This window comes from Artibeus jamaicensis, unplaced genomic scaffold (genome assembly GCF_021234435.1).
Source record: "Artibeus jamaicensis isolate MK-2021 breed Jamaican fruit bat unplaced genomic scaffold, CSHL_Jam_final contig_374, whole genome shotgun sequence".
NCBI lineage: Eukaryota > Metazoa > Chordata > Mammalia > Chiroptera > Phyllostomidae > Artibeus > Artibeus jamaicensis.
In genome coordinates this window covers 933170-1003732 of record NW_026521808.1, presented here as the reverse complement: position 1 = coordinate 1003732, position 70563 = coordinate 933170, and the positions used below count along the sequence as shown (strand labels likewise).

At 44.1% G+C, this 70563-nt stretch overlaps 4 protein-coding genes, 3 non-coding genes and 1 pseudogene across 10 annotated transcripts in view; 6 read left to right on the top strand and 2 right to left on the bottom strand.

Moving 5' to 3' along the window:
• The window catches only part of GAB3 (GRB2 associated binding protein 3), a 96619-nt gene extending 89933 nt beyond the window's left edge, over window positions 1–6686 (bottom strand). For all 3 annotated transcript variants that reach the window (XM_037151576.2, XM_037151568.2, XM_053664502.1), the window contains exon 1: window positions 6374–6686. In XM_037151576.2, coding sequence (XP_037007471.2) covers window positions 6374–6445 — 72 coding nt within the window. In that variant the 5' untranslated portion in view covers window positions 6446–6686. The remainder of the gene's footprint in view (window positions 1–6373) is intronic.
• Window positions 6687–10853: 4167 nt separating this feature from the next.
• LOC128627304 (elongation factor 1-alpha 1-like) lies at window positions 10854–12186 on the top strand (annotated as a pseudogene).
• Window positions 12187–22202: 10016 nt separating this feature from the next.
• Window positions 22203–25745, top strand: LOC128627303 (uncharacterized). Its single transcript, XM_053664501.1, is given in 4 exon segments — window positions 22203–23291; window positions 23293–23751; window positions 23753–23773; window positions 23775–25745. Coding segments are annotated over 4 exon segments (3537 nt in total). The 3' UTR covers window positions 25743–25745.
• A 2651-nt stretch (window positions 25746–28396) lies between these two features.
• On the top strand, window positions 28397–39788 carry DKC1 (dyskerin pseudouridine synthase 1). 2 transcript variants are annotated; one of them, XM_037151605.2, is made up of 15 exons: window positions 28397–28505; window positions 29276–29343; window positions 29982–30068; window positions 31007–31098; window positions 31310–31494; window positions 32114–32178; window positions 32562–32688; window positions 32916–33046; window positions 33594–33737; window positions 35208–35328; window positions 35811–35929; window positions 36582–36685; window positions 37233–37284; window positions 38382–38519; window positions 38946–39788. In XM_037151605.2, exons 1-15 carry the CDS (start codon window positions 28490–28492, stop codon window positions 39009–39011), a joined length of 1515 nt encoding a protein of 504 aa, XP_037007500.1. In that variant the 5' UTR covers window positions 28397–28489; the 3' UTR covers window positions 39012–39788. The 2 variants fall into 2 exon arrangements, with proteins under 2 accessions (XP_037007500.1, XP_037007491.1); XM_037151596.2 differs by having other exon boundaries at window positions 38379–38519.
• On the top strand, window positions 33269–33402 carry LOC119053882 (small nucleolar RNA SNORA36 family). Its single transcript, XR_005083391.1, has one exon. It is a non-coding gene; the product is annotated as a small nucleolar RNA SNORA36 family (small nucleolar RNA).
• Window positions 37028–37155, top strand: LOC119053837 (small nucleolar RNA SNORA56). The gene has a single exon (XR_005083382.1). It is a non-coding gene; the product is annotated as a small nucleolar RNA SNORA56 (small nucleolar RNA).
• Window positions 39789–41017: 1229 nt separating the features above from the next.
• MPP1 (MAGUK p55 scaffold protein 1) lies at window positions 41018–70322 on the bottom strand. The gene is made up of 12 exons (XM_037151617.2): window positions 70060–70322; window positions 55661–55804; window positions 55035–55113; window positions 53936–54021; window positions 51198–51266; window positions 49423–49619; window positions 47766–47872; window positions 47114–47194; window positions 46111–46191; window positions 44168–44370; window positions 43840–43914; window positions 41018–41695 (listed from the first exon to the last, which is right to left on the bottom strand). The coding sequence occupies exons 1-12, from the start codon at window positions 70159–70161 to the stop codon at window positions 41519–41521; spliced, it is 1401 nt and encodes a 466-aa protein (XP_037007512.2). The 5' UTR covers window positions 70162–70322; the 3' UTR covers window positions 41018–41518.
• LOC119053867 (U6 spliceosomal RNA) lies at window positions 42792–42898 on the top strand. Its single transcript, XR_005083389.2, has one exon. It is a non-coding gene; the product is annotated as a U6 spliceosomal RNA (small nuclear RNA).
• Window positions 70323–70563: the final 241 nt, after the last annotated feature.

Sequence of the window (70563 nt, the reverse complement as noted above, 5' to 3'; positions counted from 1 at the left end):
AGATAAAGAAGAGATACAATTAATCCCAAAGCAATCAGAAGAAAGTAAATAGTAAAGATAAGAGGATAAATCAATAAAACTTAAAGCAAAAAAAATCAATAGAAAAGACCAATAAAACCCAAGCCTAGTTATTAGAAAATATCAGTAAAAATTGGTAAAAGCTTAACCAGATTGGTCAGAGGGGGGGAAATAGAGAAGAAATAAACTACAGTATCATAAATGAAGGATGAGGCATCACTATAGATCCTACAAACATTAAAAGGATAATAAGCAAATATAATAAACATCTTCATGCCAATAAATTCAAGACCTGAAACAGAGAAAATCCTTGAAAAACATAAACTACCAAAGCCCATTCAAGAAACTATGAAGAACCTGAATAGCCCTATACCTGGTTAAAGAAATACAAATAATAGTTAATAACCACCTCACAAAGAAAAGCCCAGGTCCAGATACTTTCAATGGGGAATTTTTAAAATATATATGTATATATTTTAAGTATTTTATTTATTTATCTTTAGAGGGGAAAGGAGGGAGAGAAATATCAATGTATGGTTGCCCCTTGTGCATCCCCTGCTGGGAACTGGCCTGCAACCCAGGCATGTGCCCTGACTGGGACTCAAACCATGGTTGTTTGGTTCGTAGGCCCTCAATGGGGAATTTTTTGAAATAATAATACCCCCATAAATTCAATTTTAAAAAGTAATATTGAGGAACTTTTAAAGTAAATTATGGCTTTGATGTAATAAACTGCTAACCCATCTAACTGGCCTAAAAAATAATGGTGCTTGTTACCAAACATTGAAGGAAGAAGGAATACCAATTCTGCACAATATCCTTCAGAAGACAGAAGAGGTGGGAACACTTCCCAACTCATTTTATCATGCCAACATGATGCTAATATCAAAACCAGACAAAGATAGCACAAAAGAGGAAAATTACAGATCAATATACCAAAGACAAAAATACTCTCAGCAAAATATTAACAAATTAAACACAGTAGTATATAGAAAGGATAATATATTATCGGGGTGGCCAAAAAGTCTGTTTAGGTTTTTCCATAAAATAAAACACACATTTTTCATTTTCACCAATAATTTCATTGATTTCAATATTTTGAGTATGCCGGCTGTCTCCCACTATTGGCATCTAGTGAGTCGAGGCGGGGAGTGCTGTTAAATATCTTTCTATGCATAAGACACCCCACAGCAAAGAAGTATTTGGCCAAAGTATCAACAGTACTGAGAAATTTCATAAGCCACTTTTGACATTTGATCAGTCACAGCACCTTCTCCATATACTGCACAAATCTTTTTCTTTTTTGCATTTCAGCTGCATTTTTACCTTTCTTGAAATAATGAAGCATAATATGACCAAAACATTGTGTATTTTCTCCCATTTTCAATATTAAAATGGTTGCAGCACATTTACCAATTTGATAACTTTTTTAAATGCACACTGATATGACAGCTGTCACAATACAATCTAACAAAATTGTCCCGAATGAAGCTAAAGACACCTAAGCACTACTGGAGCCATCGTATGGACAAATCTAAATGAACGTTGTGGCCAACCAAATACAATCCAGTGAAGCTTAACCCAGAATTTCAAGACTGGCTGAACATGCAAAAATCTATCAGAATAATTCACCATAGTCACAGATGAAGAATAAAAAGTATATTTTTAAAAATCCTCACCCGAGGATATGTTATTGATTTTAGGGAGAGAATAAGAGAAACACTAATATGACAGAAACATCCATGAGTTGCCTCCAATACATGCCCTGATGGGGGATCAAACCCAAAACCTAGATATGGTACCCAGAACATTTTGGTGTATGGGATGATGCTCCAACCAACTGAACCACCCAGCCAGGACAATATTATTTTTATAGATGCAGGAAAAGTATTTAACAAAATCCAATTCACAATAAAAGTCTCAGCAAACTAGCAATATAAGGGAACTTCCTCAACTTAAAAAAAGGTACCTACAGAAAACATATTTAAAAGGTAAAAAACATCCCAGTCAGGCCACATGCCTGGATTGCAGGCCAGGTCCCCAGTAGGGGACACATAAGAGGCAACCACACATTGATGTTTCCCACCCTTTCGCCTTCCCTTCCCCTCTATAAATGAATGAATGAATGAACAAATGAATAAATAAATGTGAAAAACAATGCGTTTCCCCCTAAGATCTGGATAAATTCAAGGATGACTGCTCTCATCATTTCTATACTGACAGTACTGCAGGTTCTAACTATAAGCAAGATTACTAGAATTAGTGAGTTTATCAAGGTTTCAGAATACAAAGATAATATTTAAAATCACCTGATAGCCCTGGCTAGTGTGGCTAAGTGGATTGACTGCCCGCCTGGTTTTCAGGCCAGGTCCCCAGCAGGGGGCGTACCAGAGGCAACCACACATTGATTTTTTGCTCCCTCTATCTCCCTCCCTTCCCTTCTCTCTAAATATAAATAAAATCACATGTGTGTGTGTGTGCGTATATATATATATACATATATATATATGTATATATATATGAACCACAGCATATACCTCATGCCTTATATATATATATATAAATTAACCACAGCATATACCTCATGCCTTTTACAAAATTTAACTCAAGTAGATCATTGATCTAAATCAGGGATGTCAAACTCATTTTCACCAGGGGCCACATCAGCCTCATGCTTGCCTTCAAAGGGCTGAAATAATTTCAGGACTGTATAAATGTAACTATTCCTTAACTGTTCAGGAGATGAAATTACATCCAGCCTTTTGAAGACAACCATGAGGTTGATTTGGTCCCCTGTGAAAATTTATCAATGAGTTTGACACCCCTGCTCTAAATATAACATAAAATTTTTAGGAAATAAAACCATAGGAGAAAATCTTTAGTGTCTAGGGCTAGGTGAAGCATCCTTAAATTTGACACTAGAAGTATAGTCCATAAAAAAATTGATAAATTGGACTTAATAAAAATTTGAAATCTTTGCTCTAGAAAAGATATTATAGCCCTGGCTGGTGTAGCTCAGTAGATTGAATGCGGGCCTGTGAACCAGAGGATTGTGGTTTGATTCCCAGTCAGGGCACATGCCTGGGTTGCAGGCCATTTCCCAGCAGGGGACGCATGAGAGGCAACCATACATTGATGTTTCTCTCCCTCTCTCCTTCCCTTCCCGTCTAAAGATAAATAAATAAAATCTTTATAAAAAAGATATTATAAATAGAATGAAAAAACCCTATACGCTGGTAGAAGATATTTGCAAATTATATCCCCAATAAAGAACTTGCATGCAGAGATAAAAAGATAACAGTACCTGGGCTCTTAATGTTGCTTTGAAGACTCAAACGATAACAGAAGCACAGGGTCTGGTACATACAACCATTCAACAAATTTGAGTTATTATCATTTTATTATCATTGCTGTTACAGCATTCTTTAACATTGAGAAAATAAAGCAAGGCAAAAGTTCATTAATAGGCCAACTGTTAAATTATGTTACATCTATTACAAGGAATATTAGGCAATGTTTTAGCAGAATGAAGTGGATCTATATGCACTAACCAGATGTCCAGGATTGTTGCGCAAAAAGAAAATTGTAGGACAATTTTATAGTATGATCTCATGTGTGCAGAAAGAAAATTATGTCTTTTGTAGAAATTTTTCTAGGATGATACTCACCAAACTGCTAACAGTTGTTATCCCTAGGGAGGGGAGGGGAGTAAGGAGGGGTGTATGGAAAAGGTAGGATGTGGAGGAAAATTAAAGAGGGTCTTTCACTTTTTACTCTATTTATTCCTTGACTGTTTGAATTTTTACAAGACTATGTCCCAATATCACTTGCAAAACAAAAAATACAAAAGAAAAGAATTAACTATCTTTTCAAAGAGCAGCGATAAAAATAACTTTCTGATTGCCTTGGCTCATGGAGTCAAGAGGATGAAGGACAAGCTTACCTTGGACTGAAAGACTTCACTGAAAACAAACTGAGGCTCCATTTGTAATTTAACAAACATTAAAGGAGTGCTGCTTGTTGACCTGGCAGCACAAAGAACTGAGTTACTGCCCTTTGTGTGACAAACTTACTTTGTTATGTTATTGTGGTACAAATGTTAAGACTGTGGAGTTATTGAAGTCAGGAATCAAGTCTTTTTTGCTCTGTATCTCTAGCTGGTGACACAGGGCCTGGTTCAGAGCTGGCACTCAATTAAAGGGAGGACAGGACAAGATCTTAATTAAAGCTGGCTGTGAATAATAGTGCTGTCCTTGCCCCGTTGAACTGACACACAATCGCCATCTAGTGGCAACAAGGGATTCCTGTAGAACCTAGAGATGAGAGGAAGGGGAGTCTGAGGTGTGTTCCAGACACCTTTCAACCAAACAGCATTGACTAAGCGTATGACCCTAATTAGGGAAAAAAGGCCCAATCATGAGCTAAAAGGTCAATGTTTATGTCTCGAAATGTTGATAAGATGACATCTAGATACTCATGTGTGAAGTCGCGTCTATCACCATCACAATGCCCCAAACACCTACCTACCTATAAGCTGTGAAAAGTCCACACTTGCCACACCTTCACTGCAACCAAAAAGAGTGAAACACGTTTGATAATAGGTACACACACTCATGCCTTCCCAATGTTGATGAAATACTGAAAAACTTTCCCATGCCAGTGCGGTCAGGACAAGACACAAAACGGGACTGGAAAAAAATCGACCGTAAAGTTTGCCCTCCAGGTTCACCATCTTTCTGCGTAATCTAAGAATAAGTGACACTCAGAAAATATCTAGTGAACCTTTAAAATGTCTCACATTCCAAAGGGCAACAAGGGATAGCACCTTGGGCTGGCCTCCTAAGCACCATGCTGTGACAAACCCTCACCTGCCCAGGAAGGTCCTGGGGAGCACACTTTTGTCTCTCACTTCATTTGAATATGAATGAGTCTTCAAAACAACTTCGGTGTTTTTTAGAGAAGCAGCTGGGTGATTCGGAGGCTGAGAAATACTGGACCTCGTGTTTACGGACTTGGGGACTCAAAACAAAAATGATGAAGGAACACATTGGTATTTGACCTGAGAAATCTTGGTATATATAGATCTGTAACACCTATATGATAAGTAGAACATTCCTGCAAAATGTTGCTCAGCAGAACAAACAAGAAAAAAAAACCTTCCCAAAGATTCCTAAGAGTGATACTGTCTAGCCTAGGATCAGTGGAAATGGGGGCCCCAGTCAGTTGTGTGCTCAGGAAAGGCTGGTGTCACACATTCTGGAAGGATACATACATGCTTAAAGTTTTCTTAGAATCCCACCCTCCTCCACTTCCACACAGTATGTGCCTCATAAATGTAGGAACCAAAACACTGCTGAAATTGGCTGAAACTCGGACACCAGTTTGGGAGTGTGCCATAAACAAGAGACTTGTGGGTGGGCTTTTGTGGAGCAGAGCAGACATGAGTGTGTTTGTTGCTAGCACCCTGCTCTGGAGTTGCAGAGAAATTGGGAATTATTAACAAGATGGATCCATCAAGCTACTCCCAGCCTAAAAACAGCAAGAAGCCCTAATATCTATTTATATGCAAATCCCTGAGGGCTGAAGTGGTTCTTCCTAATGGATGAAGAACACTCAGTAGCAATCAAGTCTTCAAGTGGAATGTTTTTTAGACCTTACTGAGGGTGCTGATGGAGATAATGAACGTTTGAGCTGTGGGCAGTGCATTTAAAATGGTAATGCAATATGTAGGAAGATGTGCTCTTCCCAGTGTCCCTTATTTCATACTAGCAAAAGTCCGTGGTTCCTGCTGGTACTAGAAAAAAAAGCAACGTGTCAGCATAAAGAAAAAGCTGAGAAGAGACAGCATGAGAAACGAGTTATACTCTGTGGAAGGTTCCAGATAGGAGTGTCCGATGACAGTTATACGAAAGAGTACTCCTTACGGTCCAAGAGGAATGCAGGCCCCGTTCCTCTGTGCTTCTTTCTAACCCCTGCCCTGTTCTACTCGCCGGGCAATGGAACTCAGGGGCACCCCTCTCCAGAGACAGGGCACTAGAGATGTCTCCTTGGCCGCTCCTGCACCGAGAATGGTGCCTGGTGCCTCAGCCCCAACCCGCCTTCCTCTTCTAGGGTGATAGGGTGAACGGCGGTCTGCAGCCGCCGGCCCCCGCAAGCCAAGAGTCACGGGGCCCCTGCCCGCCTGCTGGACATTGGCTCGACGTGCGATTTCGCTTTCGGTGGATCGGCCTTGCCTGCAGCCCCGAGCGTTGGGAGCAGCTGCTTTGGGGGCGCATAGAACCCTGGGGCTCCCCGGGGCTCCCCCGCGGGTAGGGACCCGAGAACGAGAGTGCGGGCGGGCAGCGCCCCTACTCACGTAGCGCTGCAGTTTCCTCTCGGGTGGAGACTTGACGAGCCAGCCGGTGCACACTGCGTCGCCCGAACTCATCGTGGCCGCCGCCGCCGCTGCTTCCTCCAGCTGGGTCGGCCGGCCGCGGCCGGAGGAAGTCGGGCCAGGGATGCCGACGGGGCGGGCCCAGCGCCCGCCCTCCCAGCGCCGCCCCGTGCGGCCGCCACGACCCCCGCCTCCGGCCGCCGCGCCCCCCTGGGAGGGGACGGGCGCCACCGCCCGCGGCGAGAGACAGTGGGGGAAGCAGGCAGCAAAAACCGGGAAGCCCCTTCGAACAAGAGCTCGGCCGAGTGGCCAGTAGACGCACCACGAGAGAGCGCGCGGAAGGAGCCCCGTGACCTATACAGAGTGCAGTGCAGTACGGAACTGTCCCCTGTTGCCTTCACCCCCACCCGTGACCAGTCGGGTCAAAAGGGCTGGTCCTGGGTACCGAAAGCCCAAACCTGTTATCCGCACCTGCCGTGTATGTAGTTAGGCAGTAAGGAAAGCATTGCCTCCTCTTTGACCTCCCTGTTCCACTTGATTGTTTGCAGACAAATGGTTCTTAGGGGAACTGAAGTTTTGCTACCCGCAAATAGGCTTTTTGGGATACTGATTTTAAGCTGATTGTTAAGCAACAAAAGACTCAGAAGGAATCCTTGACCCTCCCCCGCGTTCCTGCCCAAGCGATTCAGATGGAAAAATCTACTTTAAAAAAGCACTCCTTAAAACAGGAGACCACATGTTCCGTCAGTTATTGCACCCATCTCTAGGGGATACTCATTCCTCTTCTAGTTCAGACACCATCCACCTCAATATCCTATAACCTCTATCAACCTTTGTTTGACATGTATAAGATATAGAGAGAAGGAAGATCAGAAAAGTTTATATGTGCACACACACAAATGTACTATGCTCCTTATATCTACAACTGGTCTTGAGACTATAATTGGTCTTTATAACTTCCTTCTTCCACCACTCTCCCTGTCCTCCCTTTGCTCTCCAGCCAGGATCTCAGATGGTCACAATTTGCCTGGTGCGTGACCCAAACCTTTACTCCCATCAAGTCTGAATCCTCAGGGGTCCTGCCTGGCGGTACTTGTGGGAGGTGCCCCAGAGGATTTTTTGGATTCCATTCACAGTCCTAATCTTCTTGTTTATCAGCAATCCACTTTCCATATGATAATCCCCCATCCAAGCCAGCTCACTAGACTCGTGCTTTGCCTGTTGGTTGAACAAAGAACCCTAAATGGCCAGATGACAATCTCGATCTTCGATTTGATAGAATCAGTGTTGCAACCGTGGTAGAAACATTCCTACCTTGGGAACCAGGGGAGCTCAAAGTTGTGGGATGGGAAGAGACACCTTGAGGGTGGATTATTAGATGTGACAGTGAGAAGAGTCACGTCCACTTTCACCTCTTAATTCCTGGACCCATTGATTGTAGCTATAGAAAATCAGCTCCACATAGTGGTCATCAGTTCAAAGTGTGCACCTCATACTGTAAGACAGAAACTACCTTTCAGTGTATTTTTTACCTGACTAGTGCCATAACTGAGTCTTCGACAGACGGACCAGTCCACCATCCTATCAGGCCAGGTGCTTCAGGGCAGTGAGGTTCATGGTAAGGCTAGTGCAGTCCCTCAGCATGAGCACACTTGCTCATGTCTTTTGTTTTATAATGATTTCCTTAGTTGGAAGCACTATTATGTGAGATACTGTAGAAGTGAATAAGAGGCAGTAAGTCTATGGGTGGGGGTGCTGGCAGAAATGTGGATTACAATGAGTGCCTATTCAAGTGAGGAAAAGTTGCTGTCCCTTACAGACAAATGTGGTCTGATTTCATCAATCTGTCACCGGGTGGCTGCTGGACCAACAGGGAATGCTACCTTATAGGGGGCTCAGTGTTGATCTCTGCTGTGGGCAGGTCAAGTACCTGGCAATAACAGTAGCAGTGGCTGTGACCATATCAATTGCTGGCAGTCCCTGGGAGCCTCACCACTCATTACTAATTCCCTTAAGCTTGCTCACCTCTGAAAAAAAAAATCCACTCATCACACTCTCCTCAGTTCAACCCACTGAGTCTACCATTTGCTTCCTTCTGAGACCTTGATCAATATACCTACCTAGTCATGAAATCCTATGATGTTACAGGTGTGGGTCAAAGGAAAGGGTGTCATGCAGCAGTAGGGGACACAGAGATGTGAGCCACTTGCTTGAGCAACTTTGCTGTACCTTCCAGATCTGCTTGAGTCTGGTCTCAAATATTCTACTTGCAGAGAGTGATCAGTTAGCACCCAATTTATCAGGAGTAGCTGAAATTACACCATGCCTTGGTGCCCCATAGTCAGACTCAGACTTGACCATAGCCCAGGAGCCAACCAGAAGCTGCTAGTCTAAAACAAAATATCGATACTTCTTTTGCTTCAGAACTCTATGTGTCTGCTGTATGTTTCTCCTATTGAAACTTGCCAGAGATTCCATGTAGCCTCCCATGGTGTCAGAGGGCTCTGTGCATGTTGGATCTGCATGATCATAAAGGTCAAGTGCCTTGGGCCTGATGCAGACCCTTTCTTTACCCTGGGTCCCACTGTAAACATGCAACCTTACACATCACTTGCCGCATGCATTGGTGTGACATAACTAAGTGTATTATATGTTGCCTGCAGAATCTGAAGAGCCCCACCAAGTGCTGTACCTCTTTCTGAGGAGTAGGTGGTATGAGGTACAACAACTTATTGAATACCTGACATGGTCCAGACCATCTCAAAACATCATTGAGGGTCATACTCTTGAGTTTTTGTGGGTTTTATCTCCCATCCTCTGGCATATATGTGTCTTCATAAAGCATCTATGCTATCTGTTGCTCACCGGGTCCAGTAAGCAAAATGCCTTCGTTATAATAAACCAGTGATGTTCACCATGGTTATAGCAGCAATCAAATTCCACTCCCCCTGGATTATGACAATGACCTAGAAGATAGGCATAGCCCTTAGATAGGGCTCTAAAGTCAGACTTCTGTTCCTTCCGGATGAAAGCAAGCTGCTTCAGATATTATCTGCTGACTAAGAAAGAAAATAGCATTTCTCAGAAAAATAGCCACTTACCAGGTGCCAGGGTCTGTGCTGATTTGCCCTAGGGAAACAACATCATCCAGCATAGGCTCAAGTCAAGTCACGACCTGATTAATTTTGTGATTACCCATTATTCATTCCCAGGCTAACTGTGTAGGTTACATAAGCATGTGATTCCTGCATCTTTCAGAGTGTACTGCTCTCCCTTCCAGGGGAAACCAAGTTGCTTCTTTGTGGTCACTCCTCCTCAGTTCCTAGGGAGAGATGACCTCTACAATATCACAGTTTCATTTTCCTCTCATCAAGCCCCATCGCACTTTCTTTGCACTACAGCCTGGGGAGAGGAGGCTTTAAATAGAAAGTGGTTTTCAGTACCTGGGTTCTCTCTGTGGCTTCCCCATTTATTACTTATTTAAAATAGGTTTAGTTTGGCAGTTCATTAAGTACTATAAATCTTATAACTAGAAGGATTTATGAAAATAAACATCCACTATTATGGAAGAGTTTCTATTTCAATTATGTTTTGAGGGGCAAAATGGCCATGCATCTAAGTTATTCTCCATGAAAAGAGAGAAAATTAAAAAATAAAATGTCTCTTACCCTGGCTGGTGTGGCTCAGTGGATTGAGTGCTGGCTTGTGAACTGGGAGTCACCAGTTCTGTTCCCAATAAGGGCACGTGCCTGGGTTGCAGGCCAGGTCCCCGACTGGGGGTGTGAGGGAGGCAAACAGTGGATGTATCTCTTATGCATCGATGTTTCACTCACTCTGTTTCTTCCTCCATTCCCGTCTCTCTAAAAGAAAGTAAAATCTTTAAAATAAATAAATAAAAATCACATGTCTTTCCGATTTCTGGATCAGGGACAGACATGGGGTGATAGCTTACATGTGCATGAAAAGCCAATCATAAGGGAAGAAGGCTACGCCTTCCTATATTCCCCTGTTCCCATCCACCTCTTGTTCACATAATCTATGAAGTATGTGAATTAAAGGCTTAGACTGCCATGGTACAATTTCAGATAGGGAGACACTCTTTTTGCCTACAAGGACATCTATAAAGTGCTTCTCCGAGAGTGAAAGCAATCTAATTTCCATCTGAAATATGAAAATTTGACCTTATTATTATCAATGATAGTCTTTTTCATGTCTTATGAAAAATTCTGACTTCATATCCATTATTGTCGCATTTAAAATAGTGTGGCTTTTAGCCCTGGCTAGGTGGCCCGGTTGGTTGGAGCATCACCCCAAGAGTTGCAGATTTGATCCCTGGTCAGGGTGCATACAGGAGGCAACCAACAATGTTTTTTTCTCAGATCAATATTCCTCTCTCCCTCTCTCCACCCTCTTACCTCTCTATAATCAGTAAAAACATTTTTACAAATTATAAACAAATACAATTGGCTACAAACCTGACACAGTAGCATTTGTGCCAATTTTTGTTTGAAATGGTGACAATGCTAACATGCCTTGGTTCAAGGGATAGAAGGTCCCCTGTAAAGATGGCAATGTCAGTGGAACCACATTTTGTGAAGCTCTGGATCACATCCTGCCACGAAGTCACTCAAGTGACAGGGCCCTGTGTCTGCCCATTCAGGATGTCTACAAAATTGGTGGTACTGGTGCTGTCCCTGTGGGCCAAGTGGAGACTGATGTTCTCAAACCCTGCATGGTGGTCACCTTTGCTCCAGTCAATGCTACAACTAGAGTAAAAGCTGTTGAAATGCACCATGAAGCTCCGAGTGAAGCTCTTCCTGGGGGCAATGCGGGATACAACATCAAGAACCTGTCTATCGCCTTGGCTGGTGTGGCTCAGTAAACTTAGCACTGGCCTGTGAACCAAAGGGTCACAGGTTGGATTCCAAGTCAGGGCACATGTCTGGGTTGCAGGCCCGGTCCCCAGTGTGGGGCACATGAGAGGCAAGCACACATTGATGTTTCTCTCCCTCTCTTTCTCCCTCCCTTCCCCTCTGTCCAAAGATAAATTGTAAAAATAAATAAATAAGTAAAGAACCTGTCTGTCAAAGATGTTTGTCATAGCAATGTGGCTGGTGACAGTAAAAATGACCCACCAATGAAAGCAGCTAGCTTTCTGGCTCAGGTGATTATCCTGAACCATCCAGGCCAAGTCAGTGTTGGACATGCACCTGTGCTGGATCGTCACATACTTCACATTGCTTGCAAATTTGCTGAGCTGAAGGAGAAGATTGATTGCTGTTCTGATAAAAGAGTGGAAGATGGCCCGAATTTTTTGAAACCTGGTGATGCTGCCATTTTAATTTTTATTGATTATCGATTTATTTATTATTTATCTTAAAAAGAAGCCTGGAGAAGGGTAAGCTGGCTCTTTTTTTAAAAAGTTTTCATTTATTTATTTTTACAGAGAGGGGAAGGGAAGGAGAAAGAGAGGGAGAGAAACCTCAGTGTGTGGTTGCCTCTTGGCCCACAACCCAGGCATGTACCACGACTGGGAATCAAACCAGCGATGCTTTGGTTCACAGCCTGCGTTCAATCCACTGAGCTACACCAGCCAGGGCCGTGCCATTTTTTTATATGGTTCCAGGCAAGCCCATGTGTGTTGGGAGGTGCTCCGACTACTCTCCTCTGGGCTGTTTTCTGTTTGTGACATGAGACAGGCAGTTGCTGTGGGTGTCATCAAAGCAGTGGACAAGAAGGCGGCTAGAGCTGGCAAAGCCATCAAGTCTGCCCAGAAAGCGCAGAAGGCTAAGTGAATATTATCCCAAACACCTGCCACTCCTGACTTAATTAGTAGTGGAGGAGCAGTCTCAGTGCTGGTTGTCTCTTCATGCAACCATAAAAAGACACGCACAGATCCCATGTGTTATGGTTTACTAAAGAAATCCCAAATGTAATAATAAATTTTATCTGAAAAGTCAAAAGATAAAAAAAAACAGACACACACACAAGAACTGTTTGTATCAATTGACTACTTGAGCTTAATAGTAAAACACTGATTAATGATTACAATGCATCATAAAGTCTTCAGAAGGAAAGGAGAATGCTTTGTGGACCATTTGGTTGTCTCAGTGTGACAATTTTAAAGTTATTAGCTTTTAAATCAGTACTTTTTAATGGAAACAACTTGACCAAAAACATGTCACAGAATTTTGAGACCCATTAAAACAAAGTTTAATGAGAGAAAATGAAATTGTTGTCACAAGTCCAAATCAAACACTTCTCAACTCAGTGTGTAAGGACAGTATAACTCTGATGCCCAAATCAGAAAACTACAGTAAAAATAATTTTGAAAAAACTTCAGACCAATATGCCTAATGAATGTAAATTTGAAAATTCTTTCTTTTTAAATATTTTATTTATTTATCTTTAGAGGGGAAGAGAAGGAGAGACGGAGAGCAATATCAATGTATGGTTGCATCTCGTGCATCCCCTGCTGGGAACTGGCCTGCAACCCAGGCATGTGCCCTGACTGGGAATTAAATCACTATCCTTTGGTTTGCAGGCCCGAGCTCAATCCACTGAGCTACACCAGCCAGGGCTAAATTTGAAAATTCTTAACAAGATGGTAGCAAGTAGAATTTACAAGTATATAAGATTTTATACACCATAACCAGGTAAGGTTTATCCTAGAACTGCAACACTCATTTAATATACGAAAACCAAAAAACCAATCAATGCAATCCACCACATGAACAAGAAAAAGAAGGAAAGTCCCATAATTATGTCAATTGATGCAGGACGAGCATTTGACGAAACCTCACATAAATTCATGACAACTACTCTAATAAAACTAGGAAGAGAGAGAGAACATCCTCAAGCTGTTTTTTTATTTTTTTAATTTATTTATTTTTAGAGAGAGAGGGAGAAAAACATCAATTTGTGGTTACCTCTCAGATGACCCCGACTGGAGACCGGGCCCGCAACCCAGGCATGTGCCCTGACTGGGAATCGAACCATGATCCTTTGGTTCAGAGGCCCTAGCTCAATCCACTGAGCTATTCCAGCCAGGGCCTCAAGCTGTTAATGAACATCTACAGAAGACATATGCCTAACATCATACTTAATGGTGAAAAACTAGACATGTTTCTACTAAGATTAGGAACAGATAAGGATGTCCACTCTCACTACTCTTGTTCAACATGTGATTGGAAGTTCTCAGCAGTGCAATAAGTCAAAAAAAGAAGAAAACAAAAAAAGAAACAAAAGGCACACAGATTGGGGAGGAAGAAATAAAACTGTCTCAATTTACAGATGTAATTATCTTCATAGAAAATCCCAAGGAATCTGCAGAAAAACTCCCATAACTAATGAGGATGCAAGGTCAACACACAGAGCTCTTTACACGCCCCGGCTGGTGTAGCTCAGTGGATTGAGCACAGGCTTGTGAACCAAAGGGTCGCGGATCAATTCCCAGTTGGGGCACATGACTGGATTGCAGGCCAGATCCCAGTAGGGGATGCATGAGAGCCAACCATACATTGATATTTCTCTCCCTCTCTCTTTCCCTTCCCCTGTAAAGATGAATAAATAAAAAATCTTTAAAAAAAAGCTCTTTACACAAAGTTAAGGCTTATTATATAGCTACAGTCATCAAGACTTGTGATATTGTTAGAGGAATAGACACACAGATGACACAGATAATGGAATAAAATACAGAACCCAGAAATAAACTCAGATAAATTAGTTAAAACTGGTCTTGGAAAAAGGCACAAAAGCAATTTCATGGGTAAAAGACAGTCTTTTTAACAAATGGTGCTGGAGCAATTGGACATGCACAGACAAAACAAAACAAAGCAAACAAAAATAAAAAAAACAATTTTACCCTGGCTGGCGTGGTTCAGTGGATTGAGCACGGTCTGCGGGCCAAAGGGTCACAGGTTGGATTCCCACTCAGGGCACACGCCTGGGTTGTGGGGCCAGGTCCCCAGTAGGGGGCGCTCGGGAGGCAACCACACACTGATGTTTCTCTCCCTCTCTTTCTCCCTCCCTTCTCCTCTCTCTAAAAATAAATAAATAAAATCTTAAGAAAAGAAAAAAAGAAAGATTTTATATAAAAAAAGATTTTAACCCAAACCTCATACCTTATATAAAAATTAATGACAAATGGATCATATTCATATCTAATATGTAAAACTATAAAACTTTTAGCCCTGGCTAGTGTGGCTCAGTTGGTTGGGCATCATTCTGTGAAGGTAAAGGTTGGTGGTTGGATTCCTGGTTAGGGCACATGCCCGAGTTATAGGTTCTTTTCCCTGGTAGAGGTGTCTAAGAGAGAGGCAACCGATCAAAGCATCTCATTTGCATCCATGTTTATCTCCCTCTCTTTGTCCCTCTTTTCTACTCTCTCTAAAAATAAATAAATAAAATTTTTAAAAAACTTATAGAAGAGAGGATATTTGAAACCTAGGGCCTGGTGATGAGTTCTTAGACATGCCACCAAAAGCACAAGCCATAAAAGAAAAAATTGATAAGCTGTGCTTTATTAAAATTAAAACTTTTGCTCTACAAAATACCTTGTAAGAAGTATGGAAAGACTGGGAGAAAATGTTTGCAAACCACATATCTGCAAAAAGACTCATATCAAAAATATATGAAGAGCTCTTAAAATTCAACAATTAAATAACATGAATAATCTAATCAGAAAATAGGTAAAAGATATGAACAGACATTTCACTGAAGAGAATATAAAGATGGAAAATAAGAATACACAAAATTGTTCAATATTATTAGCAATTAAGACAATGCATATTAAAAGCATTGTAAGATGCCACTATATACAGAGCAGAACGGCTAAAATTTTAAAAATCAGCAGAATCCTCCCCCCCATTGATTTCCTAAACCATGGAATGAGGAAATCATGGCAGAAAAGTCCAAATGGAAACCCCTGGAGCTCCACCTTCCAGCCAAAGGGTAAGTCAAAAGAAACATTGCATACTTAGGGGACAATGTCAAAAATTAGTTCCATTATCAAAGACTTGAAAAATGCAGAGAAGGAAATTTCTATCACATCCCCATTTAAGTCACCAGTTTGGCCAGTGCACCAGTAACTTAGGTCTTGATAAATGTAGCGGTTTTAAACTAGGGTCCCAAAATTCTTTGACACTCCTCTCATTGAGAGGTGGGGTCGATACCACCTCCCTTTTAATGTGGGTAGGCTTGTGACAGCTTCAACCATACAATACAACAGAAATGATGCTTGGCCCTGGCTCAGTTGGTAAGGGCATCATCCTGCAAACCAAAAGGTTGTGGTTTTGATTCCTGATCAGTACATAATCAGGTTACCCTATGCTGAGAATTTCAGACAGGACGCAGTGAGAATGTTTTCTCTCTGCTCCATAATGTCTGGAGATTCAGCTGAAATGACTAGATGGTTGAGGGTGACTGGATGGCTGGAGGCTATAATATTCTGGAAGCTTCCTCACTCACATTCCTATTGCCTGTGCTAGGATGCCTATTCTGGCTATTTCAAATGCATGGAATCATACAATACAGGAGTGGGCAAAAGTAGGTTTACAGTGTTTGTAGGGGGAAAATATATAACACAAGCATAAATAATAATACAAAAATAAACTCTGTGTTTTGTATACTCACAACTGTAAATCTACCTTTGCCTACCCCAATATTTGTCCCTGTGTGTTTGACTTATTTGACTTAGCATGATGTTTTTGAGTTTCCTCCATGCTGGAGCATGTACCAGTACTTAATTCCTTTTTATGGCCTAAAAATATTTCACTGCATGGATAGGCCATCTTTAGTTTCTCCATTCAACTGTGTAGATGGACATTGGGTTGTTTCTACCTTTTGGCGAGTCCCTGCCCTGGCATCATGTTTGAGTCTTTGTTTCCAAATCTTTTGGGTATATACACCTAGGGGTGGAATTGCTGATCTTAAGGCAACTCTCCTTAATCTTCCGAGGAGCTGCCAGACTATTTTCCCCGGAAGCTGCACCACTGTACCTGACAGTGGAGTGCTGCTGCTCATTCTGGATTTTATGGCTTGGTTGGTCACACAAGGCCAGTTCACAACGTGTAGCTCAGGTCTTGAGACGACTTGTATCATACAGTCATTCCTTTCTAATTAAGGACTAAAGCAAGTCAGGAACTTTTCCTGCTGGCAAATTGGCGTGTGTGTATGTGTGTGTGTGTGGACGTGCCTGTGTCTTCATTTTACTTTTACCCCAAATTTCAGAGGCTTCAGCTGTGACTCTCTCATTAAGGTGTGGAAAAGGCTCTGTGTAGCATCCTACTGGGGTTTGCAACCTCCAGAAAGAGGCCCACCAGGCATTGTGCTTCTTTCTTAGTGGCAGTATGGTTGAGGTACAGCAAGTCATTTCTCTCTTTCGAGAAAGCATCTCAATAGGCCTCAGCCCCCTGATGCCCAGAAACTTCACAGAAGTGTTGGGCCCCTGAATTTTCCTGGGGCTTATCTCTCATCCTGTGGTGAAATATTTGCTACTTCCTATGCCTCAGCAGGATGTCATTAATGGGGTGGACCAGCATGAGGTCTTTGGAGACAATGAAGTGATCAAGCCAGTCCCTAGGGATTTAATTATGATAATGTACCAGAGGATTGAAGGGACAGTGCTGGGGAAGCTTCCTTTTGACCTTTCTGTTTATAATTGTCCTCAGTCCTTGAGTCAGGAAGCCCCTGTGGGAATGTTTCCATCTGCCAATTGTGTTTATTCCAATTAAGCAATCAGGGATTGGGGAAAGAACCACAGGGGGTTCTATAGTGAATGGGGCAAGGACTAAGACTCCATTTCTGATCAGAGAAACACAGTGGTATTCTATGTTCCCAGAGGAAAGTAGAAAAAAAGTTTGAAACACAGTATACACTGTAATGTTAAATGTACCTGGCCTCACCTTTACTTGAGGGTTTTGAGCCTGTGAACTGAATGGCAAGCTGCCATTCACCACACCTAGAGTTTTTGTTGTTGGTGGTTGGGGTGATACAGATCATGGTCTACGACAGGTGGCCTATTAACAGGACACTGTGATCAGTTTGCCACGATGAAAGATCCATGGGGAGAGACCATTCTGGTTTCAGCTAGCAGTCTGCTGCTTATCATAATGCCACTACTTGGCCTCTGCTGCTCCAGGACCCCTTAAAATTCCCACTGCGAGTGCAAATCTGTTTCCATGACAACATTTCCTGCCTCCTTTCCCAGACTAGTTTTTCAGAACTTTGACCAAAGTATGCCTAAGAGTTTTTGGTAAAAGGAATGTCCTTTGAGCCCTCTCTGGGTATGTAGTTAAGGAGTGTGCCAGGGGAATGCACATGACAACTCCATTCCAACATTCCCACCTCCCCAAGGGTTGGGATTGGAGATAATGAGGGATGGGTGGGGAGTAGGGCACAAGGACAAACGACATCTCTTTGCTCAGCAACTGACCAGAATTCACTACAAGATCTCCAAGAAAGGCAGAATCAGTTTCATCAGAAGGGGAGGAGGAGCTGCTTTGGCTGGTAAGGGAAGGTCCATGAAGTGTTGGGGTTCAAAAGACAGATGCATTCAATAAATATTTACTGAATATTTTCTAGGAGCAGGGCATATAGCAGTGAACAAAATAGACAAAAATTTCCTGGCTTCATAAGGCTAATACTAAGTAAACAAGGTACACTCAAGGAAGAGGGAAGAATGTGCCTGGAGTAGTCCTGAATAGCCAAGAGACAGTGTGGCTTTTACTCTTAGTGAGATGGTATATTAGATCCCTGGGGTTACCATAACAAGTAACCCCAAACTTGGTGGCTTTAAATAACAGAAATTTACTCTCTCACATTTATAGAAGCTGGAAGACTGAAATCACTCCAATCTCTGCCTCTATCTTCACATGGTCTTCTCTTCTGTCTGTGTTTCTTTTCCCTTCTCTTTTAGGATATTTGTTGTTGGATTTGGGGCCCACTTGGGCAATCCAGGATGATTTCATTTTGAGATAATTATATCTACAAAGACCCTTTCTCCAAATAAGGTCACAATCACAGGGTCCAGGAGTTAGCACATATCTTTCGGGGGGCCGCTCTTCACCCCTTTACAGAAGGGAAGCCATTAAAAAAGGGCTTTGAGCAGAGGAGGGACACGGCCTTACTTATAGTTGAATGGCTCTTTCCAGCTGCTGTGTTGAGAAGACACTATTTGGGAAAAGTAGGGAAGGCCACTTCCTTTCAGTGGCCTTCAGTGAAGGGAGGCCACTGAAAAAAACTAGGAGAGCCATAATGATGGCAATGACAGCAGTGAGGGTGGTAAAATAATATCAGGTTCTGCACCTCCTTTGAAAGCAAAGCTGCTAGGCTTTGCTAACAGATCAGATGAGTATTAGACAAAGATGAAGCCCATAGGAGAACCATAAACGAATATCTCAGACTTATTCAGCCAAACGTGTACTGATGAAATAATATAACATGAGGGGGGAAATAATGAACTACTCATGAATTGGTTGATACTGGGAGCTTTGGTTAGCTATAAAAAGTCAACTTAGGGGAGGGAGGGGGGAGACCAGGCGGGGGGGGGGGGGGGGAAGAGAAAAAAAATGTACTTGAAAAGTAACTAAATAAAATTAAAAAAAAAGTCAACTTAGGTCATTATTACCTTGGCATACACCAAAATAAGTTCTTGATAATTAAAAGTTATGTGAGGAAAAACCAATGTTTTTTTTAAGCCACAGTAAATATAAAACTGAACATTTTCTATTCTTTGGTTGGCAGAGGAGGTTGGAAAGAAAATCAGTAACTGCTCTCTTTTGTCAGCAGCAATTAGGAAAGATAATGGCAAAAGATTCCACATACAATTGCAATAAACCTGCGACTATTGCACTTGACATGGACCTGTCTGTGGAGTTCAAATAGGTGTTCTAAGTGTAAAACACATGCCTGAAAGACTTGATGCAAAAATTAATGTAAATTGTCCCATTTATAATATGGTGTATTGCTTACATATTGAGATATTCTGAATAGTTAGGTTAAGTACAATTAATTATTAAAAAATCATTTTATCTTTTTACATTTTTCCTCTATGTGGCTGCTAGAAAATTTCAAAGTCCACAAGTGGCTCCCACTCGGTCCAGCGACTCTAGATGGATAGGAACTGCAAGCTGCAAAGGGCTTTCAATCTCTCTGTGCCTTAACGTCTTCATTTTTCATTCGGGACTGATCCGATACCAACCTTAAACGATCGGCGAGAAGAAGCAATAAATTACAGTTGTAATGGCCATTAGTAGTGGAAACATAGGGATAGCCGTTAGGCATCTGCAGTTCCTGAGACTGGGTAATAAATAATCCTCCGGGAACAGTTGGGTTCAAAAAAAAAAAAAGAAAAATTCTAGCCAAATAAGGTAACTAACCAGGGCCCACCAGCAGCAATACCCACCAATTAGAGAGACCCTCGCCGTTTTCAATTTAGCAACCTAGCTAATAGCTAACCGCCACATCTGCTTCTGTAAGCCCGCATTCGCTTGCTCTGCCCTATAAAAACCCCATAGTTTGTAAGCCACGTGCGGCTTCCATGTTGTAGCCCTGAGAAGCTACCTGACTCCCGTCAGGGGGAAGGAAGCCGCCCTGCGCAGGTAAAAAGAAACTTTTGGCCAATAAATACCATCATAAGCTCTAAGTTTCTGGATGTCTGATTTCTCGCCCATCGAATGCAACATTTGGAGGCCCCAGCGAGATCCACTTCCCAGGAGGGAAGTTTCGTCCAGAAACTGAGAGAGCAGCCGGGCCCGGTAAGTTCTGGGAGGATCCTCATTCGGTTTCGGTGGTCTAGACCTTTTAGCCCCGAGGGGGTAGGTAGGACGCTACCGGCAGACCCCCGGGGGTTTCCCAAGGAGAGGACGCTCTCGGGAAACGGAGCTTGGCTCCCGCGACTTGGTCGCACCTGGTTTTCGCGCTGCGCTGCGCTGCGCTGCGAGATGTATGCTTGAGAGCCGCGGTTCGCCTGTGTGTGTGATAAGAGAGTGCTTGGGTTTTTGTTTTGTTTTTTTTTTTTTGTGTGTGTGTGTGTGTGTTTTCTGTTAGTCATAGTTGTCAGTGTTCTCGCCTCTGAGATCCCCGAGGTCGTCCAGCGCATCAGGATGGGCCAGAGTGGATCCGTACATGGGTCGCCCCTCGATTGTCTATTAAATAATTTTTCTGATTTTCAGAGGCGAGCGCAGGGTTACGGCGGACCAGCACCTGATCCTGAAATCCTCCGGACCCTCAGTGAACTGGAGTGGCCGGCTTTCGGTGTTGGGTGGCCCTCCGAAGGAACCTTTGATTTGCCCCTTCTGTTCGCTGTCAGAGGGGTAGTGTACCGGGTGCCCCACCCCGATCAAATAATATATATAAATGTCTGGGTGGACATTGCAGCGGACCGCCCGAGATATATACGGCGGTGCCAGAGTAAAGGGCGCAGGGAAAGGCAGGCAGTGTGTCTGGCGGCACCCCGAGGCGGAGGCAACAGGCCCAGAGGGGCCCCGGGACGCTCGCCGCAGCAGACGCCACCGGAAAAAGGGGGGCCAAGGCTTTACCCCGTCTTGCAAGGGGACTCTGAGGAGTTCTTAGATTCCCCTTCGGCACCCCCTCCCTACTTTCAGCCTCAGCCTGACACCACCAGGGGCGAGGGAGCGCAGCCTCAGCCTGACACCACCAGGGGCGAGGGAGGGCAGCCTCAACCCGACACCACCAGGGGGCGAGGGAGGGCAGCCTCCTGACACCACCAGGGGCGAGGGAGGGCAGCCTCAACCCGACACCACCCAGAGGGAAGGAGTGCAAAGTCCTCCACACACAAGGGGAGGAAGTCGGTACGGGGCGAGGGAGGCACCGCCCCAGAGCGGCGCCGCCCTCTTACCCCTTAGGGAAGTACCGCCAGCGCCAGATGCACCCCCGCGGGCACCACCCCGGCTAATTTATGTCCCCTTTTCAACCAGTGATTTATACAATTGGAAACATCAAAACCCTCCGTTTTCAGAAAAGCCGCAGGGGCTGATTTCCTTGCTAGAAACTATTTTCAGGACTCATCAGCCCACCTGGGATGATTGTCAGCAGATTTTGCAGACCCTCTTTACCTCGGAAGAACGGGATAGGATAATGAGGGAGGCTGCGAAGGCAGTGATGGGGGAGGAGGGAGAGACAGCATATGGGAGGCGGGAAGTGCAAGACATTTTACCCGGGGATCCCCCTGATTGGGACCCAAATTCGAGTGGGGGAAGGGAGGCGCTACTCCAGTACCGCCGGGCTCTGCTTAGAGGGCTAAAGGCAGCAGCTAAGAAACCAACAAATTTTAGCAAGATTAGTGAGATAATACAAGGAAGGGAAGAGTCTCCCGCGGCATTTTTGGAGAGACTTACAGAAGCCTACAGAGTCTATACCCCACTCGACCCAAGAGCTCCAGAGAATTGGAGGCTGCTAAATATTGCCTTCGTAACCCAGGCTGCCCCAGATATTAGAAAGAAGTTACAAAAAAATAGAAGGGTTTGAAGGAGAAAATATCAGTAGATTAGTAGAGATCGCCCAGAAAGTGTATGTGAACAGGGACGACCCAGAAATAGGGAGGGCAAAGGAGGTTGCAAAAATCCTGATTGCAGCCCAAAAACCCCCTCCCAAGAATCAGAAAAGGGAAAGGAGACACAGGAATCAGAGGCAGTCATTAGACAAAGACCAGTGTGCATTCTGCAAGGAGAAAGGCCATTGGAAACGAGAATGCCCCAAGAAGATGGAGCAGGGGGCGGGACCTGCTGTGCTGCTCCAAACCTTGGACTGACGGGGCCGGGGCTCCATCCCTGTAGGCTCCCAAGAGCCCATGGTCACTTTAGATGTTGAGGGGAAACCAATAAACTTCCTCGTCGACACGGGAGCCACCTTTTCTGTCCTAAAGCAGCCACAAGGAAAAGTGCAGAAAGCAAAAACTAAGGTAGTGGGGGCAACAGGAAAAGAGGAAACATATCCGTGGACCACGGCCCGGATAACGAATTTGGGTTCAGGCACTATTACTCACTCCTTCCTAATCATCCCAGATTGCCCTTACCCCTTACTTGGGAGAGATTTACTGCAAAAACTTCAGGCCACTATTACCTTCCGAGGGAGCGGCCAGCCGGGTGGAGAAGGCCCAGCGGAAGCTAAGCCTGGGGTCCAGCTAGAGGTAACCGTGCCAATCTCAGAGGAGTACTTGCTCGCAGCCCTCCTCGAAGGTAAGGAGGGGGATGATGTCCCGCAAGACCTGCTTTCTGAGATACCTGGGGTCTGGGCAGAGACCAACCCGCCAGGGCTGGCAGCGCACCAGCCCCCAGTAATCGTCCAGCTGAAGAGCACAGCCAGCCCGGTCAGAGTGCGACAGTATCCCGTCCCAGCTCGGGCTAGGCAGGGCATAGCCCGGCACCTCAAGCGCCTCCTGGAGGCAGGCATCTTGAGGGAATGCCAATCAGCCTGGAACACGCCCTTACTACCAGTCCAGAAACCTGGGACCCAAGATTATCGGCCCGTGCAGGACTTAAGGGAAGTGAATGCCCGAGTAGAAACTATTCACCCCACTGTGCCTAACCCGTACACCCTGTTGAGCTCACTGCCTCCGACCCATGTCTACTACTCAGTACTAGACTTAAAAGACGCTTTCTTTTGTATTCCACTGGCGCCAAAAAGCCAGGAGATTTTCGCATTTGAGTGGGATGATCCAGAAAATGGACTAATTGGGCAATACACCTGGACCCGCCTGCCGCAGGGTTATAAGAACTCTCCCACTATATTTAGTGAAGCATTGGGCAAGGACTTGCAACCCTTCCGCACCTCTCACCCCTCCGTAGTGCTCTTGCAGTATGTAGATGACCTGCTCATCGCGGCCACGAGTCCGAAGGAATGTGAAACTGCGACAAAAGACCTTCTGCGAGAGCTAGAGGAGAAGGGGGTACCGAGTGTCTGCTAAGAAGGCCCAGATTGCCAGACAGACCGTGAGTTATCTGGGCTATAATCTGCAGGGCGGACAAAGGATGCTATCCAGCCAACGGATTCAGGCCGTGATGCAGATTCCTGAGCCCACCAACAAGAGGCAAGTACGGGAATTTCTGGGGGCCGTGGGATATTGCAGGCTCTGGATACTGGGCTTTGCGGAGTTAGCCCGGCCTCTCCATGAGTTAACCAGAGGAAAGGAGGACTTTTTCACATGGACACAGAAAGAGAGGCAGGCCTTCCAAGCATTAAAGGAGGCCCTGACCACCGCCCCTGCACTGGCCCTGCCTGACCTGACTAAACCCTTTCAGCTCTTTGTAGCTGAGAAGGGGGGAGTAGCCCTCGGGGTACTAAGTCAAGAGTTAGGGCCGTGGAGGAGACCTGTGGCCTATCTATCCAAGAAATTAGACCCCCGTGGCCTCGGGTTGGCCGGGCCTGCCTACGGGCATTAGCCGCAACTTCCGTGCTGGTGAAAGAAGCCAGTAAACTGACTCTAGGTCAAGATATTCAGATAATTGGAGAACACTATTTAGAGCAGATATTGAGAGCCCCGCCTGACAGGTGGCTGTCAAATGCACGGCTTACCCAGTTTCAGGCTCAGCTGTTGAATCCTCCGGCCGTAACGTTTTTGAAAACAACGGCGTTGAACCCAGCCACCTTACTGCCAGCCCCAGATCCCACCATTATTCATGATTGCTCCCATGTGCTGGATGCAGTTCCTGGGTCTCGGCCAGACATGAGGGACCAGGCATATGAGAAGCCAGATCTCACCCTCTACACAGATGGGAGCAGCTATATTCAAGATGGACAACGCCTTGCTGGGGTGGCAGTGGCCACTGAGACTGAGGTATTGTGGAAGCAGGCATTGCCTGCTGGAACTTCGGCGCAGAAGGCTGAGTTAATCGGACTGACTCAGGCCCTGAGGATGGCTGAAGGTAAGGTTGTAAACATTTACACTGACAGCCGATATGCCTTTGCCACGGCCCACATACATGGTGCAATATATAAAGAAAGGGGCCTCCTGACTGCAGGAGGCAAGGACATTAAAAACAAAGAAGAAATTTTAGCCCTTCTCGATGCCATTTGGCTCCCTGCTAAGGTAGCCATAATCCACTGCAGAGGGCATCAGCGGGGCGAGACGCCAATCATTAGAGGAAATAACCTTGCAGACGCAGCTGCGAGAGAAGCAGCCGCGCAAAAAAGGACTGTGCTGCCACTGCTTCCTCTTCCAAACCTTCCACCGTCCCCTCACTACACTGCTGAGGAAGAACAACTCGGAGAAAAGTTAGGAGGAAACAAAAACCAAGCTGGGTGGATAGTTTTGCCAGATTCAAGGATATTTTTACCCCAGGGAGTACTAGGGAAGGTGATACAAGACATTCACACCAGTGCCCACTTAGGTCAAAACAAGCTAGACACGCTAGTTAGGAAATATTACCTAGGGCTAGGATTCAGGGATGCAGTTCGTTCAGTAACCGCTAGGTGTCAGGTTTGTGCTAAGGTTAACGCCCAAAATAAGAGATTGCCTCCATTTATTAGATATAGAGGAAAATTTCCTGGAGAACTATGGGAAATAGATTTCACTGAAATGGCAAAAGGCACGTCTAGATACAGATACCTTTTAGTACTAGTAGACACTTACTCTGGGTGGGTAGAAGCCTTTCCCACCAGAGGTGAGACTGCGTCCACAGTCTGCAAGTTATTAATAAGAGAAATTATCCCTAGGTATGGAATACCCCTAGCCATAGGATCAGACAATGGGCCCGCTTTTGTATCCAAGGTTTCACAAGAACTTGCCACAAGGCTAAGAATTAACTGGAAACTACATTGTATATACAGGCCCCAGAGTTCGGGTCAGGTAGAAAGAATGAACAGAACCTTAAAGGAAACTTTAATGAAATTAAGGGAAGAGACCGGCGGAAACTGGGTTGAGCTACTCCCTTTCGCCCTCTTCAGGGTAAGGTGTACACCTTATGTCAAGACTTGGGCACCATATGAAATTATGTTTGGACAGCCTATTCCTCTAGTTCCCAAACTCACTGCTGAGGAATTAGAACTAACTAACTCTAACTTCCTCAAGTCCTTGCAGGCTTTGCAGAACATCCGCCGTGAGGTGAGAGCTCTCCAGCAGGAGAGATATCCTAAAGAGCAAGGAGCAGAAGCTCCGGAGCCTGGACAGTGGGTGTGGATCCTAAATCATCGAAGGGGGAGTCTCGAGCCCCGCTGGATTGGGCCGTACCAGGTACTGTTGAGCACACCTTCAGCCGTGCGAGTGGCAGAAAAACCCTACTGGATACATCTTGCCCACATCAAGCCGGCCCCAACACCTGACGAGAGTGAAAAATGGAGTGTACAGCCAGTTTCAGGGGAACCCTTACGAGTAAAATTCTTCAAATCCTGACAATCCTAGTAGTCCTAGGCCCCCCTACTGGGAAGGGGGTTTAGGATCCAAGAATGGGTGCTGATCAGGACTGCTGATGGTACTGTGATTGCCACCAACTATACGTGGGGAGGTGCTCCGGTTTCCCTAAAGACTGATTTCTCTAAGTTTTTTGATGATCGGTTCTGTGACTCCCAGGCGGCCATACCTGTTATGAACACCCTCGTCCCCCGCCCAAGGCAAGTCCCATTCTCCCCTTGCGAAAACTCAGCCAAAAATTACGGCCTGTGGTTTATTAATTCATACGGGTGCCCCGAGACCACTAGAAAAACACAACTCAGGTGTGGAGGGTTTAGAGAATTCTATTGTAAAGCATGGGGTTGTGAAACCCTCGCAATGGGCTGGACGCCAGGGGGAGGGAACAGATAAGCACATAACCCTCCTCAGGGAAAGAAGGCCACCCAAACCTGAGGACTGCCGAAAGGACAACTGTAACCCTACCACCATAACTGTCCTAAACCCCGACGCCCCCCGACTGGACAAAAGGCCGTACCTGGGGAATAAGACTTTATATAGAAGGAGAAACTGACCCAGGAACCTTCATTACAATTAAAAGGCTACCTTTCGGGAACAGGCCACTACTGAGGGGTCTAGGTGAGGGGCTGCCACCCCGACCTCCTGGACCAGCCAAACCGCCCAGCAGGGTACTTCCCTCAGGGAATCCGTCCCTGACACCTACCCCAAAGGAAGGGGAGAGAACTAGCTCAGCCCCCTTACTGACAAGGGGGGCACCGTGGCCCCCAAAGGATGCGCATAGACCACAGGAAGGGACGTCTACCTATGAATTACTTGATAAAGTCTTCCCCTTCCTAAATGAGACCCAGCCAGAAATCACTGAATCTTGCTGGCTGTGCTTGAGCCCCAGGTCTCCCTTTTATGTAGGGATAGGGATAAACACCTCAGGGATAACATTAGGCACAGTCCCAATCTCAGCTATAGAGAGCTGTGAAGAAGATGGAACATTAACCTTAGATGAGTTCCATGGAAATGGGACCTGCTACATACTAGGAAACTATAATCTCACCTCTTCTAACTATAGCAGTTATTGTTTAAATCAAGTCCACATCACTATCAGCCGGAGTAGTGATCCCCAGTTTCCCAGGGCTCCTGAAGGGGTGTGGTTCATTTGTACCCAAGGAATATTCAAATGCCTGATTCCTACCGGTCCTACCCTGTGTGTTAGTGCATATATTATCCCGCAAGTGTACCTCTATAGAGGGGATCCCACCTTCTTGCTAGAACCACCAAGGCGAGTTAAGAGGAACCCGCTTCTGATCCCCATAATAGCTACCATAGGAATTATAGGCTCGACAGCAGTAGGAGCAGGAGCTTATGTGCATAATGACAATAGCTTGAAGGTGCTTTCCCAGACCTTCTCTAAAGACATTTCCCTGCTACAAGATCAGGTAGTCTACCTAGAAAGGCAAGTCGACTCCCTAGCAGAAGTAGCCCTACAAAATAGAAGAGGGTTAGACCTATTATTTTTCAAACAGGGAGGATTATGTGCAGCCTTAGGAGAAGAATGCTGTTTTTATGCTAATCATTCTGGAGTAATTAAAGAGAGTATTAAAACCCTAACTAAAAGACTTAGAGAAAGAGAAAGTGAACCTGATAGTCCTAACTGGTTTGCCTCTTTATTTAAGACCTCGCCCTGGCTGACCACCCTAATATCAGCGTTAGCAGGACCCTTGATTCTGCTGTTGTTAGCCCTAACTTTAGGGCCTATCATCCTCAAAAAGTTGCTTGCCTTTATAAAAGATAGGGTTAACACAATCAAATTAATGGTCCTGGCTCAACCCTATACTATCCTGCCCCAAGAAGAACAACAGTCAAGGGTTTGACTAGTAACTAGAAAAGGGGGGAATGTAATGGCCATTAGTAGTGGAAACATAGGGATAGCCGTTAGGCATCTGCAGTTCCTGAGACTGGGTAATAAATAATCCTCCGGGAACAGTTGGGTTCAAAAAAAAAAAAAAGAAAAATTCTAGCCAAATAAGGTAACTAACCAGGGCCCACCAGCAGCAATACCCACCAATTAGAGAGACCCTCGCCGTTTTCAATTTAGCAACCTAGCTAATAGCTAACCGCCACATCTGCTTCTGTAAGCCCGCATTCGCTTGCTCTGCCCTATAAAAACCCCATAGTTTGTAAGCCACGTGCGGCTTCCATGTTGTAGCCCTGAGAAGCTACCTGACTCCCCAGGGGGGGAAGGAAGCCGCCCCTGCGCAGGTAAAAAGAAACTTTTGGCCAATAAATACCATCATAAGCTCTAAGTTTCTGGATGTCTGATTTCTCGCCCATCGAATGCAACAACAGTCAACAGAGTACTCAGCCAGGTACTCAGGTGCTCAAACTCGGGTTAAACCCAGCGAAGGTAAATGAACAGCGGCCCAAGCCACGCCCACAAGCTACTGTACTCCCCGGCTGGCTGCACCGCTTTCACAGCCTGAGTTCCTGTGGGTGGGGCGAGATTAAAAACGCACGCGCAGGCGCAGGCGCAATACCACTGAAACCAGCCAATGAGATTGCTCAGTTGCCCCGCGCGCGCGTCTCAGGCTCAGCCCCTTCATACTGACTCCTCCCCGTGGCGCGACACGCTCGGGGACGCGCACAAGTGGGCGGGGTCTAGTGGCACGGCCTGAGAGCGGTGGAGTGTTAATCTCTCTTTTGGCTGTTGCCCACGAGGCTCGCACGCTCTGCGGGGAAATATGGCGGATGTCGAAGGTAAGGGTTGCTCTTTCACGATTTGTTTGGCCGAGTTTCCCCTACTGGGGTCAACTCCACTGCCTCGGAGATAAGGGATCAGGGGACAGCGTCGGAGCCAGAGCTCCCCGTTAGCTTAAGCCACCGGGCTGGGTCGCTGGCTGCCAGGCCTCCTGCCAACCTCACCTCTTGGCTTGGGCTCGATGAGTGAGGGCAAAATCGCGGGAGGCCCTCGAGATGAGGTGATGCCACAAAGGCCTGGGTCTACCACTGCCCGCACAGCCTTTTTAAGGACTTGAAAGGCGGCGGCCACGCCATTGATTCTGCGGTGCAGGAGACCTAGCGGCACCTGTGCTGCCTGCAACGTAGACGCCACAGTCAGCGCTAGGGAGTGAGGGGAGGAAAGAATGATTGGAGAAGAAAAGAGGGTTGAGGGGCTCGGGCTGGGGCCCGGACGTACCTTCGACATGCAAGGAAGTTCTAGAGGTCACAAACACGCGGGGACAGTCAGGTGGTCACTTAATGGAACTTTCCGGCGTGTGGGTTCAACGCTTAAGCAGCGTGTGAAGCCCCGCCACGTGGTGAACCTAAAGGAAGCCGACACGTGCGACTGTTTCTAGTTCTTTATGGGTTTATGCACCCCACATACATATTTGGCATCACACATCGTTTTCCTCAGTAATTGTAGACCCAACATCCATTTTCCACCTATCCTGGTTTCTTTCTCTATTTTAAACTTGGTTGCATTTATTTTCGGAAAGAACTCCCAAATCTTGTGTTTGTTTTTCTAGTATTTACTGTGCCAAAGAAGCATAAAAAGAAAAAAGAGCACAAGACATTACCAGAAGAAGATGTTGCAGTGAGTAGGAATATGTTTTCCTTTGTTTTGACTAAAAATAAAGATCACTTAGATAACGAGTTAGAGAAAACTACTTTTAAAGGCTTTGAAGTAATGGGCTAGAATTGGACAGTCATTGTACACAGCCCTGGCCAATCTAAATATCTTCTATCACATGTAGTTTCCTAAGTGGTGTTGGCCACACCAGCTGCTTTCCCTGAAATTTTCTTTTTTTTTTTTTAAAGATTTTTTATTTATCTTTGGAGGGCAAGGAGAGAAATACCAATGTATAGTTGCCTCTCCTGAGTCCCCTGCTGGGAACTGGCCTGCAACCCAGTGATGTGTCTTGACTGGGAATTGAACCACGATCCTTTGGTTCGCAGGCCCGCACTCAATCCACTGACCTACACCAGCCAGGGCTGAAATTTTCTTTTTTTATTCCACCTGCAGACCCACTGTCCTCTGTCTCTTTAAATAGCTGTACCCTTCTTGGGGGGCACTTCACTTACCCACCTGAGATTTTAGGTCATTTTTTGTTCTAGTGAAGAGGTATATACTAGGTTGTTTTCTATTGAAAGGGCATAAGGTTCTGAGTTAGTAATGGAATTGTTGGAAATCAGGTGGGAAGTCTAACGGGGTGTGTTTCTGTCCTGGGGAAGGAAATTCAACATGCTGGAGAATTTCTTATCAAACCTGAATCCAAAGTGGCTCAGTTGGACACATCTCAGTGGCCCCTGTTGCTAAAGGTATGTGGTTAAGATTGTGCATCAGGTCAGTGTCTGGTTTTTATTTTATTATTTAAAATTTTTTTTAAGATTTTATTTATTTAGCGAGAGGGGAAGGGAGGGAGAAAGAGAGGGAGAGAAACATCAATGTGTGGTTGCTTCTTGTGTGCCCCTCACTGGGGACCTGGCCTGCAACCCAGGCATGTGCTCTGACCGACCAGGAATTGAACTGGCAATCCTTTGGTTTGAAGCCTGCACTTGCAGCCTGCATTCAGTCCACTGACCTACACCAGCCAGGCCTGTGTCTGCCATTTAAATGGCATCTGCTTTTTTATTGTAGGCCCTGGGAATATAGTAGTGAACCTGGTGGGCAATGTCCCTACTCTCATGGTACTTAAAATCTAGAGAGTGGGACATAGGTAGTTAAAATAATTGGTATTTATGATAAATGCCATAATGAAATGAAACTGGGTGATGTGAAAGATGGGCTTTAATTGAGGGGAGCCCTTTCAGATCAGTGATTGAGCCTGAGAAAGGAGAGTAAAAAGGAGCAGACATCAGAGAGCAGACATGAGAAAGCTCTAGGAGTATCTACAGCAAGAACAAACTAGTCATGTTTGAGAAATATTGCTGCCAGTCCTCGATTTGGCTATCTCTTGTCCCTGACAAAAATCAAAGCTAGTCCATGCTTTGTTCTAAACCTGCATGATGAAGCCCAGTCTGTTCTGTAGTACCCCAAGGAGTCTTTCTATAGGAGTGACAAAATTGGTCTTATTACTCATGAGTAATTTTTCTAGTATGTAAGGAGGCTTAACAGTCTGTCATAGCAGATAATGAACATACAGGAGCAAGATCCAGGTCTGTGAATTTGAACATATCACAGTGGTGGTGCTGATTTCTTATTTTACATATATTAATGGCTTCTTAACTTTATTTTGTGTTGTATCATTGCTTTCTAGAATTTTGATAAGCTAAATATAAGGACAACACATTATACACCTCTTCCTTGTGGTTCAAATCCTCTGAAGAGAGAGATTGGGGATTATATCAGGTAAGTGTGTTCAGAACAAGCACTGTTCAAACTTCTTTAAAAATGACCCTTTTTTTTACATTAGTTACTCAGAGGTTTTGGCATCTGAGAGTGTCATTATCCTAAATATCATATAACTTGTACCCATGGCGAGCTCTTCTTTTTTACTCTTCAGATCTCATTTTTATTAGGGGACCAGAACTGATGCCCAGTAATTTCTTTTCCATTCTAGGACAGGTTTCATTAATCTTGACAAGCCCTCCAACCCCTCTTCCCATGAGGTGGTGGCCTGGATCCGACGAATACTGCGGGTGGAGAAGACAGGACACAGTGGTACCCTGGATCCCAAGGTGACTGGCTGTTTAATCGTCTGCATAGAACGAGCCACTCGCTTGGTAAAATCACAACAGAGTGCAGGTATGTGGAAAGAGGGAAGGAAGAGGTGGTTAATTTGAAATTGGATGGTTTTCTGTATTTCCTTTCCCTTCTACCTTTTAACTCTTGAAATTTTCTTCATCAGTAAAGAATTCTAAGCAGAGACAGTCTTACTTTCTACATGCCTTCTGTCCTCTGCATCTGCTTTTTCTTGGAGTGCTAGGTTACTAGGCTTGTGCATGTTGAGTCAGCTACATCTGTTCTTAGCCCCGAGGCAAACCTGTGGCGAAGTGCAGCTTTTCATCTTGTTGCTCCAGGGTCTTCTAACTTCATGCTGCTGCTTCTGGCTAAATTGCCCTTCTTGCATTTTCATATGGGAAGATTCTACTTGACTTTGAAAGACTTTTTTTCCAGGCAGGCTCTACACTGGGTACTCCAACTGCCCTTGTCAGCACATTGGAAGTCGAAGTCCCCATGAGAGAAAGTGTTGTCGTTCCTTTCCCACATCTGCACCATGAAATCTGTCTTGCTGCAAAATTTTACAGGAACAGAAGGTCAAATTGCCTGCATTTTCTGCCGCACAAAATGGAAGTGATAGGACTATATATAGAATAGAGAAAACTCAGTAGCCATCCCTGACTACTCTTTTGTCATTTTCCAGGCAAAGAGTATGTTGGAATTGTCCGGCTGCACAATGCTATTGAAGGGGGGACCCAACTTGCCAGGGTAAGTCTGTTATTACAGGGAGGGAATCTTTTGGTGACCTGGATCTCTGAGCCCCTAGGCAACTGCAAACAGGTCAGCTTTCCTGGCTGGACTCTCCTGTGCCCTTCTCAGTGGGCTGCCCTAGCCAGCCTGGACAGGTGACTACAGATGGCAAGGGCACTTCGGGTCATGTCCCTTGAGAGGAGAGTTCTGATCCAGCACTGTGCCATCCCTGTGTAGTTGGAGAAAGAAGCAAAAATTGAAAGGGCCTTTTAGATCTTAAATGATTGAAAGAAATCTTGTATGTTTTGATTGTGTCCCCAAACTCCTAAAATAATGCTCTTTGATCTTATTTGAGAGTCCATGCAATGAGAGTCTTTATTTTGCTTTGTGCTTGGTCTCAGGCCCTAGAAACTCTGACGGGTGCCTTATTCCAGCGACCCCCCCTTATTGCTGCAGTAAAGAGGCAACTCCGAGTGCGGACCATCTATGAGAGCAAAATGATTGAGTATGATCCTGAGAGAAGATTAGGTAAGTTGTTAGGCCTGTGAGGAACTGAATTGACAGGCCCTATGTGGGGAGGAACGGGTTCTTGAAAATTATACTCTGTTGTCAAAAGTAGATGCCCTTAGCATACGGTGCAGCCATAGCCTGCGTGTATTGTTTCTAGTCTTTCTGGCTCAGAGAGTAACTCAGGGTTTCTCAACTGGTGATATGTTTACTTTGGAGAATATGTGCTACTTTTATATGTATTGTAGGAATCTTTTGGGTGAGTTGTGAGGCCGGCACCTACATTCGGACGCTGTGTGTACACCTTGGTTTGTTATTGGGAGTTGGTGGTCAGATGCAGGAACTTCGGAGGGTTCGTTCTGGAGTCATGAGCGAAAAGGTACATCACTGTGGGGCTGGCAGTTATGGGGCTGGTACCTATACAGGCTGGCCCAGAAGTAGGTGTATAGGTGTGAGTACGAGGAGCAGAGTTTATTCTTGTATTTATTCTTGTGTTATTTTTCATACAAACACCTATCACCTATAAACCTACTTTTGTCCCGCCCTGTATATTCCAGCTCTTGGTGGGGCTCCACCTGCTTCATGTCCTGGAAAAAGCAATTTCCAAAGTGTTGAGTTCAGTTCAGGGCAGCTTCCCTGTTCTGTTAATTAAACTTTGGGACATTGAAATACAGGCTAGGGGAGACTGTTGGATAGAAAGCATTAATCTATTCACTTACCTCATAGCCTACAGAACTATTTGCTCAGATTTAAATATATCAGGTTAAAGATGTCCAAAAGAGAAGTGATTCTAAAGAAGCTGAAGACTAATGAGCTTGGATTAGCAGACAAGACTAAATTCATTTCCGTTTTTGGAAGTTTGGTGCCCATGTGGCTATTCGAGATACAATGGCAATGAGTAATTTTTCTACATGGCTGCTTCTCAGGACCACATGGTGACAATGCATGACGTGCTTGATGCCCAGTGGCTGTATGATAACCACAAGGATGAGAGTTACCTGCGGCGAGTTGTTTACCCTTTGGAAAAGCTGTTGACATCTCATAAGCGGCTGGTTATGAAAGACAGTGCAGTAAGTTCTGGGTGTCAAGTCCATTATTTGGACAAGATGTGTCTTCAGAGATGAGATATGGTCTTTATTTAAAGAGGGAAAACATGATGTTGTGAACTTAACTTTGGGCTTTCTGAGTTATTGTTTGTCTCTTATTTTGCCTTTTTTCCCCCTGGTTTTGTAGGTGGGATCCTGGGGTCTTTTTCCTTTTTTGTCAATGAAGCATTTTTGATTGATTAAATCAAAACCAAATATACTAATTTAGCCCCTGTGGTGTGGTGTGGTGTGGTGGGTTGGGCATTGCCCCGCAAACCGAAAGGTTGCCAGTTTGATTCTTGGTTAGGGCACATGCCTGGGTTTTGGGCCAGGTCCCCAGTTAGGGGTGTGCGAGAGGCAATCAATCCATGTTTCCCTCACACTTAGATCCTTTTCTTCCTCTCTTTCTCCCTCCCTTCCCTCTCTCTAAAAATAAATAAAATCTTTAAAGAAAACTATACCAAATTAAAGTAAAAGTTTAATGTTAGGCCCAATTCCTTTTTTTAAAAAAGATTTTATTTATCTTTAGAGGGGAAGGGAAGGAGAGAAGGAGAGAAACATCAATGTGTGGTTGCCTCTCCTGCATACCCTGCTGGGAACTGGCCTGCAACCCAGGCATGTGCCCTGACTGGGAATTGAACCCCGACCCTTTGGTTCACAGGCCTGTGCTCAATCCACTGAGCCACCCCAGCCAGGGTTATTTAATGTAGCTTTTATGTTATAATTCATAATAAAAATTAATGAGGTGTACTAAAACATGCCACTATAATGATTGACAGTACTTAACCACATAAAACAGAACAACATCAATGTGATATACCCTTTTGCTAGGGTCAAACTGGTAGCTTCTGGGAAAATTTAAGGGGTAGGTGGAATGTGGTCAACAAAAGAGATCTAGGGTGAGTAAAGACAAGATGGGACAAGGCAGATGGATGCATTGAATGCTATTGAACTTGGGGCAAGGTGGCCTTGTATTTGTTGGCCTATAAGTTATGCCAAAACCTGTGTACAGTTGGCCTTGGTAATCTTGCTTGTGAGTTATTTTAGGATCATGTTACTACCCGAATGTCCCAATAGATCTAATAGATCTAGTTCAGTCAGGTGTTTTTCCCCTTAATGATAAGTAATAGAGAAGAGCAATTAAAGGAGACTAAGGCTGGCTTTAGATTTGAAATGAAAACATCCTCAAATTCTATAGGCATGGAAGGCATCATTATTTAAAGTCCTACTTAACATTTCTGAGCCAGTGTGCATAAGGTGCTTGGAGTATGGTAAGTGGTTGCTGTCATTCGGAGTTCTTTCACATGCTGATTGCAACCAGTGGCTCTTAATGGTGTTAGCCTCGTGTCAAGGTGGGGAGATGCTCACAGCGCCCCCCGCTCTGTGTCTGAATTTGCTGTGGGGTGGGGTGGAAGGCAGTGGCTGGGGCTCTCACAGGTGGTGCTGTCCTTGTAGGTGAATGCAATCTGCTATGGGGCGAAGATCATGCTTCCGGGTCTTCTCCGATATGAGGATGGCATTGAAGTTAATCAGGAGATCGTGATCATCACCACCAAAGGGGAAGCAATCTGCATAGGTAAGAGGGGACGTTGTCCTCGCTTCTGCACCATCATGACCAGGTTCACAAAGGGCAGGCTCCCAAGTCCTGGGCTTGGTTTGATCTCACTGTATTGTCAGGGGTCTGTAGGGGTGGCCACAGCAAAGGGCTGTGTCAGACAGGCACATGCGAGGGAGGAGATGAGTGGGTTTTACCCCCTTCCCTGTGGGTAAAGGGAGGTTATCCCTGCTGCTGGAGGCCATGTTTCAGCAGCTGGTTCTCCAGTGAGGAGAGAGGAAATCATTAAGAATGGGAATAAATGTCCATGGTTGTCAGTGAAGAGCCTTTAGTCCACTTCTCATCTGCACATCCCTATGAACATCCTCAGTGAAGGATACTTCGATTAACGCAATAGAGCTTAGAGTTTGAAAAAAACTGTGTGAACTAGCGGCTTTTGGGCTTATCAGTTATCAAGGCTTTCCTCTTTGAGTGATTCTCTTATCTCTCTGCAATGCCTGAAGCTATCGCACTAATGACCACAGCGGTTATCTCTACCTGTGACCATGGGATAGTGGCCAAGATCAAGAGAGTGATTATGGAAAGAGACACTTACCCTCGGAAGTGGGGGTTAGGTCCAAAGGTAAGTGGGACGGGATGTGTCCCCTGCCAGGTTATTTTGTTTAGCGTTGCTGAATACTTGGGCAGCTCTTGGTGTAACTCCTGAGCCACAGGCTTTGCCTTATGCTGAGCCCTGGGGGAGTCGATGGTGAGTGGAAACTGGCCTGTCTCAGACCTTAAGAGATTTCCATCTAATAGGAGGAAGCAGATGGGCCATCACTCAAACTGCACAAAGGAATGGTGAATTTTAGCTCAGTTGAGGGCTTACCAAGGAGTGCCAAGGTGTGTGGCACCTGTACAGTCTATAGTGGAAGGGCGTGACCTGTTGAGGGGATCTGGGTAAGGGAGCTTCTCTTGATCCATGCGGGTGTGAAAGGTGTGGCATTGTATGTTAATGATGGGAAGAGGGGAGGGAGGTCCGGGGCAGGCCCACTAGTATATGTGAGGGCCCATTGCCACAGAAGGGCACTGCAGAGGCTCTCGCCAAGACAGTAAGCTTTAACAAGTCCCTTGTTTGCTCCCGTTGGAGAGTGAGGGTGAATTTGGAGTGCTCTGTAGAGGGCTGTAAGGAGTACACAAGGAAGAAACGGGACCTGAGCCATGTGCATGCAGTCCTAATACCTGTGCTGTGTGTGTTGGCACCGTTCTGATGTTGAAACCCTGACATCCACCAGGCAAGTCAGAAGAAGCTGATGATCAAGCAGGGCCTTCTGGACAAGCATGGCAAGCCCACAGACAGTACACCCATCACCTGGATTCAGGAGTATGTTGACTACAGGTGAGGGCAGGGCTTTTAGTTTATTAGACACCTGGGGCAGGCAGAGACGGCACACTTGTCTTGACATAGTAGTGCCTCAGCTACAGGTGAAGGTAGGAGGGTATTGAACTTGGAGTGGTACGTGCAGCATGCTGGCTACGTGGATGAGTACATCAACTACAGATGAAGATAGGAGGTCATGGGGCCCAGGTGAGGAGCAGGTTTGGTTGAGGAGTGGGGGTGGGGATTTGCTAGATGCGGGAGCAAAGGAACCCATGAGACCTTTCACAAAGCCTTGAGGGCTGTAGGGTGGTAAGCAGGTTGCTTCACCTCGACTGCCCAGGGCAATTGCTTGGTCCTCTGCAGCAGACAGTTATCCCTTTCTAGTCTGGCTTGTGGGACTCTAGAGGGAGTCAGTCTGCAACAGTAAGTGGTAAGTTCTTCTGTCCAGCGTCAGCATTTTGATGGTGGCTTAGACTTGCCAGATATCACTGATTGACTGCTGGTGAAGGCAGTCCCTGCATTGAAAGCCGTTAAGTGCGTCTAACACCGCTGCCTCTCCTTTCAGTGATGTCGTGAAGACTGAGGTGGGTGCTGAAACAGTACAGACCCCAAAGGTGGTAAGTGGCATCCTATGATGAGTTTAGAATGCACTTTGGGAGATGGTTGTGATTGGCTTGTTTTGGTGACTGCAGTCCAGCCATTTAACCTGGCTCAGAACAGCTGGGCCTGCCAACCCCCTGAGGGTGCATGATGCAGAGATGACGTGTTGTGCCTCAGGGCGTTTGGGTTCTGTAGGTGACAACTCACTTTCACATGTCTGCTGGGATAAATGTGGGCTCGGGAATTACACTGGCCTCATCTTCTATCTCAGCTTAGGCAGCACCACCGGAACAGTGTGGGGTTACGTTTTACTGTGGCCCCCACTGTGGGTCAGGTGGTGGCACAGGTGTGTCAAAATCAGAGGCTGTGGCACTTGGGTCTGAGCAGGAGCAGCAGTGCTACCTGAGGCTGACACGTTTGTAGATGTCACCAGTTCAGTGCTCCAAAAGTTGAAGGGAAGCATGTGGCAGCAGCTTGGTTTCCCAGGGTTGGGCACCACCAACAGCGTGGAATAACGTGTGGCACTGAGTGACCTGAAGTGAGTTCTCTGGAAGAGCTTTTCCTGCCTTGCCTGCTACCTTTGAGGACTGGTGGGAGCACCCTCAGGGGACATGTGGTTCAACTTTTTAAAATATATTTATTTTTAGAGAGAGGGGAAGGGAAGGAGAGAGAGAAACATCAATGTGTGGTTGCCTCTCATGTGGCCCCTGCTGGGACCTGGCCCACAGCCCAGGCATGTGCCCTGACTGGGATCAAACCAGTGACCTTCTGGTGTGCAGGTTGGCACTCTATCCACTGAGCCACACCAGTCAGGGCCTAGTTCAACTTTCTATACTAGTGAGGTTGGCCTCCAGAAAAAATAGCTTGCTCAGGGCCCTTCATTCTCTTACCTTGGTTTTGCTGCTCCTGCTGTGCCCATGGCTTCCTGCTCTTTGTGAATGAGACTGTCTTTGAATCCTTGGTAAATTTAAAGACCCATTGGTTTCATAATTAGAAAACTTCCTATTGTACCCAGTCAGGATCTTTTCTGGTAGCTCCATGCCTTTCGACTTAACCTTTCTATCCGTTTTTGCCTAAGATGTTAACCTTTGATGAAATGTCTCCATTGTAGCAGAAGAGGAAGCGAGAGAGTGAAAGTGATGAGACCTCACCAGCATCTCCACAAGTGATTAAGAAGGAAAAGGAAAAAAAGAAGAAGAAGGATAAGAAGGCCAAAGCTGCTCTGGAGAGTGCAGGAGAGCCAGGAGATGGGGTGTGTATATAAAGATGTTCAGGATACCTCAGCCCACTTAGTCCTTGTGGGTGCAGGGAGGAATTACCCAATGGTTGCCAGGTTGGTTACTCTGGAAGCTGCCCCATATTACTGGAGTGCCTTTGTCCCCTGCTACCGCAGCGGATGTACAGAGATAGGCCCTGGCATTTTGTAGTAACTGCTCATAGTTAGAATTTTGTTGATGGTAGATGGGGAGGCTGTAGCTTGGGAATCCACCCCTGTTTTTCAGTGGACCACTGGGGCACCACTGAAAAGCTTAGGACTCTGTGTTATGTGCAAAAGAATGTATTATCCCCGAATATCCTTAGAGATCCTAAAAGGCTTGACTGTGCAACTTCCCTGAATTCCTCTGGGGAGAGTGGGAATGGTTCTGTTAACAGATTCTGTGGCCTTTTTTCCCCCCAGGACAGTGATACCACCAAGAAGAAAAAGAAGAAGAAGAAAATAAAAGCAGAAGTAGTTTCTGATTAGTGGAGATAACTGTGCTTACCTGGGAGGAGAAATTAAAGCCTTATTAAGAAAACATAGTTCCTTTTGTTCTTGAGGGAATGGGACACAGGTCCCAGAAAGGGCAGAGAGCTGAGGCACATTTTAGCTGCTCTCTGAGACCTTGGTGACAATATCTGGTGTGGTCATCCCATCTTGTCCTGTTTTAAGGACGTGGGTGCAGGAGGCAGATTTGACGCCACCCTCTTCTCTGCTTGGGGAGCTGGGAAGCCTTGCCCTCAGACCCTGCACCGCCCAGTAACCATGTGTGGCTGTTTTCTAATGGCCGTTTTAACAGCGTTGTCATTCACTCATTTGCTTCTGCCACTCTCCAGCACCCCTCTGTTTAAAAAGTTTGTAAAAATTGCAGAGTGAAATGGTCCAGAAAAACTAAAAGAATGTAACACCCATGTTTACTGGGGGTGGTAAATCCCCAGTGCGCTGTAAGGACAGCAGTCTGTTTTAGTATCAGCCACCTTTCAAACTCCATGGATCTCTCAGATAAAAAGGCCTGGCAAGGATTCATGGTCTTTCATCTGAAAGGCTATTTCCAATCCTTCTGGCCTATTAACTTTGTGTACTTACTCAAGCTCGTGTGTACAGACAAGACTCATGTACCTAAATCCATCTGCCTACTTGTGTATGTGGCAGAATCCAAAATGTATTCTCGTTTTTACCTTCTTTCAAAGGATGCAATCATTTGTTGCTGGAAGAAGGTTGTAATTTTTACTTTAATTAAAGTTGACTTGTTACATTGTTCAAGTGTTCCTGTTGGGTTTTCTATTGGTCGGCGATCTCAAACTAGTAGAACAAAAATGATTTAAAAAAATGTAGACATTGCTGTATTTGAAATGTGATGCTTTCTCTTTGGTTAGTTTTTTTTTTTCTGGGTCTGTGTCTTACAACCTGCACCTTGGGGCTTATCATTGAGCATTGGATCAAATACTCTGGAATCTCTTGAAGATATTAACTAGGTAACAAGGGGAATCATCACAAATTCAGCAATCTCAAAGAACAGGAGAAAGGCATATGTAATGGGTCTGGCAGTTGTCGGGGTGAGTGTGCAGATGTGCCCTGAAAAAGCCTGAAGGAAGCGCTAAAGCTATCTGGGGCTCAAACTCAATGATGGGAGCCCACTGAAGCTATGTGCTGATGGCCTACTAAGTGGCAAAAATTGGGGGGGGGGCAGGTGGTGGATGGATGTTAAGGAATCTAAAGGCCTTGGTTAGGGCTAGGGTTGCTTCCTATCTGCTACCAAAACCTAAGAATATGTGAAGCGCAGTGGGGGAGTGGGTAATCTCCAGATATAGGGAGGAGAGGCCTTTGCTGGTACGTGCAGCCCAGTGCACAGGGTCCACCGCTAAGCTTTCCATGCCCACCCCTGGCACTCTGGTGACCACCATGTAAGCCTCCAAGTACTAGCAGGAAGCTACAATAAATGTCTGCTCTTTGCTGGGTTCCAGGATAATCCTAGGTGGACAATAGGCTTGGGACTGGGGGTTGAGGGTTTTGTTTTTTTTTTTCCGTAATTCTAGCAGTGGCTCATTTTCTTGATAGTTTAATCTCTGCAGCTAGTCATGAGGTCACTCTAAAAAGCATGTCTTGTTAATAAAGAGAACGCTACAATGACAGGGAAAATGGCAAGATTTGTTAGGCATGTAACCAAGGCCAGTGCAAGTGGAAGCAAAGATGTTGGCTTGTTTCCCCATGGAGCAAAAACTGGACAATCTTACACCTTTGCCCTCAAAGTATGTTTAATACATTGCACGTGTACATGCACACATGTCACAATGCACCTAATTGGGCCCTGCTCAGCATGTGGTCACTCAGACATGCACAAGACGTTGGGTTACTCTGACCACCAGGCCCTTAAGATAGTTAAAGGCTTCGAGGCATCTGGTGTCGGATGCCATCCTCCATGAACTTAAAGCTGATGACATTTCCCTTTCCAGAGGGTTGTGTGGGTGGAAACCCAAATACAAAGTCATTGGTGTTTTAGCACAGTAACATTTTTATTGCTTTTAAGGGTTTTCCTAGAGCAGACATCATTCTATTGCACAGCTGTTTGATTTTGGCATTTTAGAAAGTTGCAGTAAAAAAGTTTTCTTCAAAGTAAAGACAAATGTAGTGCCCAGTGTGATTCAAGGCGAAGGAGCGCAGGCTGTAGAGAGACAGGATCCATTGCTTTTCCTCCCTGTATATGCCATTCTTGATTAGCATTTGCATTTGGATAGTGCTTCTGGACTCTAATTTCCAGAGATCGTTTAGAAATTCTGATCAGTGGGGTCCTATGTATCAGGAAAACCAGAGCCCAGACCTTCGTTCAGCACCTTGAAAAAGACTGACACCCACTGGCTTAATTAGGATAGTTGCATAGAGCTAGAAGCTGACACAAATTAGCTGGAGGGCCCCTGTTTGTCTTAAAGCAAGGGGAATAGAGTTCCAAATACTGGAGAGGGCATACAGTAGTTCCCCCCTCGCATTCTGCAAGCTTAGTAAACCCAGGAGACGGGCACCCACTGTGGAGAACTGCACGCCTGGTCGAAGGCTTCTTGCAATTTCTTAAGGCTTTCATCAACACCATTATTGACCAGTGAGAAGTCAAAGTAGTGAGCGTACTGGCTGCGGATGGCCTCCGAGTCCTTTTGCAGCTGCTGCAGGGCTTCCGTCTGCAAAGAAGAGAGAGCCACTGATGAAAACGGGCTGCAGCATGCCCGGCCTGAGAGGCTAGGGGCAGCTTTTAAGTAGTTGTTGACTGTTAGGACCATTGCCTGGCTCCCAGTCACCTACTTAGAGACAAAGCCCGAAGACCCTGCTTTAGAATGTTAACAGAGAAGGGCACAGAGAAACAATCAATTAAGAACAATTCTCAGAGGATCTCAAAGTAACCCTCAAACTAATCAGAATGCTCTGGAAGACCAGCAGCCATCTCCCAGTGCTTGCCTTTGAGTATGGAGAGCCCTTTCAGCAGCCCCCAGAGCCGCAATCCCAGGACAAGGTTAAGTGTGACTGACAACCCCAGGTTTCTTTCTAGAACCCCCAAACAAGTGGCTGTGAAAAGACTGATAATTTCACTCCATAAAAGTAAAAGTGTTTCTGTAGCAATAAACAAAACACATGCCAAATCGTTAAAAAAAAATGTGACTGATATCACAGAGGGGTAATTAATACAGAGTTCCTAGAAATCAACAAAATGGCCAATGATCGGCAGACAAAAAGCTAAGAACATGACCAGGTATTAACAGAAGAGGTAATACCAATGGCCCTTAAGAGTCTGACAAAAGCCCTGGCTGGTATGGCTCACTGGGTTGAGTGCTGCCTTGTGAACTGAAGGGCCACTGGTTCAATTCCCAGTCAGGGCACATGCCTGGATTGCAGGCCAGGTCCCCAGTAGGGGACACATGAGAGGCAAACACACATTGATGTTTCTCTCCCTCTTTCTCCCTCCCTTCCCCTCTCTCTAAAACCAAATAAATAAAATCTTAAAAAAAAAGAGTCTGACAAAATACTCAATTGCCTATAGTACAAGATAAAAGTACAGCCCTGGCTGGTGTGGCTCCATGGGTTGAGCACCAGCCTGCAAACTGTAAGGTAACCAGTTTTGTTCCCGGTCAGGGCCCGGGTGGCCATCAGGTGCCTGGTCAGGGGTGCGTGAGAGGCAACCAATTGATGTTTCTCTCACACATCGATGTCTCTCTCCCTCTCTTTCTCTCCCCTTCCCCTATATCTAAAAATAAATAAAATATTTTTTAAGATAAAAGTACAGTGCTCGCTTCAGCAGCACATATACTAAAATTGGAACGATACAGAGAAGATTAGCATGGGCCCTGCACAAGGATGACACGCAAATCCGTAAAGCGTTCCATATTTTAAAAACGGATGAAAGTACAATGAGACTCATAATATTTCCCTCTATTAGGCTGGCCAAAAATGAAAGTTTGGAAAAATATGATCCTGGCACAGGGAAGCAAGCATTCTCTGAGGTAAATGATCTCTGTCTGAATTCCCAATTCCCAAAGCGTCCATGCTTGGATCCAGCAATCCTGCCTGGAATTTTTCCTACAGATAAATTTGCACACCTGTGAAATGCCATTTGTACAGGGCCATTGGTTGCCATGTTATTTATAAGAGTCCAAGTTCTAAAACAACCCAAATGGCTCTAAGGGAACAGTGGCACAAAACAATGCCGCATACACACAATAGGAGACCATGCAGGCACTGAGACTGAAGAAGCTCTCCATACACTGATTCAGGAAGATCATCGTGTTCAGTGAAAAAGCGGGGTGCAGCAGAGTGTGTGTGCGGTGAGTGTGCGGCAGGTAGGAACTGTGGAGCGGGGAGCAGGGGAGACATTTCACTATATTCCTGGCCTCCTTTCTCCTTTCCCATGCTCCCTACATCCACCCCACACCACAGGGTGGGTTCAGTCTCCTTCACAGTCCCCCCTGCTCACCCTACTTGAGCCCACATCATACCAAAGTGTGAAGATTTACCCAATTGTCCATCTCTGCCACTGGACCCTGGGCACTTCTGGAACATTGACTGTGTCCCCATTACCTAGCGTGGTCATTGTCCAGTTAGTTGTTTAATAAGTGTCTGCTGAGTGAATCAAATGTAAATAATATATATATGTCCTTTGGCTTCTTGGCCTTGCAGAAAGGATAGCGGTAATCAGCAAACTCATAGGGGATTTGGTTACAAGCTGAAGCTGAGCTACAGCTGGTGCTCTGGGTCATGATCTGGACTGATGTCACAGTTCGGACAGGACTAGCGAGTGAACCCCTACCCACCCTGCACAATCCCCCCTTCCTACCTGAGTGCCCTGGTCAGTAGGTGCGATAAAAACAATGAAGGGTGAAAGTTCTGCTGTCCGAACAATCTTTAGAGTCTAGAAAAGAGGAAGAGAAAGGAAGAAAATATTTTTTTAAAAAACTTTGTTGTCATGATGCATTCCTGCTAGTAAGCATCTCTGGGCTTCACTGCCCCCAGCACCATTTCCATCATTTCCAGTACTACTGTTCTTCTTCCATATGACCCCACTGAAAGTACATGAAGCAAATCTGAGCTCCCCAAAGATTCCCATGAGCTTTGCTCTCCAGCACCCCCTCCCCATCCACTCCTTCCTTTCCATGCCTACCCACCTGGGGCTCGATGTCCAGGATGGCAATCTTGTCCTGCTTATGAATCTGGTGCACGGTTTCAAATTTGGTGCCAAACATGTTGCCCTGGTAGCTGCCAAACTCCAAGAACTCATTGGCAGAGATGCTCCTTGTCATCTCTTCCGTGGAGATAAAGTGGTACTCCTTCCCATCTTCTTCATTCTTCTTGGGCAGCCGTGTTGTATCTGTGCATAAGAACCCAGACACCTGACAAACTCAGGGTCCTCACCATGGACCATGGTGTCTGCTGAAACCCTAGCTGCCTTTAGTGCAGAGAGAGAGTTTTCTCCCATGAAATCCTTAAGGGCTGACAATATCAGGAAATCCCCCATCTGCCCAGAACACATTTAAACTTCAAGAGGCAAAATCCAACATAAAACATTCCTATCATCATTTTCCCTAACATTAAGTCCCATGTCTCAAACCACCAACCCCAGAATACTGAAGTTTGAAAATAAAGAAATGACAGGTGGAGATATGACAGGCTATGAAAACAGATCTATAGGCGATGGTCAGGATTTCTCAGAAGTATATTTAAAGTTTTCATAACTTGGAAAGAAGAGTACTTCTGTTTTATTTAAGCTTATACTGTTAACTATTAGAATGTTCTTAAGTCACAACATCTTGTGTTGCTCATATAAAGTGTGCTCTAAGTCAATGTGCTCCAGATATTGCCGTTCAAAACACAATCCTCCCCAGCCCTCCCCAAGGGACCTCCTCCCCTGCTCTCCACCCTTATCATCATCCCCTTTCCAGCTTATAAAACAACACCTCTTCTTGGATCTGAAGTTATTTTGACCTACCACCCTTTCTCTAGCTTCCTTCTCATTCAAAGTTATTAAACCACGAGGCTATACTGGTTGTTTCTACTTCTCGACTTCCTCACTCACTTCTCAACCCAGTTCCATCTGCTTGCTGCCCTAGGATGTCACAATGTCTCTAAAGGCAAAATGGAGAAGCAAGGAATAAAAAAAAAATACTCATATCGGGTTCAGAATCCCGTTTTCTACTTTGAGAAGCAGAATCTCTTCCTGGGAATATACACAACCATGCTATGCAGATCCACTTCTGGGAATGAAAATGATCAACCCCTCCCACCTGACCACTGGCCGGATTGCCCCCCTACCTGGGGCTGCTGCAGAGATTGTGCCTCCCCTGAGCACTGCTTTGATTTAGGAGACATTTCATGAAAATTAGAGAGCCCAGCCATCAAATAAAAGTGGGGTAGCTAAGGAAATTACAGTACAGCCACTCAGTGGACTAGAAGAAAGTTCTCAAAGTGATTAAGGCACATGAGAAAATGTTTCTAATGTAAACTAAAGAGAAAAAGGTTTAAGTTTTGATAACATATTACTTAATTTTTTATTTTTTCAAAAAATTTTATTTTTTCTTAAAATTTCTTAATTTTAATAAATTAAAAACTATTTTATTTATTCATTTTTAGAGAGAAGGGAAGGGAGAGGAAAAGAGTGAGAGAGAGAGAGAGAGAGAGAGAGAGAGAGAGAGAGAGAGAGAGATCAATGTGTGGTTGCCTTTCATGCTCCCTCCACTGGGGACCTGGCCCACAACCCAGGCATGTGCCCTGACTGGGAATCAAACCAGCGACCCTTTGGTTCGCAGGCCCACACTCAATCCACTAAGCTACACCAGCCAGAGCACATATTACTTAATTTTTAAAAGCAGGATGAAATTATTTACTATTGCTTCTGTTATGTACATGAACAGCACAGAAGAGAATAAGAAAACACAGTTATGCTGTTAGTTGGAGTGATTATGGGTATGAATTTGTATCTTTCCTAATTTGTGTTTTGTTTCTATAATCAAATATTTAAAATAAAACCACCAAAGAAGGACTACTACAGTATTGCAGATGGAGAATGGTGCTCCCACTTGCCCTCTGAACCACCCCCCTCCAAGTTACTTACACGGGGCAGGGTACTCAAACTTCTCCGGGTACTGGCTGAGCAGGGCATTCTTAATGTGGCTACGACCCACCCCACTGGCTCCTTCAGAGGGAGAGAAGAAATAATCCAGCTTGTTATGATTTTAATGAAAGTTTCCATTTTTTTCCCCAAAGAAAAAGGAATAGGAATAGGAACGGAATATGGGTTTTCATCTCTCAAAGCCTGAAATCGCCAACAGGTGAAAATGAGTTGGCGCAGCATCTGGGCTGGGGTCAGGTGCAAGTGTGCCTTTAGGGGGATTAGGGGCTTCAGGCCCTTGTGTCCCAGCTGGAGAGGGAGACTCTTCTAAGGGCTAAAAGTCAAGACTCAGAACATAACTGTTATTTCCACAGAGGAACCAGCTAATGCATGAGGGTTTCCATTGTCCATCAATCTTTGCTTTACTGAGCTCTCCCAAATGAATGGTGCTGAATTTAAGCTACAATTTTTATTGGAAACTTCAGTAGAACCTTAATACAGATCTAAGCAACTAATACTTTAATTACAAAGACAGGGAGGTGAGCCAACACCCACATACCTGGGATTGGAGCAAGGACTCATTTCATTTAAAGGCTGAGGCTCATGTGGATGACCAAAGAGCCCCACATAGTTTCCAGAGACACTGATGTTGCTAACAAAGCACTCTGACATGTGTACTTTACAAAAAGCACAGGACTAGAACACCCCTACAGCCAGCCAGATAAACAAAGCCAAACCCAGTTTAGGACTGGCCAGCACCAAACCCAACCTAAACGAATTAGCTGCTGAAAAACCTGTTAGTTTCACTTGTAAGGCAAACCCAGATGAGGTTAGAACTCAGAAAATTATACCTGTTCTACACAGAGAACCCAAGAGACCTTACTTCTTTTTTTTCCTCACTGTCTTGTAATTTTTTTGGAAGAAGGGTTATATGCTACAGGCAGGAACAAAAGGACAAAAATGTACTCTAACTAGCAAAGCAACATGGAGGGTGACGAGGAGATACCGATCAGCACCAGGGTCTTCCTTTTGAATGCAGGGAGGCGAACGACTTCCTCATAGGAAACAACATCCAACTGGTCAAAAACTAGAGACAAAGAAAACCAAGCAATGTTCACTTCTGGAGCCGAGGAGAAATCACACCAGAGGATTTCAGTTTCTGTTATTCTTTGCTGTTCCCATCTGCACTTAGAGTGGGATGGGAGGCATTTAGTAAGTGGCGCATTATTATTGCTTTGTTGTCTACGATCTGCTTGAAAACCCATTTATAATTTTGCGATATTATATTTCCGGCCATGGTAGGTAAAAACCAAAGCTGGAATTAGTTCTCAGGAAAGCATGCTATTCTCTGAGGTTGTTCAGACCTTCTAGCTGGTCATGCTGATGGTAATGCCACACTGAGAAAGGGCTGGAAGGCTGTTTAGTTGGTTACCTGAGAGGTGAGGATGATGAGTAGGTGAGAACAGACCACTAACCTTCATTTACATGTACTGGCATTGTCTGACTGATTACAGTGAGCTTGAGAAGATGAATGTAATAAAAGAAAAGCAGAAGAAATGGCATGCTTTCGGCATAGCACATGTTCCACTAAGCACCACACCATCTCCACCTGCCAGGAGCCTGAAGAGAGGAGGCCCAGGAAGCTCAAGAAAGCTTACTTGAACTGTGTTTGGCCAGGTACTTGTCTTTGTACTTCTTCTTCTTCCCAAAGGGACTGCAGCTCGGGGCTTCACTTGGAGCAGACTGAGCCACACTTGCCACCCTCCTAGTAGGAAAAGAGGACCAGGGATGTCAGTGAATTAGCAGTGTGAGTCCCAGGATCATTTGCCTGTGTTGTGACAGAGCTCAGTGATTGCCTTTCCCTTCTATGAAAAACCTCCAGACTAGCCCTGGCTGGTGTGGCTCAGTGGATTGAGCTCGGCCCTGTGAACCAAAGGGTTACCAGTTTGATTCCCAGTCTAGGGCACACACCTGGGTTGCAGGCCAGGTCCCCAGTAGGGGGGTGTGAGAGGCAACTACACATTGATGTTTCTCTCCTTCTCTTTCTCCTTCCCTTTCCCTCTCTCTAAAAATAAAGAAATAAAATCTTAGGGAAAAATCCAGACTGGACTCATCTGCCTCCTTCCCTTTGCACTTGCCAATAAACTTCATGCGGTTCTTGACCCCTCTCCTTCTCTCTCATACCCTCTGCCAGCCACTCATTCTCTGTGTGTCTCTAACTCTTCCCCTTTCACTCTCATCCTCTACCTCTTAGCCCCTCACTTTCTCTGTGTGTCTCTCTCTGCGACCCACCCCCTTGGTTTCTCAGCCTGTTTCTCTGTCTCTGCCAGCACCCCCTCAACCTCTCTGTATCTTTCTCTCTCTCTCTCTCTCTCTCTCTCTATCCATTCACCCCCCTATTCTCCTCCTCTCAGCCTCTTTTGTGTGTAGAAGGCTCTGGGTTTGTGGTGAGCAGGGTTTAGAGCAGTATGGAAGTGAGGAAAGAATCAGCTGAACCAGTGTGTTCACTGTATTCTCAGTACCACACTTGGATTTGAGTTGCCTAGAGCTGAGGCCTCCACAGAGAGAGGTGCAAAGAGCCCCGCTGGAATGACCAGGATGTGTTAATGGGAGAACGTGGTGGGCATTAACTTCCTCCTGGACACATTTCCATTGCCAGGTATTTGGACACCCACATAAGAACTCTCCAAAGAGGCAAAGGAGGTGGGTGAGCCCTGGGAAGCCCTGGGCAGCCATCGCCACATTAGTCTGGATGGCAGCTGGCAGGGGCTTTAGGCCTGGCACCTGTCTCTCTGAGCTCGTTTGTGATAAAGGTGACACTGCGCAGTGGGGAAAGCATTGTCTCTGTGTAAGTAGTCCTGGTTTGACCAGATAAGTGTATGGGATAAATGTTGATTCTCACCTCATTTTCCACATACTGGGGATTTGCATAAAGAACACATATTTAAAATTTGACTGTTTTCTGCAGGACTCAGAAGATATCTTCTCAGAAAGGCACTAGCCTGGGAGGCCAGGGAGGGCTCCAGTCCCAGCACTGCCACTTCCTTTTTAACCGCAGAGAAAGCATTTGAGGAAACAGGCCCACAAACGAATGAAGAGCTATTCAGGCTCCTTTTCCTGTAAAGGCTTGCCAGCTAAGCTTATCAACTCATCGTTACCCGTGCCCTTACCCATTCATTATTCCAGGGAAGTGGGAAGGCTGGCTTGGTTGAGAAATGGAACCTACACATGCCATGACAGACTTTTGAAGCCATTATTTGTGGTAGGCCTGGGTCCATTTCATCTGCAATTTCCACCTGCATAAAAGCAGCTCACCATTCCTGCAGCTCAGGAGAAGGAATCAATCCTGCTGATTCCTTGGAGGAGCCTTCCACCCGCCCTTGCCACCAGTTACTGTCATCCTTGTTGATGATCTGGATAATGTCCCCAGTAACAAACTTCAGTCCCGCTTCCTTGCAAGGAATCAGATTGTCTTTTTTTGGATCATAGTCAAACTGTGCTCTCATGAACATCTGAAAAAGAAGGCAAGGGGAAGTGCAGTGGCAGCTTCAAGAGAAACACCAGCATCAGCACATATAATAAGTAGTGTCGGGACTGAATGAATAACACAGAGGCAAGAATGGAGGGGGAGCTGGTGTGGCTCAGTGGCTTGAGTACCAGCCTGGGAACCAAAGGGTCCCTGGTTTGATGACCAGTCAGGGCACATGCCTGGGTTGCATACCAGGTCCCTGGTGGGGGGTGCACAAAAGGCAACCACACATTGATGTTTCTCTCCCTCTCTTACCCTCTCTCTAAAATAAATAAATAAAATCCTAAAAAAATAAGTAAAAAAAGAAAAGAATGGAGGTGGAGCCGAAGTGACTGGAACTGGTTACTGTTGTGTTTGTGGAGCGGTCAGACCTGAGCCCTCCAACAAGAAGGTATAAAATGCCTTTGGGTTATTGGGTCTGAGTTGGTAACCCCTTGACCCCGCAATCCAGTTCTATTGAAAAGTTGTCAGTTACAATGTACGGGTAAGTATGTTCATCGCAGAATTATTTATAAGAATGAATTATTGCAAGCAGCTTAATTTTCCAAGAATGGGGAATTTAGTTAAGTTTTGGTCATCTATTGCATATGTAACCATGCATTTATAAAAATCAGTTTGTAGAAAAATGTAACGCTGTTGCAAAATGCCGCTGATATAACATTAAAAGAGAATATCATTCAACAAAAACAATGCCTAGTACAATTGACATTTTTAAAAAGTATTTATTTATACATAGAAAAAAAACACTGGAAGAAATTACTTCAGAATTTAATACTGGTTACCTCAGGTAGGAAGATTAGGGGTACAAATCCAACCCAAAGACAGAAGAAGACCAATAAAGAACAGATACGAATGAAACAGAAAATAGAGTTGAGAGGATTGACAAAGGCAAAATTGACTCTTTGAAGATTTACAAAATTAAGAACCCCCTAGCAAGGCCAATTAATAAAATAGAGAAGATATAATATCCCAGTAGAGATCAGTAGAGAACCCAGAAATGTTTAAAAGGTTGTAAGATTTTATGAATAATTTCACACCAATACATTTGACAAATCACTTGAAAAACATAATATACCAAAAGTGATATAACAAAAAGTTGAAAATATGAACATTAATATACCTATTTAAGACCATGAAACTGTTATTACAGTAATCTGCAATAGAAACTTCAGAGTTGTTTTTTTTAACTCCTTCCACATTCATCTGCCAAAGCCCCGTCCAAGCTATTTTTCTCTTTGAAGGTAAGATTGGATATTTTTTGTATGCTTAGTGTCACTGGTATTTTTCTTCCTATGAATGATCTCTTCATTCCCTTTGCCCATTTTCCTCTTGGAGTTGTAGAATAAGATCATCCCTTCCTTTCATATTAATTACAAATAGGCAACAAAGTACCAGTCCTGCTAGCAGCCAGAAAGAAGGCCTGCCTGTTTATAATGAAAGTTCAGAGAGCATCAGGCAGCTACATTTGTAAGTTAAAGTTACAACTGCATCACTTGAAACAAATCTCAACACTGGGCCTGAATTTTGCCGTTATCACAAGAGAGAAAATGGCGCCACCTACCTGTAGTGCGGGAAGACGGTTTTGTTGGTTGGGAATAACTTTTAAAGAGATCATTCCTTTGGTTTCTTTCTATTAAAAAAGAAAGGAGAAACAACATTTTAAGAAAGACTAACTTGGATGATTTGGTGTTTCATAAACTCCTTCCCCCCCTTTAAAAGTCCCATGCATTGTTTTTCCCAACAGCCATTTTAACTGTACACTGAAATTTTGTATCAGAGCAATTTCTCCTCTAATACAAGTGTCATGTGCTTATAAACCATCATAAAAACATGGAGATGTACAAAGAATAATGAGAAAAACCTCAGGATTTCCCCTCCCCACACTCCACCACAAAAGGTCCCCATAAGTACCTAAAATCAATCTTGGCACACGTATATTTACAACTTTCTCCATACCGATGAAAACATCTACAAATATTTATACATATATATTCATAGGTATGTATTTTTGTTGTTTTTTAAACCAAAGTGGAATTGCACTATGTACATTACTCTATAACTTGCTTTGACTTGGTAGATATGCTTCCAGGTCCATGCATGAAGACCTCATTCATTCTTTTTAATAGCTATGCAGCATTCCACACTATGGATGTATCATACTTCATTCGGCTATTCTCCCTATTATTGGGCATTGTGACTGGTGCCAGGTTTTTTTCACTACAATTTGCTGCAATAGAAATTCTTGAACATATGTCCTTATATTTGTATTTTCATTTCTATACAATAGAATCCCATCATGGAAATGCAGAATCAAAGGATGAGAACATTTTAATAGCTATTCTCAAATTACTTTCTGAAAAGAAAGCAATTTCACTTTCTTGTTCCTGATATCAGAGGAAAACGTTCTAGCTCTTTGGCATTGAATATATTAGCTGTGGGTTTGTCATATATGGCCTTTACTATGTTGAGATATGTTCCTTCCATACCTACTGTGTTGAGAGTTTTTATTATAAAAGGATGTTGAATTTTGTCAAATGCTTTTTCTATATCTATCGAGATGATCATATGGTTTTTATCCTTTTCAAAAATGATTTTACTTATTTATTTTTAGAGAGAGGGGAAAGGAAGGAAAAAAGAGGGAGAGAAATGTCAATGTGTGGTTGCCGCTCACACATCCTCTGTTGGGGACCCGGCCTGCAACCCGGGCATGTGCCCTGACTGGGAATCTAACCAGGAACCCTTTGCTTTGCAGGCTGGCACTCAATCCACTGAGCCGTGCCAGCCAAGGCTATCATTTATTTTGTTACTGTGTCCTTTTTTTCTAGTCTCTTCAGGCAGAAGTTGAGGCATTTTTGGTTGAGACCTGTCTTGTTTTCTAGTATAGGCATTTTGTGCTCTAACCTTCCACCTCAGCACTGCTTAGGTGGCATTCCACAACCTCTGGTATACTGTTTTTATTTTTATTAACTTCAAGGTATTTTCTTCTGTGGCCTGTGGGTTATTTTAGAAGTGTGTTATTTAATTTCCAATATTTAGGGATTTTTAGATATCTCCTGTTTTTGATTTCTAATTTCTTTATGGGTAGACAATACAGTTTCTATGATTTGAATGTTGAGGCTTGTTTTATGACCTATCCTGGAGAATGTTTCATGTGCATTTGAGAAGAATGTGTATTCTGTCATTGCTGGATTGACTGTTCTGTACCTATCTGTTAGGTCAAGTTGGTTTATAGTGGTGTTTGCCTCTTTTGTATCCTCACTAATTTTCTGGCTACTTGTTCTATTGATTATATTAAGAGAAAGATATTGAAATCTTAGATTACAATAATGGATTTGTAGTTTTCTTCTTTCAGTTCTACCAGTTTTGGCTTCAGGTATTTTGAAGCTCTGTCATTAGGGGCATCGGCCTTTAGGATTGGATAATTTCAAGAGGCAGGTAAATATGGCCCCTGTTCTTCATCTTGGTTACAAGCAGAAGTCTAAACAAAGAGTTTTGATTAAAGCAAATCCCAGGTCTATCCTTAAAAAGCCATGTGACTATGGGCAAGTTTCAAAACTCTGCAAGGTATAGTTTCCTCATCTCTGTCTCAAGTGAAAAACCACATTTTGGCTCAAATGACACTTTTTCCTGAGTTACTGTTCTCTGGTTCATTCGCTGGCTGGTACCCTAACAACTCATTCCTGAGTGCCTGAGGTGTGGGTCCTGCCAGCAGTGGCGAATTGCCCCATGGGTTTCTTAGTGCCTTGGTTATAGGAATGATCTATGGTATGTGCAGAGGTGGTAAATGGTGAAGAATCTGGAGGGGCAAACAGGATAGCCAGCACAAACACCAAGCACATGCCTGCCACATAGCAGTTGCTCAACAAATATCAACTGAATCTAAAGAGCACACAACTTTTCATTATAATATCCCATTTTCTCTTCATAACAAATCTGTGACATAAGAATAGGGATTACTATCTTCATTTTACAGATGATTTAGAGAAGTTAATTCACTTGCTCAAAATCATGGGGCTAGAATAAAGTAGAGCAAGGATTCAGAGCTGCTGTTAGAGACAAAGGCCTTCTGACACCCAGTCCAATGTTTCTTCTAAATATATGCTCTGGATTATTTGCCTTGTTTTAGAAGTTTAGTCAATAAAAGCAGAGAACTCTCATTTCTTATACAGAATAAAGATTAGCAATGGTAATAGTCTCCTCCAATGGTAATAGGTACAAATACTTTGACAGAAAAATGAGGTACATTGACACCAATGTGGATTCACACTTCACAAAGACAATGACATAGCAAATACCCACCATTGCTTTCTGCAGCTGATCTACTGAGTGATTAGTCACATTTGTGCCATTGATTTCTAGGATCTCATCCCCAACGTGAAGGAAGCCTACCACAAAATGAAAAATTAGTTCACAAAAGGATAAATGTTCAACTTCATAAAGTATATGATTGCCTAACCACTAAGCTGGACACCTGAAACTAACAGAAGATACTACTGAATGTAAATTGTAATTGAAAAAAAATTGTAAGGAATAATATTCAGATAAAAGCTGTCAATATAACTAAAGGTACCATAGAAAAGAAGCCATGATCTAGAGCTTATTATACAATAAAGTATATAAAATACTCAGAATTTTACACACTTCAACCATGAATGTTCTTGATTCCCTTGAGGGATGTATTGTGGCAAGTACTTCACAGTCCGACTATCTCATCCTTCCTGATGTCAGTACTCCAACAACAGAATAAAAGTACCTCATCTTCAAAGTTCCCTGCAACTAGAGTAGCTACAGATCCCAGGAGGCTATGATGCACTTATACATGCTAAAAAGAATGACAATGCAAGGCAGAGAGTGCAGTAACTCTTGTTCACTAGCAAGTTCGATATTTCTTTGTTGTTTAATTAAAAGCCCCAAATTCCACCTAATGGTAAACTTAATCAATGTTTAGATGCTATGTGAAAGAGTACTTACAAAAATTTGCACCACCCTAGATACAAAACTAAACATAAAGGGTAGGAGCTAACGGGGTAGCAGGTAATGTTTAATTTCTCAATGTAACTGCTAGCTCCAGGAGGTATAGATAGTCTGTTTTCTTCAGTACTGTGTTCTCAAATTCTAATGCAATGGGTTGTATACACTAATTGCTGAAATATTGACCAACTAGAAAAAATATTGGTATATATAAATAGGTGTATAAGAAATGCTCAGAGAGACAGATGGCGGCACTGGGCAATTCATATGAAGACCTCATCACACAATTATTCTAAAGAGCCAGTTATTAAGCCACAAACAAATCTCTTGGCACACATATAGAAATGTTTCCAGTTTTGAAGAATGGAAGCTTCATGTCCCTCACCACTGCAGTGAATGACCACAATCTAGGAACTGCATATAGTACCTTGTCTATGAATCATGCCACCATGAAGGATTCTTGCCACTGTACAGGACTGCTTTTCATTCAGCTTCAGAGTGATCCCCTGAAATAAACACAATGGTACAGTATTCTTGCTTTATTTATTTATTGATTATCATTTGAGGATATGCTTATTGATTTTATAGAGAGAGGGGAAGGGACGGAAAGAGAGAGGGAGAGAAACATCAATATCAACAACAAACATTGATCAGTTGCCTCTTGTACGCACCTTGACTGGGTATCGAACCTGCAACACATGCATCTGTCCTGACAGGGAACTGAGCCTGCAACTTTTCAGTTTATGGGACGATGCTCCAACGAATTGAGCCATGCAAGCCAAGGCCAGCTTGCTTTATTTTAAGCTCTTTCTGAGGTTATCTTGAAGAAAATCTAGGGCAATTTGTCCAAAGGAATATTTTCTATCTATACCTGGGGGAGTCCTCAACTAGAATGGGCATGAAGCCTGCTTTGAGGAGGAGCTTGAGAGGGAGGTAGAGAGACAATATGAAAGCTGGCTGATGCCCTAACTCAGCCTTCTGAGTTTCTTTCAGTGGCCCAGTGACTTACGTGGTTGACAGTAAGCAGTGGGTGAATATATGACAAGGGATTACCATAGGCTCCTCTGTGACCTTCTCAAACTGTATGAGTCGCACCTTCCGCACCTCCTGCCCCTTATCCTGGGCAGGGCTACCTGGGGCAGCAGACCCATTGGTATACATGTCCTCAGTCACGGCATTCAACTGGTGTGACACGGCCTGTCAGGTCAAAACAACAGAACAATGTATGAAATAAATGGCAAAGGTCTACTGTCATTCTGTAACTGCAATTCTAAAACCCAATGGCTCTGAAAACCAACAGTTATAAGATTGGCATCCAATTTCATTTGAATTTATGTGAAGCTGTTTGTAAGCTTTATTTATCCAATTTTATAGACATGTTTATATAGTTTGCTGCAGAAATAGTAATGTGTTTGACTTATAGGGTGCTTCCCTGGACCCTTCTGGGAGAATTACCTAAAATATAATATAATTACAAAGAACTTGATTTCTAATGCTACATTGGGCCCCAAGAACTTCTGATGAGAACTATCTACATGTATGAGGCATACACACATATGCATGTACTCTATAGCAAAGATCCAGGGTGGATTCAATTCATAATGAGGCGAGGCAGAGGGGACAAGTGCAGTAGGAATGCATCAGTAAAGGGAAAAAGTGAGCACTGATGACAATGGCCTTTCCCATTCCAACAATGGGTGCCTCTCCAGTGATAGGAGCTCTGGTGAGCATCAGACCGAGTTGCTCCACTCCTTCTTTACTCCCTGATGCTCTAGGTCACACAGCAGTAAATTTGGTTCAGTTAGCATCAGTCTCTCACAGTTCGCCTTAAGGGTTATAAAGAAGTCCGATCTGGACTGGGAAATTAAGCACTTGGTACCAGCCCCTGGCCCATGATAACAATAATGGTCACTAAAACCAAGGGGCTACCTCTAGGTGAGATCACCACTACCCTTCCCACCATCTCAAGATGACATTTCCACTGTGACCTCTTCCCCCCCAAACTTGACAACAGTAATGCTGGACAACTTACATGACTAGCTAGCAAGACCTCTTTATTAGAAATTTGAAGTAATCAAAGGCACTGTGGCATTGGCTGGAGAATAAATAAAAGACCAGTGTAACAGACTGAAAACTTCAGAAATAGACCTACATATACACTGTCAGCTGGTTTATGAAAAAGGTGATGCTGCAGTATAGTGAAGAAAGCATTGTCTTTGTAATAAATGGTGCTGGGTCAATCAGAAAGGCACATAGGAAAAATAAATGCTGATTCCCTCCTCATTTTATTTTATTTTTACAAAGATTTTGTTTATTTTTAGAGGAAGGAGGAGGGAGAAAAAGAGGGAGAGAAACATCATTGTGAGGGAGAAACTTTGATTGGTTGCCTCCCATATGCATCTTAACTTGGGACTGAACATGCAACCCAGGCCTGTGCTCTGACCAGGAATTAAACCAAAAGCCCTTTACTTTGTTGGATGATGGCAAACTGAGTGAGCCACAGTGGTCAGGGCAATTCCCACTTCATTTTATACACAAAACTCAATTCTAGATGGACCACAGCTCCAAATGTGAAAGGTAAAACAATCAAGCTTTGAGAAGAAAACAGCATGTTTTCATAACCTTGGAGTAGGCAAAAATATCTTACAAACAACATAAAAGATCCTAACTGTAAAATGAAAAGTAAAAAGATAAATACTTTAAAATTAGGAACATCTGTTCATTGGAAAACTTCCCTGACATAGGCAAAGGTTTAGTAGACACAGAGAGCAATAATCATAAAAGTGAACAATTGACTTCAGCAAAATTAAAAACTTTTCAGCAAAAGACACTTAAAGAAACTAAAAAGGCATGGCACAGCCTGAGAGTGCAATTTGCAATATTTCCAACAGACAAAAGACTTGTGTCCAGAACATAAAAAGAACTCTTACAAACTCAATAACAAAATGACAAATGATGAATGATGAAAAGATAGACAAAAAAATTTGAACAGACTCTTCCCCAAAGGTTACATGTGAATAGCCAATGAGCACAGGAAAACGTGCTCAACATCACTGTTAATCAGGGAAATACAGGATGCCACTACATACCCACCAGGAAGGCTAAAATGAGAAAGACACATGATGCCAAGTATTGGAACTGTCATATACCACAGGTGGGAAATGCTAAATTGTGCAGCCACTGTGGAAAAGTTTGGAAATTTCCTATATAAAGTTAAACAAACATTTACCTTATGTCCCAGCTATCCTGCTCCTAGGTATTCACCCAACAGAAAAGAAAACAGATGTCCACAAAAAGGCTTGTACATAAATGTTCATACCAGCGTTATTCACAATAGCTGAAAAGTAGAAACAACCCGGGTGTTCATCTGCAGGAGAATGCATAAATCATTTGTAGTACACCCATATGACGCAATACTTCTCAGCAATACAAGGATCAAACCGCTGATTCATGCAGTAACATGGATGAATCTCAAAAGCATTATGTTGCATGAAAGAAGCTTTATGCAGAAGAATACATACTATATAATACAATTTATGAGGTTTTAGAACAAGCAAAACTACAGTACAAAAATAAAGCAGTAGTTGCCTCTGATGGGATGGGAAGAGGCATGAGAGAACTTCATTGGGTGCTGGTAAAATATGTCATGACAGGGGTTTGGGTTACATGGGTGTATGTATCTGTTAAAACTCATCCAGTGCATTTAGTATATGTAAATTCTATCTAAAAAAGAAGAAGCATAAAGAAATACTGAATTCTAGCCAATGATGTGCACGCTGTAGCTTTCAGAGATGAGGTGCTCTGATGACTGCAACTTTGAAATGCACACAAAAAAGGTGGCTAGATGGATTTTCTTTTTTTGGATAGATATGTGATAAAGCAAACATAGCAAAATGTTAACCATAGAATTTAGGAGATGTGCCTAATAGGTGTTACTGTAAAATTCTTTCATCTTTTTAGTAAATTTGAAAATTCCAAACAAAATATTGATAGGAAATGCATGAAGAGAGTGAACAGGCAAGCTATGGAGCAGAAAACTGGAGTCCTCATACCCAGTAGGTGGGAATGTGAACCCTGGTAGTCTCTACCACAGGGCCCAGCCATTCCACTGCCACTCAACAGAAACACAGAGCCTTCCATGTGCACCAAAAGGCATGGACAGCAATGTGAGCATAGCACTTTTTAAAACATTGCAAAATCTGTCCTGGATGGTGTGGCTCAGTGGATTGAGCACTGGTCTGGAGACCGAAGGGTCGCTGGTTCAATTCCTAGTCAGGGCACATGCCTGGGTTGTGGGCAGATCCCCAGTGGGGGCCAAATGAGAGGCAACCACACATTGAAGTTTCTCTCTCTTGCTTCCTCCCACCCTTCCCCTCTGTCTAAAAATAAATTAATTAAATTAAAAAAAATAAACAAAATTCCCTTCCCTCTCCCCTCTGGTCACTGTCCCCTTGTTCTCTATTTCAGTGTCTTTGTTTTTATTCTGCTTGCCTGTTCGAATTTAAGGGAGAAGGGGGGAGGGATTTGGAGGAACAAATATGAAGGACGCAGGGACGAGAGCTGGGGGGGTGGAGATGAGAGGGAGGTGGGGAGCACGGGATGGGGGGGCTGGGATGGGAAAAATAGACAAAAAATTGTACTTGAAAAATAACTAAATAAAAAAATAAATAAAAAATAAACTAAAAATTGTAAAATCTAAATTTTGAATCATTTGGGCATAATCTAAAGACATTATAATCCTTAACTCATAAATGCTTCTGTGTGTTTTCTAAGAACAAAAACATACTCAAAAGAGAAAACTCAGCACTGATACAATACTATCATGTGGTCCTCAGTTCATATTTAAATTTCATCAACTGTCCAAAAATGTCTTTTATAGGGTATGCATCTTCTTTTCCTAGACTAGGAGCCAATCCAGGATCATGCACTGTGTTGAGTCTGCACATCTTTTTAGTCACCCTTAATTTGGAAGAGTTCCTCAGCCTTTCATGATCTTGACATTTTTGAAGAGGACAGGGCTACTGTTTTATAGACTGTCTGTCAGTTTGGGTTTGTCCAATGTTTTCTCATGATTAGATTGAGATTACACACCTCACAGATGATTACTCTTTTCTCCTTCAAATGCTCCTTCTCAGTCTTCTTTGCTGGCTCTTCCTTATTTTTCTAATCTATTAATTTGAAGTAGCCCCGGTCTCAGGGTAAGCACTATGACAGTAGGGAATGCTAAGTGGAAACCTCTAAAAGTACACCCCTCACCCCAGGTAAAATATTAATTCAAAACCAATATGGAGAAGGAGGAACAGGCTGAGCTTGGTCAATGGAAGAGTCAGTTCAGTATTTGAGTACAAGCTGAGAATGGATGGCAGCTGCATTCCAGCCATACCCAAGGGTGTCCCTCAAAGATAGTGGGGTTGTGAGTGGTACACCTTGTTATCCATTTTCTGGGGAAGGAAAAGTGGGAATCAATTGATCCCTCTTCATTCATTCATTCCTGGGAAGTGCTCAATGGCCTACCCAAGGGCCTAGAGGGAAACGAATTGGAAGATCAGAGACAAAGAGGTTAGAGGCTTTGTGGATGGACATATGTATGGACATAGTATGTTCCTTAAAAAATAAAGAATATTTTAATTTTAATCTACTTCATCCTTTCTAAGAGTTTCAACTCTGATAAGATGGTGACATTTGAGATAGTGTTAGTTACAGGGTGGCCTCAAATGAGGGAAGTACTAAGAAAGAGAAACTGCTTTGTGTAGCAACTAGACTCACATGACACTGAATCATACGACATTGCCATTAGAACAGAATTGTCTAACACAGGGTTGTATTTATAAATGTAACTTATGATACCTGGAAGCACAGAACCCCATATAAGTTCAAGGTTGTCTACAGTAGATGACTCAGTGGTGTAGTTAACACTGCATCTTATGGGGGCATTCTGGCACACAAACACTATGTAGCAATGAAAAGGACATTCTGAGGTTAACCTTGAAGATACATTGTTAAGAGGAAAAAACCCACAGTGAGGAAATATGCTATCATCAGCATAAACAGTGAAACAAATGAATACATTCATATTTGCTTATAAATGCATAAGCTATCTTTGGAAGGAGACACAAACGACAGTAGTTGCTTCTGGGAAGGAGAATTGGGTGACCACAGGATGGGGTGAGACGGAAATTGTATTCACTGTAAACCTTTCAAATTACTTACTATGTGCATGTGTCCCTGCAATAAAAGAAGTCGGTAAAAGAAAAAAGCACAGGTTACAAATCGTAGGTGTGCGTTTTAGCAGAAATATACACAATCTGTCTGGGTTTGAGTCCTGACTCTTTCAACTAATGGCTTGCCAACTTTGGGCAAGTTTCTTGACCTCTCAGTGTTTCACTTACAAATATGAGCTGTTGTCAAGATGCTGTGCCAGTCTATCTGCAGGGGAGTGCCAAGATACATTTAGAATGCTGAAACACACTGCTAAAGAAAATGTTCGGCATTAAAAATTTCATGCATCCCTTTGGTTTCAATTAACTTCTATTCAGGCAAATGAAAATCTACTATCCTAAAAGCTCCAAAAAATACAATGCTTTCTATTCTGCTGAGACAGAATTTTTATAAGTAACTGTGATTTGGGTTCAAGTTGGTAGCCTAAGTACCAGTGCACACCCCAGACTCTGTTTAAATGAGAGCAAAGGGGGCAAGGAACAGAAACACATAAAGAAATGAGGAAGTTACCATGGATTAGAGATTTCAATAACTGTCTAGAAGATGGGAAGCAGATGGGGGAATGACCACTGACTAAGCAGAGTTGAGACAGCAAGGCCTGAAATGTGTACAGAAGAGGAACTGGCTGAGAACTGTGTCACTCTGCAGAGCACAACAGTCAGGGGGCTCTGAAGTCCCTGTATAGAGAAAGCAAAAACATGAGCTCGGGCTAAAAACATCTCCCCAAAAGCTGCCAATTCAGCCTTCAGCTCCACTCTCAAAGCAGAAAGAAGGAACCCTGGCTGGTGTAGCTCAGTGGATTGATTGCTGTTCTGCGAACCAAAGGGTCACTGGTTTGATTCCCAGTCAGGGCACATGCCTGGGTTGCAGGCCAAGTCCCCAGTAAGGGCCATGTAAGAGGCAATCACACATCAATGTTTCTCTCCCTTTTTTTCCCCTCCCTTCCCTTCTCTCTAAAAGTAAACAAATAAAATATTTAGGAAAAAAAAAGAACTGAATTGGGCATCTTGCCATCTCAAACAAGATCAGGGAGATGCAGTATAATAAAGAAGCAGGACTAAGCTGTTGGGTCAGGCTGTGGCTGCCACCTGAAGATAGGCATATGTTCTCTAGGTCATTCCCTACTGCTCCCTGGTACAGAAGCCAAGTGTTGGCTGCTGATTTCCGTGCATCTGGGATGTTAGTTTTCTTTCTTTTTTTTTAATGTTTAGTCCTCACATGAGGATATGTTCATTGATTTTAGAGAGAGACAAAAGAGAGAGAGAGAGAGAGAGAGAGAGAGAGAGAGAGAGAGAGAGAGAGAAACATCGAATAGTTCTCTCCCATACACACCTTGACCTGGGACCAAACCCAGAATCTAGGTATGTGCCCTGACCAGGAATCAAACCCACAAACTTTTGGTGTATGAGATGATGCTCCACTCTACTGAGAAACCTGGTCAAGGCAGTGTTACTTTTCTTATACACAAGCAGCTTCACTCACCTGACCCAAATCGGTTACACTAAAAGCACCTCTGAATAACTTCTAAAAATCATGTACATGATATAAAAGCATAGGCCCTTGAACAGCTAAAATAATTTTGAAAAGGAAGACACTAGAAGGAATCAGTGTACACAGTTTCAAAACTTATATAAGTAATCAAGAATGTGTGGTACATTCCTGGCTGGTGTGGCTCAGTGGATTGAGCGGTGGCCTGTGAACCAAAGGGTCACTGGTTCCATTCCCACTCAGGGCACATCCCTGGGTTGCGGGCCAGGGCCCCAGTAGGGGACACATGAGAGGCAACCACACATGGATGTTTCTCTCCCTCTCTTTCTCACACCCCTCCCCTCTGTCTAAAAATAAATAAATAAATAAATAAAATCTTTAAAAAATTATGTGTGGTACAGACACATAGATGAATAGAACAGAATAGAGAGCTCAGAAACAGACCCACACAGATATGCTTAGTTGATTTTTTAAAAATATTTTTTTTTTATTTATTTTCCGAGAGAAGGGAAGGGAAGGAGAAAGAGCAGGAGAGAAACATCAATGTATGGTTGCCTCTTATGCGTCCCTTGCTGGGAACTGGCCTGCAACCCAGGCATGTGCCCTGACTGGGAATCGAACCGCGATACTCTGGTTCACAGGCCCGCACTCAATCCACTGAGCTACTCCAGCCAGGGCTGCTCAGTTGATTTTGATGAAGGTGCAAATGTAATTCAGTGGAGGAAGGGCAGGCTTTATAACAAATGGTGCTGGAGCAATGGTGGGGCGAGGGAGAAAGAAACAGTAATCTAAACCACACAACTTATAAAATGGATCATGGATTTAAATGTAAAGTGTACAGCTATAAACTTTTTTAGAAAAAAACATACAAAGGCAATGGTCAGGGTTTAGGCCTAGACAAAGAATTCTCATGCTACTGCCACAGATCCATTTAAAGGGCACAAGATCAAATATCTCTCTAAGTAGAATCAAGAAAACCAGAGAAGAAACAGCATAAAGTTGGAAGGAAGAATTTCCTTTTTCAAATGAATCCTCTGTATTAGTTTTATGTTTTTACCATGTGTGTGTATTACAGATTGAGTCTATAGAATGAGGAATTCAAGGACCACCAATTGAGTGATTGCTGCCTAAAATTATGAGCTCAAACCTCACATTCCTAGTGCAAACCATGAAATAAGTGTAAGGACTTTCCTCGACCCTGACTTATGAATCTTTTATTACTAGTAATTGTGGGGCTAAGAAAGCTGAAAAACCAAACTCAGAAATTAATTTTATGGGTTTATCACCAACTAACACTTGTGTTGGTAATAGTAGTAGTATAGAGGTGGCCATAAAGTTTGGGAAGATAGATCACATGACTTTATCATGTGTTGTAATGTACCATCAGTAAACCACTTACAGTGATTCACTGTTTTCAGACTTGGTGAATCCCTGTATAATGTTCTAAGCAATGACAGATTAGAAAGTCTTAGTCCACAGAATACAAAATGACCTTTGAAAGAGGGAGAAGGCTACATGATAGTGTACCTAGACAAGGCAGATAAAATTCTTACTCAGCTTTATTATAAAGATTAATTTGACCATGAGAGCCTTTAAATGAAGGACTCAGGCAAGCTTACCAGAAGCAAAGCACATTCTAGTCAGAAAAGTTCAAGAGTTTCTATCCCAAAGATTGGTCTTTCAAATGTGCTTATCCATCCACTCATTCTCCTTCGTGATGACTAAGAATCACTATCATACTCACCCAGAAGTTACAAACCATGACTAAGGTAAATGGAAACCTCCAACGTGGTAAGTAGAGAACCAGCACGGAACAGTAAGGCTTCCAAAAGCAAAGCACAATCTTCTCTAGCATGAACTTGTCTCTCAACCACCCTGTCTTCCTAAGACACACTCTACCCAGCCTACTAACCCCTTCCTGGGGCCTGTTTTCAGTGAAACTTCTCTCAGAAAAGAAGGGCTAACTTCTTCTTGACCATACCTTATAGAAAACCCCTTCAACTAACCCCTTGTATCTCCTCACTACAGAAAATTGTACCAGCAAGAATATGCAGACATACAGACTTGATGTCTGTGTGGATGTATACACATGCAAAGTAAAGCTGATTGATTACTTAATTCGATTCGTTGGTCTGAGACCCCATTAAGTGCAAGGGAGCTTGACATAGTTAAGCATGGTCTCTGAGCTTCAGCAGCTCACTATAGTGAGAAGAAATTATCACTCATTCATTAATCTACCATAAATGATACATGGGAAAGATATTGTCCATGGAGTTTAAGACTTTCTTAGACTGTGAGTGCTCAAAGGCCACAGACCAAGGTTGTCAGTTTTCTTCAAAACGTGCAAATGGAGCTTCACAGAGGCTTTCTAAATAATAAGGATGGCACCTGCAGGGGAGAGAGAGGAAGAAGGCAGGAAGTCTTGGAGATGGACAAAGGGAAGTCTGCTCTTCAATGGGAGGCGAAGACAGAAGAACTGGGATACATACACAAGTTCTGCCTGATGAAGCTGTATCCCAGTGTGCCTGCTGCACAACTGACAGAGGCTGGGCTTAGGACAAAGGGGAAGGTATTTCCCTTGGACTCAGGATAACTTGTCCAGGTGGACAACTTCAACTGCAGTCTGTCCCACCTGTTCATCTAGTCCCAGTGACACATACCAGTCACCTGTCCTGGCTCCTTTATCTCTTTTAACTTGTACTCTTTGCATAGCTGGTAATACATTCCAATGTGCTACGTATGTTTTACTTGTTTATTTTCTCTCCCCAAGCTGGAATTTAAGTCTCACACAGGCAGAGCTCTTTGTCTGTTGTCTTCACTCATGAACCCAGGCACCCAGAACAGTGCCCAGCTCTAACAGGAGCTTGTTCAACATTCACTTATGACATGAATGGCTACCAAGGCATGCGTGTTCTGCTGTTTTTTCAGTTTTGCTACCACCATCACCACCATATCACCATGTGAGTGGTAAGCAACATGAGCAATGCTGACGAACGGTAAAAGTCTAATGTACTAGACTCCATGTTGCAGAGTCCCCTTCACAACTTTGAAAATGCCCCCCTCATCTCCAGCGGACATGGGAAGCCCCAGGGCTATGATGGGCCTGCCCCACACCAATGATAGGCAAGGTGGGAGTGACTCTGCTTAATGATGACTGCTCAGATTCAGGAGAAACTGGGGTGTAAACACAACTGCATGTTTGGCCTTTGCTCTGCAGCCTCCTGGCCTTTAATCTTACAAACTGCTGGAGTGGCAAGCCTGCTGCTCTGCAACTCCCTCCGGAGGAAACATCTGCAACAGGGTTCAAAGGGCAGATGTAGTTGCTCAAAGGAAGTTGGGATTAAAAAAAAAGAAATGAAAAACAAACTTGGGGGCCAGAGAGAGTGAATAAAGCAGGGGCAATTAAAGTTGCTTTTCTCATTCAAACAATAGAATTAGAAAGCGACAGTGACATAGGAAAGAATATATATAGTTCAGCCAACTGTTGGGCTCTTTGCCAACTCCAAGGCTCTTTGTTGGCAAAGAGACTTAGGAGAAGGCCCAGACCAAGAAGGTGAGTGATCACCTGAGGGCAGGCCCTGGGAACTGCCCTGCAACAGCAGCCATCCTCCCACAGTTTGTGGGCCCACGGGCACGCAAACATCCCACTCTTTGCCCTAGCAAGATTCCATTCCACTTTGTGTGTGTATGGGGGGGGAGGGGGCGGGGGAAACAAGACAAACTATGAGAAAGAGTGCTCAAAAACCTTAGAAAGAGATTAACACTGTTTATTCACAAATGATGAAGAGCTGAGGAAAAGTTTGGGGGAGAGGAAGTTCTAAGGGCCAGGACTTTCTGCAAGTACTATCTTAAAATTATACATTAACTAGGCATATTGTTTTTCAGGCAGTAAATCCTTTTGAGAACACATCCATCCATCCAAAGGCCAAGTCTCTAAAGATCCTTTCCCAATGTGCTTTTATCTACCCAGTGTACTACGTACACTGGCAAAGGCTTCTCCTTGCACTGGAGGAAAACAGGAAACTCATGAACCGTAGCTCCACACAGAAAGAAACACAGGACTGCAAAGCCAGATACTGCCATTAAAGCAGTGCCTGGACTGTGTACATACACCATTCATGAAGTCCTTGTCCCTGTTTTGTGTGAAATGCTTTAGAAACTTGGCTTAAGTTAAAGGACTAGTAAGTTTTAAACTTTAGGACTTAAAAGGGCATGGACTTCAGAGTTTGTAAAGGTTGAAGGAGAGAATGCAGGCACAGCACCTCCAAAAGTGTGAAGCACAGAGGTGGCCTTTATGGTAGGGACACAAAAGGGTGTTAATTGAAGTTCATTCCTATCAGAATTGCAAGGCACCTTCAGCTCCCAAGTCATCTCCTCACTTGGAGTCCAAGTGTCAGGAGGACTTTTTCTCCATACAATTTGAGCAAGCTGAGCTCTGTGGGAGCTGGAATCCCTGTGAGAGGACTAGTATTTGTATAAGGAAGATATATGCAGGTGCTTGGGTACAAGCAATGAGTAAGAGACAGACCCTGTGCTTACAGAGTGGGCGTTCCAGGGTTCGGACTCACCTACTGAACACCATACATTAGACAGAATATCCAAAGATGATGTGTGCTGTGGAGGAAAATGGCAGAAATTGGGCAAGGGGGTTTGAATAGTGTGTCCAGAAAAGGCCTTGCAGGAAAGGTGACTTTTGAGCAAAAACATATATATGTATTTTGTCTATGTATATTTCTTTACATGAAGGAAAAAAGAAAAAGTGAAGACTCAGAAAAGAAAATTATATGTTACAAAAGTTGTATTCTGGTTCCCTAATTCAGAGCTTTTCTTCCTGTTCCCCACCCCTGGGCCAGCTGCTTTTGGAAATTTGGTTATTTACTGTTGCCTTTCTATACCCCACATCCAGAGTTCTCCTGTTTTTAGCAATACTGAAAGTTTTGTGCAAGTCACTGCCTAGGGGCAATCTCTACATCAGTGGAATGTCAACTGAGTTATCTTCCTTGCCCCAGGGGACATCTGGCAATGTCTCAAGACATTTTTGTCACAACTGGTTGGGAGGGGAGCAGGTATTACTTTTCCCAACAAAGAATTACCAAACTCAAAATGTGAATAATTTCCCCCTGGCCGGTGCGGCTCAGTGGACTGAGTGCTGGTCTTCGAACCAAAGGGTCTGTGGTTGACTATGGGTCAGGGCACATGCCTGTGTTGTGGGCCAGGCCCCCAGCAGGGGGCGAGAGAAAGGCAACTACACATTGATGTTTCCCTCTCTTCCTCCCTTCCCCTCTCTCTAAAAATAAATAAAATATATATTTTTTAATGTCAGTAATGTGAAGGTCAGGGAAGCCCTAATTTAAGGGAATTGATTTTGACCTCAAATATCTAATTCAGTGTCAGAGAACAAATGAGTTAGAAAATGTTATTTTCTTTAATATAAAATATTGACTAGAATTTACATGATAAAACTTTAATGTACTTAGCCTCCAAGTGGTTAAAAAAGACACCAGATTATCATTTGCAAGGTATACCAAGTCCTTTAGTTTTGAAGGCAGTCACAGGGTTCCTAGAAGGGAAGGAGTCACACAGGCTGAGACCACACCTTGTACTGAAAGCAGGGAGAGAACCAAATAATTTGAAAGTTACACTGCATTTTCTATTATCCTTTCTGTAAAAAGAAAACACTCAAGCCCTGACAGCTTTGCAGCACCCTACCCCTTTATCGGTGTACACACTGACATCTTAGCCCCACATCAGGCTTGCACATAGCAGGCCACAACGAATGATAGCCAGTGTGGAGGGATGTTGCACCCAACAACCTAAGAATCAATAGCCAGGTGATCTTAGTGGCAACTCATCTGGGCCTGACTTATTTTTTAGTTCATTTTTTGATGTTGGATAGGTCCGAGTGAATTTTGGGGGATTCTCGACCTATTTAATGCCGGGTCATGGGAAAAGTGCTGCTTCAAGTTAGACTGAAGAGAGAAGGAGTATTAAAAATTGTATAATCAATTTCGTATGCACTAATGTATACTTCTGTAAAGAACAAGCCCAGAGAGAGCTTCTAAAAGTAGTTTCTCCAAAGAAATAACACTAATTAAATATGGAAGATAGGCTACAGTTCAAACCTATTGCAAAATTATCATTTGACAATACAGTATCAAATGTGGACTTTGGTCAAAAGTAACACTTTGGGTTTTGAGTCTGGAGAACTTTTACACAAAGCAATCCCCTTAAATGAAGCCTTCGACAACATAATTTTATGATTTTATTTTAAGTTTCAATGAAAGCCAACAACTTCTGCACAGGTTTTCCTGCTTCTTCCCAGGATAGGAAAACATGTTGACTGCTATTGGACAGGCAGCTCTTTGAGGGATGCTGGATGTCCCAGTGTGGTTCAACGGCCCAGTGAGGTCAGAAGTGCCTCACGAGTATTACCTCAGGTAAACACCACCACAATCCTCCAAGCAAGTGCATTTTACAGAGAAGAGAAACTTAAGGCACAGAGAGCTTCAGCAGCTTGCCCAAGGCCACACAGCAAGTGAGAGGCAGAGGCTAGTGTTGGCAGCAAAGACTGGTAAGAGTCCAAAAGGGAAGGTGAACCTCATGAAATGAGAATCAGCAAGTTCGTGGGGTCAAGCCATCAAAAATAACAACAAAAATAAATGGGCTAACGCATAGACTGAATGCAGTATTTTAGGAAAAATTCACAGCTCCACAAAAACTGGTTAAGGCTGTTTATGCAGACGGTGCATCCATAGCATAACTCTTGTAGTGACAGGGCCTCTTTACAAAAAGACAATCTCTCAACTTGCCCATGAGGTTTACACAAGCTCTGGTCATGGAGTTATAGATGGGAATCTGGCTATACTGAGTGAAAAGAGCCAGAGAGAAAAAGACTGCACACAGTTGGATTCATATTCGTTCTCTCATTCTCTCTCTCTCTCTCAACCTGGCCACCATGATATGAGGAAGGCCAGGCCACAGGAAAGGGATACTGGCATCTCTTGTGGCTGATGGCTCCAAATAAGAGCCAGCCTCAGCTTCCAGATGAGTGAGGGAATGAATGAGCATTCTAGTGGCATTATCCCTGGCTGAGAGACCCTGAGTAATAACCTTACCTTCCTGGGTCCAACGCACAACCAGAACTATGAGAACTAAGAAAATGACAACCTCCCCTGTGGGCATCTTTGAGGATAGATGATAACAGGTATTTACAGGTCATCACTGGAATCCAGAGGGCAGCGTTATCTCTGAAATCCTTGCAATCCTTGTCTACCCACAAACACACCAGGTTACCGCATTTGCACACTAGCACAAGGGGTTCTGCCTAAATGCAGAGGGACAGTGAGTGAGCACTTTAGAGCTGGAGTTGGCTTTTACAACCCCTTCTGCTGAGCAAACATAGGCATTTCAACACCAACGAATCAGATCTACTCTTGGATCTTCTCCTTAAAGTCTTTCTGTTATACTGACTTCCGTCCACGAAGTTTTCCTTGACCTTAATAAGCACTCTGTCCAGGCCTCGGCCTCTTCTGATTCCCACGTAGAAGGGTTGCTGGGGGCAACCACCCACCGCACCCAAAACTCCACACAAGCTGCTGGCTGCGACGGCCTTCACCCCAGGGACAGGACTCCCGAGGGCAGGCCCCGGGAGACAGGGCCGCAGACAGAGGAGGTCCCGAAGTGGGAGGCACGGCCGAACACTCGTTCCGCACCCCACGCCCTGGGGACCCACAGAGCCCACTCACCTCTGGCCGGCTGCGCTTCTGCAGCAAGTGCTCCAGGTAGAGGTCGGAGAGCGCTGTATGCATGCTGCTCCCGCCTTCGCCCTTGCTTGCCTTGAGCGTCATCTTGCGGGACCTGGACACGGAGACCGGGAAACGGGGAGATGAGGAGACGCAGAGACCAGAGACCAGGAAGAAGCTGGTGTGTGAGGGCCCGATGCCTGAGGGGAGGAGAAGGCGCCGAGGGCTGCGGAGGCGGTGCGGGCGGCGGAGGTAGTGCGGCTGGGCCAGTCTCCACCCCGTAGCACCCGGCCCACTGCCGCCCTCGCCCCGCCCCTGGACCGCCTACGCCCGACCCCCTCGGCTCCCGTCTCTGCTTCAGAGGGCCACAGGGAGGCACAGCTCTTGTCAAGGCCCCTGTGGCGAATTCCTGTGTGGGTTGAGCGCCAAAACAGCGCAGGAGCCCCCAGCTGCAGGCTCATTGAGTGCATGGCCCACTCCCTGGCTGAATTCGTGGGGAGAGCAGGA

What these genes read in the sequence shown, in the direction of transcription:
- DKC1 (XM_037151596.2), top strand. An exon ending in AAAATCACAACAGAGTGCAG is followed by an intron (nt 31,495 to 32,113) that starts GTATGTGGAAAG and finishes GTCATTTTCCAG; the next exon opens with GCAAAGAGTATGTTGGAATT. An exon ending in AGTGGGGGTTAGGTCCAAAG is followed by an intron (nt 35,930 to 36,581) that starts GTAAGTGGGACG and finishes GACATCCACCAG; the next exon opens with GCAAGTCAGAAGAAGCTGAT.
- MPP1 (XM_037151617.2), bottom strand. Translation starts at nt 70,161, where the DNA reads ATGACGCTCAAGGCAAGCAAGGGCGAAGGCGGGAGCAGCATGCATACA. An exon ending in TGGCATGATTCATAGACAAG is followed by an intron (nt 54,022 to 55,034) that starts GTACTATATGCA and finishes ATTTTGTGGTAG; the next exon opens with GCTTCCTTCACGTTGGGGAT. An exon ending in TCTCCTGAGCTGCAGGAATG is followed by an intron (nt 47,873 to 49,422) that starts GTGAGCTGCTTT and finishes TTTTCCTACTAG; the next exon opens with GAGGGTGGCAAGTGTGGCTC.